We start from the raw sequence: 72,089 nt of genomic DNA, 5'->3' as shown, positions 1-72,089 counted from the left end.
TGTTTTTGTATTTTGACTTTGTGTCTTTGTTATTTTTTAGGATTCTTTTAATCCTCCATTTTTGTTAAAACCTTAATAAAACCGGTTTGTATTTTGTACATTTCGACCCAACTCCTCTCTCGTGGTTTCTGAAGGTATCTGCTTGGTCTTAGAGTGAGGTAAGAACACCCTTCCCTGGAAAAGACTGACATTAGTTGATAATTTGGATTTGAAATTGAATAGAAACCCTGTTTAAGTTAAACTATACTTTCACATTGGTCACTGTGGTTGATGTGGTTTTGATTGATGTTGAAATATGATATAAGCTCTGCTGATGTGGTAATATCACTGCTGTGACATTAATGTTTGACTCTGGCTGTGTTTGATATTACATTTGCATTGTTTTGATTGGTATAACTGGGGATCAAAATTGGGGGTTAGGGATTGTGGTTCCTGAAGCTGCCCTAATTACCAAGGGGTCTCCCAACAACACAGGGTTTTCCCTCCAGTTTTGATACTGCTCTCGGATTCTACCAGCCCACTACTACACAATACACTCCGTTTTGCTATCCTAACGGTCGGACATCCGAGGCTGGAGTGCCTAAAATAGTGATACGACGGGCAGCATGGTGTTAGAGGCCACGCTGTAAACGCCCGCCTAAGAAGATTACGTTTACCTTGCGTGTAGATTCTGGGGGGTTTTAGTCCTAAAAAGATTGGACGGCCATTCACAGCCTTATCAGCACCGGAGTTCGGTATCGGAGACGGCCTAGATATTAACATTGGTTGTATCGAAGTTAGATTCCTTTTCAGCGTAACCACTAAAACATATCCAGGGTCTGTATTGAGCTACATAATCACACATGTTGCTTTTAGATAAATGAATTCATGCAAAACCACCATTTTACATTTACTAGTTTTGGGCATATTGACAAATTTAGCTCCCATTCACAGGAGCAAGTTATTACATTTGTAAAATAGCCTAATTGATATTACATAATTATAAAATGACTTTATTGATAAGAGCTTTGTAGTTAATATAAGTTGTTCTAAACAGTTAGTGACATTTAAAAGATAATAATACATTCTTAAACATTAGTTACCGTAGCCAAAGAAAAATAACTCACTGGCTAAATAAAGGTTGCTAACGTTAGCTAGCCACGGGTACATACATACACTACCAAGTAAGCAGTAGCTGTAAACCCCAAAGTGTATTGAGCTGAGCAAGGATGCATTTTTGTGCTTATAAAATAAACTTCTCATTTGTAAGAAAATACTTAATTTCTGTTTTTGTTAAAAAGGGAACAAAGTCTTGATTTAAATTCAGTTTTTATACAGAATCTGAACAGAAACTGGGAGTAGAATGAGGTCAGGTTAAGAGCTTTCTGTTAACACCCCACAGAATGCAAATACATTGTACAAAATTATTTAAATACCCAAAATGCATTGTGTCGATCCAGTCAGAGCAGCGATTGAGCAATATCACGTCTGCATATTGAGAAAAAAATACAACTGTTAAAAAACAGTTGGGATCAATTGCATCCAGTCCAAAAAAACAGCGGCATATGTCAGCTCTGCTCAACATTTTACTGTTTGACTGCAATGGACATGGAAATGTGAGAAACACAGAAATACATTTGCACTTTGTGAGAATCCAGACAGAAGAAACAAGTGAAGCTCTCAACAAAATAGCATTCATCTTCCTGTCAGACAAAGAGACAAGGTGAAAGGTGAGATTTTTTTTTTATCCAAGACAAAGTGCCTTCACGTATTGTTCAACACTTCCTGAACACACTACCACACACACACACCACTTATTTTCATCTGTAAGTTCCCACTAGACTTTGTTCTTCCATGCTCAAAGGCACGGAGGTTCTTTATCAGATGTAAGAAAGTGCTTTCTCTGCAGAGCTAGTACTGCTGTGGTGTTAAAACAAACTCAGCAGTACTTAGTATCTCCCACTACACTCGTACCATGCAGGAGCCTGAAGCTGAGACCAACATCATTTATTTTTCCTCTACATACACAGCATGGAGCTGGATGTAATAAAACCATGTTCAACATATGTTGTCATAGCCTTGGGGAGAGAAGACCGGCAAACAAAAACAAAACAAAGAACCCTTTCTTTCAGCGTTAATTGGGAGAACAGTGCAAGGTAAATGGTTTTATGTCTAAAGACTGCATATTCCCAAAAGGCATTGATCTCCTCTGTGCCTGGAGGAAGCAACCATAACATGGATGGGAAGAGAGAAGAGTCAAATTTGACAGGTGGGTTGCAGGGTTGTCTCTGAGCGTGACACTTAGTTTTCTGCATGGCTGAGGGACAATGATGAACCGCAGATTAGGATGAATGAGACGGTGCTGAGGAATCTGTCTGCAACGCTTCAAAGGCCGACGCTCTGTCAAGGTTGTTGAACACACATTCCTATTTTTACCGCCGGAAAGGCAATCCATATCTCCTACACGGGTGTAATTACGCTGCACTTAGTCATGCAAAATAAAAGCCATTGAAATTATTATTGCGTTAAATTGGATGGACAAAACCAAAACCAAAATGGCTTTGTTTTTAGAAAGCATGGGCTGCACACATCATGTTTTGTGTCGTGGCACTGTTCCCCACATCTGGCTGCAGTCTGAGAAGCACAGCAGAGGTACAAAAGAGTTGAATTCATTACCGGCTGCAGACTGAGCACATGAAGAGCGTTGAGCCTACAAAGCAGCACAGGCAACCCTTTTAAATCATGTAAAGACAGAAAGAAGCAGCACCTTTGAAGATTATGTCAAAGAAAAATGTACATTTAGAGCGAAAAACCGGAATACAAACTACACCAAAGAACACCTCAAAGGCATTGAATCAATTGGCGCATAACTGGGTAATTTGACAGACTTGTATCCAACATGTTCACTTTGGTTTGAAACAGCGGGGGTGAAGGACACTACACTGAACAGGACCTTCCTCTACAGGGGAGTAGAACCGCTTGCAGCTCATTTGGTACCTCTCAAAACAGGAACCAAATGTTTAAGCACATGACAAGGAAACCTAAAGATGCTTCTTCAGACAGCTCCACTGGATTTACGGCTGGCACCTTATTCAAGATGTGGCAAAGCAGAGAAAATTCACCATTTGGTTTAGGACCTGTGGTTTCTTGAACCCAATAACACCGTGTTACTCTAAGCTCAAGCTAAACATGTTTAATAAGGTGCGAGTCCTACTGGGAAATCTTGGGTAGTGACGCAGTTGCTCACCATGGTAGCCACTGGATGTAAAGCTCTAGAGAGTGTCTTAGTAATGACAACATATGGAAAACTAGGGCTGGTGATTTAAAGGGGACCTGTCATGCAAAATGCACTTTGTGATGTCTTTTATACATAAATATGTGTCCCCGGTGCGTCGGGGAACTCACGCAGCGTCAGAAAATAAAACCCTCTCTCTTTTCCTCCGTAATCTTTTAAAAACAGGGGTACAACGAGCGGATACAGATTTGCTGCCGATATGACGTCAAATCGGCGGCGGACCCACAGAAAGTTGCTATCAGAAACAATGCCTGACGTGTTTTGGACGTAATCTCGTCTTTGTTTACATTAGCAAGCCTCGCTAACACTCAGAGCTAACCTGTACTGGAGAGCACATGTGTTCAAAAAGCAGGAAATAAAAAAAGGAACTCACCTTGTGATAAACCCTCAAGAGAAAAAGCATTTGAGCTCCATACTGTTTCAGAAATAATCTTTGATGTGGTTTAGAACAGGATGGCATATATCACAGCAGAATGTAACTTTATCTCCGGTAGAATTCTGATCAGGCATTAGCTCCGCCTCCTTTTTTTTTTTTCAAGCTAAGGGCGTTTCTCTAACAGGGCTGCAAAAGAGGGGTTTGTGCAGTATGAGGCATGGCTACAATGGGTGAACTGTTTGGTATTTTAAGCAAAAAACTTCACAGACATGTTTTGTATAGGTATGGCCCTACAATATATTTTTCCAATATAGCATAGCATATAGCATTTTCACTGCAGCTACATTCAACTCACTCTTTTTTTGTTTTCTATGAACTAAATGCTTCTAATTGTACTTTTTCTAGGTACTACTTTGTTGAGGTTCCAAGATAGCCAAGACGATACTAGAATGCTGAGTTACAATACTGCCTACTGATTGGTCAGAGAGAGGATAAGAAATTGCGCAACATGGGACATCCTGACTCTGCTAAGCTACCATCAATAGCGGCCGCAAGCTTTAATTCACTTTACTTGTAAAAATGGCAGCCAGTAAAACTACTTTCTACACTATGTTCGCTCCACCGTGCAATTGATAAAGTGCAGATGTTCTGTTTGGCTGCCAATGAAAGGATTTCCACAGATTTAGGTTGAAGGTGATGCAGTTTCATTCCTACCTACAGTGAGGTGGTACTATTCGATGTGGAAACCAAAATAGAAAAGAGGATTTGAGTTGAAGCTAGACGAGCCATGCAGTCACAGTGGCAAGAAGAAGAAGAAGAAGAAGAAGAAGAAGAAGAAATAATCCACCGAGGGGGAAATTCAGTTTTCCACTCTGTTTTTTGCAGACATGCTTCTTATATAGGTACATACAAATACACACAGTCATGTGCGTATGTATCAGTATGGGCAGATGCTGAGTGTTTATTACATTGGATTTCCAGCACACCCACCACATTTGGACTGACTTACCTTGAATACTCTGTCTGTCTGGTGCATGTGGAGGAATGTGTCGATATGCTAGTAAATCAATGACTAAATCAATAGTTTTAAGTATTTGCTGGATCATTACCCATCATTAAAAAAAGGTAATCTTCAAGGAAAACTTGGGATTCTTCGGCATGCTTTTTCACTTTCTAAGCGTTGACTTTTACCCATGTATGTTTTTTGTTTTCTAGTTCCTCCTTCCACTCCCTCTATGACTCATTCAGTAGTACATTAAAAGTGAGTTAGCCAGAGTAACAGACAGGTTTAACTTCCCCTCATGAGTTTCACACAAGCAGCCCCTCCAACCACTTTCATCTACACAGCCAAGCAGGGAGATTTCAAAACCCTCCTTGCAGAGAGAGTGTTCAGTCATGCAAGATGACATTTTTATAGCTATGCATAATGCCACAGTGAGAGAGTGACTTCTTCACTGCCAGGAGAGCCGCTGAACGACATTTGAAGTGACAGGGCAAGGGATTTGTTTCAACGCAAGGTATCAACAACACCCATCTAATCCTGTAGATGCAGGCCTTAATTCAATGCAACAAAGCAGACATGTAGGTAACATCTGTATTATTCTGAATTTAAAACTGACAGTAATAAAGAGATGAGTGACGTAATGCTTACAGGAGGGCTCTGTTGTCGGGATTACACGTCACACGTTTTGATGTTTAGTGCTGCAACCCAAATTTGTTTTCTTTTTTAAATGATATATGCCATGGCTGACTCAAAAGCTTTGACAATAGTATACAACATCCAAATCAGGTTTGGAAAGCTCATTACATTAAAAAAAAAAAAGTAATTGCATCGAACATAAAATCATGGGCATCAACATCGATTTATTTAGTTTACTTCAGATAGAAAGCGTTGTTTGTTTGGTGCAAGTTCAAAGCTCTACCAGATACTGAAACTGAGCACAGGATATCTAAAGACCGACAGAAGATCTTGTCACATTCAATTCCCTTACCTTCTTAATTCTGGCATCTGACCTCTTATTTAACGTTACCAGCATTCACTTTGACACTTTGACCACCGGACAGTGATAGCAACTGAGATACAACTAGGCAAGCAAAATGTTGAAAAAGTGAAGCGCTTGGAATAATGAAAAAAATTGCAAAGATGAACCCCTAAAAAGTGCCAGATATGTGTAAGGAAAAATAGCGTAGGACAAATGTACTTATTGTGCACATAACAAGACACATGTATCAGCTTAGCTTTATAGGTTTGAGTCACCCCCTTGTCGAAGTTTAACAATTGTATCCCTAATATATATTTTTGTTTTTTTCAATCGATTATTGTATAAAATGTAAAAGTAGAGAAAAATTCCTTTCAAAATGCACCATATCCTAATGTGAATCCTTAAAATCATGGTTTTGTTTAATCAAAAGTCCAAAACCCAAAGATATTTAAATTAAAACAATACAAAAACAGCTAACTCTGCCATTTATTACTCTGCAACCAGCAACAGGTTTGTATTTTCGTGTAGATCAGGGTTTCTCAAACTTTTTCATACCAAGGACCAATAAAAAAACACTCATGGACCACCTAACTCCACAAATATAAAAAAACACATCGTTTTCTAGAACATATTACAAATCGCCTGAAAATGGTACAAACAAGTGGCAACATGTGTGATGGAGGTGTTGCGCTGGGCTATATCATGCAATCGAAGGTGAAACTTAAGCTCACTCCATTGCGGAGATATTCCCGCGAGAGTGCGGAAAACTTAAATGTATTTATTTATTTCAAATGTGAAATGTAACCAATATACTCACGGACCACTAGGGGGCGCTCACGGACCACCAGTGGTCCGCGGACCACACTTTGAGAAGCACTGGAGATTAACTGTTTGTCATTTCACTGATTGATTACTCAACTAAAGCGGTTTGCCTCAAATCCTCATCTGCAACCCCAACACACACAGCTTCCGGTAAATGTAATGTGTCTGTGGGGGCAGATGGAGCATTCCCTATTCTTTCTATTTTTGGCCACAGGAAGAAGTGTGATGTGTCAAGAGGAAATGATATGATTAGGAAAAACAGGGATGTTTGTCTATTGAGCATGCTGCACAGGAAATCTGTTACAGATGAACAGCAAAGGGCAAATATACACACCGTCTGATGTCATCCCTCATTCTACCAAGGCTTGCACGAGTGTTAGAAAACTACACCCTGTTTTTCAGATTCCTCTGGCTTTTATACCTACAATTAAACAACCATTAATCAAATAGAAGTACGTTTTTTTGAGGCTTTGCCCAGAGATGCTTACTGTGTTTCCACTAATCGCAGCAGTCGCTCTTGAACGCTTTCCAATCCCGGTTGTGTGTTGTGGGGTTTTTTACGGCCACCGGTGACCCCTTCCACCCCATCTCTCTTATCAGTGCTGAGCACACATGGAGGAGTGTGGCTTCGGGGAGGACGTAAAAGGTCCTTTCTCATTGCAACGCCTTGATGGCTTTTATCTCCACTGTTCCGCACCTCGAGTCTGGCTTTGAAGCTGAATACATATTATTAGTGGAGCGGGGTATCTGCACACAACGTCGACTTGTGGCTATTATGGCATAGCTGGCGTTCAGCCCGGGAGGAAACGTTAAGGGATGTGTGAGGCTGAAATTAGAAAGCTGGAAGACATAATACAAATGCTCACATCCTTGAACAGAAATAGCAACCCTGCCTTTTGTCTTCTTTTGAAAGGCGACAAAGGATGGTGACTTAATAAGATCATCTGCCAGGGTGCAGCTTCTCTTAAAGCGTCCAGAGAGGAAGATCACACCTGACAAGCGTTGCACTCCCACATAGATTGTTTTGGCAGACTTTGACAGTCAACAGGATGGGTTTCCATTTTCTGTCATATCCACTAATATCTTACCACAGTTTCAGCGCAATTAATAAAACAGGCCACCCAAAAACGTATGTGCTTATTTGTATTCCCTATTAATTGCAGCTTAAGTCTGTCAAGGTGACCTTTACCCCCTTAAAGTAAGGCTGTAAGGGCAATAAGAAGAAAATCACGATATTTTTGGACCAAATGCCGTGCAATCATAACGATATCGTAGGGTTGACCTTTGGTGATTTCACAAATATAAAATAATTTAATAAATATGCAATATGGATAGAATGACTAAGCGGGTAAAGGCAAAGTGATACATTAAGAAAATTACAACATTTGACTGTCAATCAGGCTTTAAAACAAGAAGAGACAAGGCTTCTAGATATCCCAAATCCTCTTTTCACAATATCTATGTTATATCGATACAGTGCCCAACCCTACTTTGAAGCCTCAAAGGGTTGAATGTAAATACTTTTAAAAAACAAGGGTCAAATGATCCAAATATAGAGGTCATGTTATAATTCATCATTCTTCTGTGCTATTATCTCCTCTAAACACTGCCAATATGTCCACCTAATCACATTAGTCATGCTCTCTACTCACATTTCAGCCAGACATTAGATTGCAACAAAGTGACTCACAGTGGAATAAATGAGCAAACATCATGGGACATAAAAGGCAGCCAAGCACCGTTTATGCTCATGTTGAAAGTGTCCCTTTGACAGACCAGGCTTATTGTGAAGCCAGCAGCGTCCTTGAGCACAATGTAGGCTGCCTCAAAGCATGATTTAACGCTGACTCTTAACTTCCTAACGACAGGAAAATATGAGATTCAGCAAAAACCGAGCAGTTTGTGTGTGTTTGTGTTTTGTGTGTGCATAAATGGGATCAGGCGTTCAGAAATCGACAGAGGAGACAGAAACAAACTCACCTCTTTGCATTCATGCCTCTATTGATCGCTTTCCTCTCTTTGCGTCCCTGGAGAGGCTCTTCCACTGGGGATTTCTTTGCAAACTTCTCTGCAACATTGCGTCCAAAGTCAGAGTGCGATCGCCTTGAAGAGTTGCTTTCCTCCTCCTTTTTCTTCTCCTCTTGCTCTGCAACTTCTCTCAACAGCGGATCGTCCGCGGCTTTGCCCCCCAAAAAGTACAAAAGTAGGAAAACTCCGAAACACACGGCGATCACAACTACTTTGCAGTGGATCCGCATGGTGAGAGCGACTTGTTGCGGCTGGTTGATGCAGACGGAGCTCCGCTCATGTCTGCGGGTGAGGGAGAGCAGCCCGAGTTGACATTTTGTTACCGCTCCCCGCTCGCATTTTCCTGCAGATGATGATGGAGAGCGGAGAGGAGCTTCTGCAAAACGTCCATGGAGGATTAGGCATTGGAGGCGGGGCGATTGAGCCATTACCGTAAAGATGGTAGCACTGCCGCACGTGCAATCACCATGGAGGAGTTGAATGGTCAATGCCACATACAGAAAAATATACGAAGGGCTGGCCTGGGCCACTTATACCACACACTTATAAGTTAAGTTATAAGTTAGCAAAATGTAGGTAAATTAGGCTTGATACATGAATATGCTTTAAGAAAAAAACAGCCTACATCACAGCTCTCTATAGGGTTTCATTTATCTTGTTGGCAACTCATTCCTTAAAACAGGAGCATCAGAGGGATTATAATAAAGGGAAATATGAAGGGTATTTTTCAAGTTTGTTATGTAAATAAGTTATTGGACTTTTTTGTAGCAACTAAGATTTGTTAGAAAATGTTATCAACATGAATTGACTGAATTTATTTTTAAAAGTGGGATTATTAGTACATGAATACTACTGTGTAATATATTTGTACATATATATTTAAGAAGTACAATATAGGAAAAGCACAAGTTTCATTTGTGGGCCATATTTCATTATACTTTTTTAATTTGCTGAGGGCCGATTCAAAACACCCCCGGTTTATGATGTTCTTAATGTACTATTTATCTTCTTGTTTTATCTTTGGTACAGTAAAAACAACGTACATTGTGTTGTCATATTGATATAGTGTCTCTCTAAGTATTGAAACACATTTGTTCGTGCAGATATGTTAACATCTTAAAAATACTAGTGATTTGTTGACCTTAATTATTGCCAGACAGCATTGATTGACACTATAATTATGCATTTGCTATTTGTTTTTCGACCCACAGTTATGATTATGTAATTAACCACAGGCATGCAAACTATAAAAGACACAAAAGCAAAATTAGCAAATACATAATGTGTGGTTAGATGATTGGCCCCTTGCATGGGCGTCACTTTGTTAGAAAAATTGGTGGGGACACTTTCTCCAGATTTAACATCAGCATAGCAGAAGACAGAAGATGTCTCTCCCCTGGGTGTTGAACATGGAGCACCTGCATGAAAAACCAATGCATAGACCTCTGGACCAAAGCCATTGTGTTTTAAATGACATTGTGTTTTTAATGACATCCACTTAAACACAGACAGTGGCAGAACTTCAGTGTTAGTATTATTAGATCTCAGTGCTGCGTTTGACACTGTTGACCACAGCATATTACTAGACCGACTGGAAAACTGGGTGGGACTTTCGGAAACAGTTCTAAATTGGTTTGAATCCTACTTAAAGGATAGAAACAACTTTGTTTCTATAGGTAAATACACATCTGAGTTGACAAATATGACATGTGGGGTACCTCAAGGCTCCATCTTGGGGCCTCTTCTCTTTAACATCTACATGCTACCACTGGCTCAGATAATGAAAAACAACAAAATAAGTTACCATAGCTATGCAGATGACACACAAATTTACGTAACAATTTCACCAGGAGACAATGCTCCAATTCAAACACTGAGTAAGTGCATTGAACAAATCAATGACTGGATGTGTCAGAACTTTCTCCAATTAAACAAAGACAAAACTGAGGTAATGGTTTTTTGAGCCAAGGCAGAACGTATAAAAGTTAGCGCTGAGCTTCAGTCTGCAATGTTCAAAACAACAGATACAGCCAGAAATCTAGGTGTAGTCATGGACTCTGACCTGAGTTTCAACAGTCACATTAAAACAGTTACTAAATCAGCCTACTATCACATAAAGAATATATCTAGGATTAAAAGACTAATGTCACAGCAGGATTTGGAAAAACTTGTCCATGCTTTTATCTTCAGTAGACTCGACTACTGTAATGGTGTCTTCACGGGTCTCACTAAAAAATCTATTAGGAAGCTGCAGCTGATTCAGAACGCCGCTGCTCGAGTCCTCACTAACACTAAGAAAGTGGATCACATCACTCCAGTTCTGAAGTCTTTACACTGGCTTCCTGTGTGTCAAAGAATAGATTTCAAAATACTGCTGCTGGTTTATAAAGCACTGAATGGTTTAGGCCCAAAATACATTTCTGACCTCCTGCTAAATTATGAACCATCCAGATCTCTCAGGTCTTCAGGGACTGGTCAGCTTTCTGTCCCCAGAGTCAGAACTAAACATGGAGAAGCAGCGTTCAGTTATTATGCTCCAAATATCTGGAACAAACTCCTAGAAACCTGCAGGTCCGCTGCAACTCTGACTACTTTTAAATCCAGGCTGAAGACTTTTATTTTTGTCGCTGCTTTTAATTGAACTATTCATATCTTAGACTGCACTGTAACTTTTATCCATGTACTTTTTCTTTTAATGTTTAATTGAACTATTCATATCTTAGACTGCACTGTAACTTTTATCCATGTATTTTTTCTTTTAATGTTTATTTTATTAGCTTTTCTTTTTAATGACTGATTTTAAATGCCATTTTCTTAATGTCTTTCATTTTTTGTAAAGCACTTTGAATTTGCCTTGCCTTGCCTTGCCTTGCCTTGCCTTGCCTTGCCTTGCCTTGCCTTGCCTTGCCTTGCCTTGCCTTGCCTTGCCTTGCCTTGCCTTGCCTTGCCTGCCTTGCCTTGCCTTGCCTTGCCTTGCCTTGCCTTGCCTTGCCTTGCCTTGCCTTGCCTTGCCTGCCTTGCCTTGCCTTGCCTTGCCTTGCCTTGCCTTGCCTTGCCTTGCCTTGCCTTGCCTTGCCTTGCTTGCCTTGCCTTGCCTTGCCTTGCCTTGCCTTGCCTTGCCTTGCCTTGCCTTGCCTTGCCTTGCCTTGCCTTGCCTTGCTGCCTTGCCTTGCCTTGCCTTGCCTTGCCTTGCCTTGCCTTGCCTTGCTTGCCTTGCCTTGCCTTGCCTTGCCTTGCCTTGCCTTGCCTTGCCTTGCCTTGCCTTGCCTTGCCTTGCCTTGCCTTGCCTTGCCTTGCCTTGCCTTGCCTTGCCTTGCCTTGCCTGCCTTGCCTTGCCTTGCCTTGCCTTGCCTTGCCTTGCCTTGCCTTGCCTTGCCTTGCCTTGCCTTGCCTTGCCTTGCCTTGCCTTGCCTTGCCTTGCCTTGCCTTGCCTTGCCTTGCCTTGCCTTGCCTTGCCTTGCCTTGCCTTGCCTTGCCTTGCATTGCCTTGCCTTGCCTTGCCTTGCCTTGCCTTGCCTGCCTTGCCTTGCCTTGCCTTGCCTTGCCTTGCCTTGCCTTAAATATCATGAACTCCCAACTATAGATTTTGCTGTGTGATTTTGAGTGACTTTGAAGCTTTATGCACACAACGAGCAGCCAGATATTGAAGACAGAACATGGCATAAGTAACAAATACATACAGGAATAAATGCAGCAATAAATATGTTAGAATAGAGGGTTTGCTTTAATGGAAAAAAAACCTGAAGTTTGGTTAAGTTATAAAAATACTGGGGCTTAATTGTATTGTTTCTAAAGGGCATATTAAAGAAACCTAACCCTGATGCCCTGGTAGCCTTGAGTTCTTCTGAACAGATGTAAAACATTTGACTGTCACTATCTGGAACAAACTCCCAGAAACCTGCAGGTCCGCTGCAACTCTGACTACTTTTAAATCCAGGCTGAAGACTTTTCTTTTTGTCGCTGCTTTTAATTGAACTATTCATATCTTAGACTGCACTGTAACTTTTATCCATGTACTTTTTTCTTTTAATGTTTAATTGACAGCACTGTAACTTTTATCCATGTATTTTTTCTTTTAATGTTTATTTTATTAGCTTTTCTTTTAATGACTGATTTTAAATGCCATTTTCTTAATCTCTTTCATTTTTTGTAAAGCACTTTGAATTGCCTTGTGTTGAAAAGTGCTATATAAATAAACTTGCCTTGCCTTGCCTTGCCTTCCTGTGATGAGTTTCAACAAATGTTTTTACAATATCTCCTCTGTCAAGTCCTTTTATAACCCTAACCAATAATATAAGTAGAAGCCCAGCCGTTAAAATTATACCGTAACATGTCAAGGATGCTTTGGCTCAAAGGGTAAGTGGGTTTCTAAGAGTCAGAAGGTTGGTGGTTTGATTCCCAGCAGGGGAAAGTGCATTTTGGAGAGACATGTTTTAAACAAATGTACAGATTTAGTTTGCTTCTTTAGTTCGCAGTTAAGATGTTATAACGAAGTAAATGGATGCCATATCTTATAGAACTACACTGTAAAATGTTTGGCTGTAAAATTACAGTAAATTACTGGCTACTAGTTGCATGTATTTCACAGTAATTGACTGTAAATATTTCACAGTAATTGACTGTAAATATTTCACAGTAATTTACTGTATATATTTTACAGTTAATTAGAATAAAAGTACAACTAAATACTGTGACTTTACAGTTGCCATGCTCATGGAATTACTGTGATATAGCAGTACATAGCTGTGGTATTATGGTACCTTGCTGTACATAAATTACAGTAATTACCTGTATGTTCACACTATTACTGTAGAAGTAATGCAACACAGTAGCCAGTAATTTACTGTAAATATACAAATCTAAATAATACGATAATATATTGTAAATTTGACTGGGATTGTACCATAACTACACAATTCAATCAGCTCAATCAACAAAGAAAAACTAAGAAAATGCCCATTTTAACTTTGTATTACTCCATTGAAGTGCAAAGTACATTTCACAGTGTCTTGGAAATTTTGTTACGGCCCCAACCTCTACTCCGCGGTAGTGGCTTGTGCTGAGACCCGCAACATGAAAGAATACACGCAATAACCGGTACTTGGTAACGAGCATTTATTGATAATCAGCCGTTTGCTCACACAAGCGAAACGGGAAACAAAAAGAGGACTGGCCAAAAGGAACAAACAGAAGGAGGGAACCTGAGCCAGCCACACCACAGGCCGTAGGAACCAAAAATCAAATATAAACCCTATGGGAAACAAAATAAAGCCGCGAAAACTGGACTACCAGGTCCTCCAGGCTAAACATAAACACATCTGCAAAAATATGGCCTACAGCTCAGAATGGCACAGAGGTATTCTAAGGACAGTGTCTCCGGCGTTAGGATAGGCGAGACATCCTTCTCCTCCAGCTTCTCTTTATATATACACACGGCTGAGTGGAATTTGGAACACCTGGGCAGAGGCGGAGCCAGGGGCAGACCAGGTGCACCTGGGCAGAGGCGGAGCCAGGGAGACAGAAAACAAGGAGGGAGCACTTAACACACGTCTACACAAACATCCACTCAAAGTCAAAAAAATTCTGAAGAATGTGTTGACATGGGGGTTTAAATTGCCATGCCTCTTTTTGGCTTTCGAGTCCGTCGCAGGATTAATGCCCAGGATGCACCTGAAAACACTAAGCCAAGACAACAATTTCAATTTTACATAGATGTATATGTTGCCTCATTTATTTTAAGGCACATGCAGTGGTGCCCCTTTCAATTTAAGTAAAACCTGCACCAAAGAAATAAATTAGTATTTAAAGCCAAGCAAGAGCGATAAAAGCAAGAAAATCCCTTAATTTGTTGTGTTATCACAGAGGATGGTCTGAATACAGTATTTTACTATGAAATAATACAGTAACATGTTGTGAAATCCTGGTAATCATTTATCCTGTTCATTCACAGTAATTAACTGTGCCTGTATTGATTTCACTGTGAAATTCTAAATTACAGTGTTGTATTGTGAACATTACAGGTAAAGACTGTAAAGTGGTAAAACAGTAATTTATTGTAAAATATTACAGCTAAATATTGTGAAATCATGGTAATATTTTACAGTGTAACGAGGCTGTGGTAATTGTGGTGTAAAAAATGGAAATGAAAAGTCAGTGAGAAAGCAACGGAGGCTTAAGTCCAGTTTATTCTAATTAAATGTTCAGGAGACCCTAGATGTGCTGATAGCCTTGGACGGTCACTCCCTGTGATGACAAATGTTCTTTAACAATATCTTGTTGTCCCCTTGTAACCCTAATTCTAACCCTAATATACGTAGAAACCGGTCCTGCAAAAGATGTGCTGAAACATCTCTGGGTGTTTGGCTCGATGGGTAAATGGAGTCTATGAGTCAGAAGGTTGGTAGTTCAAGACCCAGCATAGCAAAGCATGAGACATGATGTGATATGGAAAGCAAGATGATGTGATAATGTGAAAACTGGGGCTAAGAAGGACTCTTGCTTGGTACCAAAAAGTAACTCTCTGTTGGTACCACAAAGCCAGGCAGGTGTACAGCTGGGGAGATGGAGGGATGTGACAAAAACGTAATAAATAATAATAATTTAAAAAATATTTTACTAATACAAAAAAAGTGATACAAATAATAATTAAATACATTACTTTATTTAAAAAAAATCTGTCTGGCGATAACACATAATACAAAATAAAAAAGTTGCTTAAAGAATATTCACTAAAATTAAGCAAATGCAATAAAAACGATATTATTAACGTAGTAAAACCACCAGGGGAAGTGTTAGGAGATGTGTGTAGTGATTTTCTTTTTTCTAACTATGCATTCTGGTTCAACATTCAAACAACACTGCCCATTGTTTACATTTTCTTGACCTCCAAGATTCAACATCCAAGTTCTTTATTATCATAGCACAATAATTACAAAGAAAAAGCCTAAAACTCATGATGGTTTTGTCCACCTCCTCGAGTAACTTAACACCATGGACCTCAGATTTGGGACAGATAAGTGCCACAAAAAGCTTTTTTTCAGAACTGTTTTTACTGCCAGTTTGCACTTCACATTACGGTAAAACATGGGTGCTGCATCCATGAGCTGCCAGTGAAGCTTGTTAGGATAACTCTGTATTTCTCTGGTGAGTGTTTACTCTTTTATAGGCTATCTTTATATGTCCCGTGTTTTAGTGACAGTCTTTGAGGTGATTCATACAGTCCATTCCCACTGCAGGCATTGGCATAAAAGCAGTGTTAGGTAGTGGTTGCATCTGTCAGCTAGCAATGCTGCTGTGCTATGTTAGCCGAAACACGAGGAGACGAATCATGTGTTTACAGTATGAAAACGAAACTACCTTTAGAAACCTATGCAGTCAGGGTTACATAAAGATTTTCGGAAGATATTGCTAACTTAAAGACAAGCACTTAATCGCCTTTGATTGTTAAAGTCTAATGTTGAATTCGGCATGCATGTTGGGCAATAAAAACTATATTTTACACAACATTTTGACATTGGCGACTTTTCATGCATGTGACGTCCCTAACTTTCTTCTCTGAAATGACGTCAGCGCCATAGGATTTCATCTTGTAAATTAACCATTAATGTTAGCATATACCTTTTTAAAACATGTTTCCAGGTAGATTTGAGTCATGCCGAATATAAATATAGACCATAATACATATTACAAAGGGTTTAATGTTGTTTTGAAAGATACACAAGATTGTCAACAAGCAAGGTTTATTAAAAAGTGTAGTTTTTTTAATGCACTTTGGGATGCCATCTTTATTAACAAGAGATGAGGGACATTTTACATTCTGATTTGGTTTATCTTATTCTATTTTAGATGTTTATAGAATCCTGCATTTACCAGGTCACTTTTATAACATTTAGCTTATTGTATTTCATTTGACATGTAGTTCACTTCTTCTGCATGACTTGCACATTGCAACAACATCGTGCACTATTTTATTTCTACTCTGTTTCTTCTTGCAACATATTTATAGTTTTATGTCTTATATATATATATGTTGCATCGTTTAAGGAGCATGGGAGTTAAGATTCTCATTGCCATAATCACACTGTAGCTACTCTGCATATGACAATACAACCTTTGAATCTTGAACATTTTATAAGCTAAAAAAAGTCATAGTAAAGACACTTTTAGGAAGTAGGAAACAAGCTATGTTTACAGTTCTCTCTCTATCAGTGTGGCACACGTGGGCTGCTGCTTGTGGAGACATGATCAACTACAACAACATGTAACAGAGTCAACCACAAGGTGGCATGCTAAAGTCAGCTGCTGTGCAATGCAATCCTATACATTGTAACTGGACATTGAGATTGTTTTCCTGTCATTGTTTCTACAGGTCTGTGTTACACCAGCAATCACAATGATAACTCCTGCGTTTGACTTGAGCCAAGATCCAGAGTACCTGATCCTCTGCATCCGAGTTCCCTACACCAGAACGTCAGAGTTTGACTTGTTCATTGATGGCACAGATTTCAAGTTCTACGCCAAGCCCTACTTTCTCAGGTGAGATCCAACACAGATAAACTGATATATACCTGTGTATTTCTGTTGAAAAGGAGCCTAGTTTGGATGAGGGTTTATAAAAGCAGGTCATTTAGCTTCATTTTGGAGTCACCATGTATCTGAGATTCGAAATTTGCAAACATGGATAATGAGCGATCACACTGACAAGTCAACATAGTACTATTGTATCTACATATACAATCAAATCACTCAATGTAATAGTACAGCCAGTAAAAAGCACCAACATTGTTTTACAAAACGTGTGAACTGGAGTATAATAACATCTTTATTATACATAAATAAATCCAATAAATAATAACACTTTCTTATAAAAATGTGTCAAGGAAATCCAAATGATTCCTTATTGGGACTATATGTCAGAATATTTTTAGATTATGGTGTTTTTAGCTCAAAATGTTTTTGACAATAATACTTTGGGTTTCTTGACTGTCAGAAAACATTTCAGCATAATTTTAAAAAACTATTTGTGAAACTTTATTAATACACAAACTTTCAAAACTTGTATTGCTTAAAAGGTATTTAGAGTAGCCTAAAATAAGGGTATGAGAAAGCTATTTTGCAAGTTCCCATAAATTCAATTAAATTCAATGTTTTATTCTTAATTTTTGGAGGTCTTGGTAAGTTGGTATGAACTGAACACGTCATTGGTCTGAATATCAATAGGCAGGATAGAACAAATGGTGTGTATGTCGTTGTTATTAGTGATCTGTAACCATGTGATTTTCTTTCAGATTATCTCTTCCTGGGCAAGTCGTGGAGGATGGGAGAGAAAAGGCCAAATTTGACATTGATAAAGGTAAGTCACATTATAAAATGATGCAATGGTGAACAGGTGTGTCTTGTCATCTCAGTTGTATGGGGATGTTACATAACAAATTGCATTGAGAGCTGTTACATTAAGCAAAGAAATGAAGCATACATGCAAGTTACTGGGATCCATATTCATTTCCTACACTCGACCTATCTCTTTCCTATTTAAGGAAATATCATTCAATTAGTTTCTGTAAAGTTTAAAACTATCATATGATGACGGCAAGAGAAAACAATAATTAAAAGTTCTAATGTAGGATCTGACATTTTCTTATCCTTTTATTTATTGTGTGTTATGTTTCTAATTTCCAACAACTTTACACCTGAGGCCTGTACTACGAAGCCGGATTTTCGCTTAGCGAGCTAACTTCAGGGTCAATTCTGGGTTTCCGGTCCTACGACGCTGGTTCACTTCTTAGCGGGGTAGATCTCCATGGTAACTTATGCTGAACGGCTAGCCTGGGGCCTATACTACGAATCAAGATTTTCGTTTAGCAAGCTAACTTCTGGGGTTTCCGGTCCTACGACGCTGGTTCAATTTTTAGCGGGCTAGATAACTTATTCTGAACGGCTAGCCTGGATAGGTTCCAGGAAAGAGATCAACTGTGCAGAGTTCTTCTTCTTCTTTGCTTTAATGGCGAATCGCTTCCACTTGGAGCATATCGCCACTATACTGTTGATTTATTTAATGTATAAACTGCCCATATTGTTCATGTAGAACAGTGTTCACGTAAGCCTGCACATTGATTTTATTTTTCATTGAATGTAACCGTTTCAATAAGGATACATCTATTACAGGTTGAGGTAGAAACCGTGGTGGAACAGCTGATAACAACAGTGTGCAGAGTTTAAAGCAATCAAGTCATATTACAGGATAAAGGAAATACAGTTTAAACTGCCGTTGCAGTTCAAATCACCGCCTGTGTGAACGTGAACATTAATAGAATATCACCTCCCATCTTCAGAGCAATCTGACTATTATAACATTAGCGTTAAGAAAGCTTACTTAAATATCTGCCACAACATAAGTAACCGGATCAAAGTAACATTACCTACAGTCCGCGGCACTGTGAGTGCAGACGTCGATCCCATTATCATTCACATCATATCACATCATAATGTCATATATTTTCTTATCTGAGTCAGCTGAGCCGTATCTGGCCGAGCAACACTCACAGTGTCACATACTGTATGCAGAAGTATTATTTTAAGCAACACATGACGTCCATGTTGACGAAACACTCGAGACAAATGTAATTTAAAGTCAGATCGTGTTTTAGACGGGGCAGTGATATCATAAAGCTGTTAATGTACGCATTCAAACACTTTTTCTTTTGCCAGCTGTATTCACCTTGCAGGTGCAGCTCTGTGGCTTTGATCCTGGATAAAGGGTTTAAGTCATGGATGTTTAAAGTTTAACTTCTTCATATGTCTAATATTATAGTTGACTTTTCATTCAGGAAGTATGACGCTGCGCTGTCAGTATGCTTCTCCATGTTTGTGATTGGTCGAATGCTCCAAATACCACCCCTTTTATGTGAACGCGCACCTAACTAGATAGGACACGACTGGCTTGAGCGATCGAGTTGATAACCAGCGTCGTAGTACAGTTTAGCGAGAGCGCGTATGTTTTGGATTAAGTCAACCGGATAACTCAAAACATATCCAGGATATGTTGAACTAGATTCGTAGTACAGGCCCCTGGTCCGGAGCAGGTTAGGTTGCAGGCTAAGAGCTCAACTCAGTGAAAGCACTGCCTGCTCACCAATCAGAGCTCAGTGTGCGGAGTTTAAAGCGATCAAGTCATATTACAGGAGAAAGGAAATACAGAAAAACTGCCGTTGCAGGAAAGACGGCCGGCAAAAATCAACTGACTGTGGGTCCTTCTCAGGTCGATTAAATGGAATCCTTGCGTCCCTCACTTGCGTCGTTTCCCTGCGTCTAGTCCCTCCCACCAGGGAAGCATGGAGAGACGCAAGGAAACCACGAGAAGCAGGGAAATGAGTTTTAAGAGCAATGGGACGTCCTTTCCTCCGGAGCATCACGTGAAGCAACGTCCGTTTGTGATGACGCTGCACAGCTGATCGTCTGACAGCAGCTCTGTCCCGTTATTTCCACACACACCCCCACCTCTGTTAGTACACATTTACTGACACAAACATTTGTATCATCTGTTGTAGACCCAAATACATTAAATCAAATCCGAACTCATTCTCAAAAAAGATAAATGCCATTCATAAAATGTATAAACGAAAAAAGCGATCATGAAAATGTTTCCAAAAAATGAATAAAACATGTTTTGACCACTTTGTTCTTCAGATATATCACATATTTGTAACTAAATGAAACATGAATTAAAACAAAACACGGTATAAACTGAGGAGTGACTCTCGTGAGTTTCATGTATTTTCTTCACTCCGCTGGGAAACTGCTCTCATGTCAAGAAGCATCAGATCAGTGCATGCACTGCATCGTCCAATCAGTGAGTGATACACAGTAAGGGGGCGGGGTGAGTATCTGTGGATTTCATCGGAGGATGGTCTGGTGGTTCCTCGGTTATCGCTCCTCCATTATCGCTCCTCGATCCTCGGTCCTCCGGCAGAAATAAGTGCCATGGGACGGTACTCAAGATGGCGCAGGCAAATCAACTTCCGAGGAGCGAGGAAATGAAAATAATCGACCTGAGAAGGACCCTGTGTGAACGTGAACATGAATAGAATATCACCTCCCATCTTCAGAGCAATCTGACTAATATAACATTAGCGTTAAGAAAGCTTACTTAAATATCTGCCACAACATAAGTAACCGGATCAGAGTAACATTACGTACAGTCCGCGGCAGTGTGAGTGCAGACGTCGATGTGTCCCATTATCATTCATATCACATCATAATGTATCATATATCTCCTTATCTGAGTCAGCTTCTTGAGCCGTATCTGGCGGTAATTATAATTCAGATCTACTCGTGCCTTAGACGGCAGTGATATCATAAACCTGTTAATGTACGCATTCAAACACTTTTTCTTTTGCCAGCTGTATTCACCTTGCAGATGCAGCTATGTGGCTTTGATCCTGGATAAAGGGTTTGAGTCATGGATGTTTAAAGTTGAACTTCTTCATATGTCTAATATTATAGTTTACTTTTCATTCAGGAAGTGTGACACTGCGCTGTCAGTACGCTTCTCCATGTTTGTGATTGGTCAAATGTTGCTAACCCCACCCCTTTCATGTGAACGCGCATTCAGCCGGACAGAGAAACCTTGGCTTGAGTTACCGAGTTGATAACCAGCGTGGTAGGACCGCTTAGCGAGAGCGCGTTGTTTTGGATTAGGTAAACCGGGTAACTCAAACATATCCAGAGTCTGTTGAACTGGATTCGTAGTACAGGCCTCTGTTTCCTCCAGTGTTACTTGCTTTGCTTTTAGGGAAAACTGTTTTATTTGTATCTTCTTCTACCGCGGGGTCTTAAAAAGTATTACAAGTTGATAAATCAATTTAGCGAAAATTAAGGCTATTAAAAATTATTAAACCGCATTTTCCAAGGTATTACATTTTGTAGCTTGTTTCCAATAAGTATATAAATGGTCCAAAGAGGTTGTATTCTACAGTGTGCCTGAATGTAATCATTGCGTAGGTGTGTAGTGTGATTCTGTGTAGTTTATTGATGGCATCCCGTTGGATTTGACGTCATCTGAACAGGACATCGCACGCTCACTGCTTGATAGCGCGCGAAGGTCCGTTTACGCCGGTTGCTAAGCAACATCGTTATGGGGAAATGCAAGTCTGCGTCCAAATGGTTGGAAGATAAGGAGGAAGGACAATCAATACTGTATATAGTCAATGTGAGGTAGAGTGTCGCCAAGGTAACCGGTTAAAACTCCAAGTGGCGATGAGGTCTTAAAATGTATGGAAAGGGTCTTAAAAAAGGTCTTCAAAGGAATTACATGTGACTTCAGGATTCCTGCATATACCCTGGTTCTATAAGTTTTTTTAAAAATCTCAAAAATTGAAGGTTCTTTTTCCAGTCAAGTTTAAGATCAACATGGATTTTAAAACAGATAATCTTTTACCAGAAGTACCTGCGGGTTCTAGAAATAAGCCCAAGACCATTAAGAGCTTTAAAAACAATTAAAAGTGTTAAAATCAATATTGAAGCTCACAGGTAGCCAATGCATAGACTTCAAAATCGAGCTGATGACTGCTCTCTTTCTGGTTCTTGTTCAAACTGGCAGTATTACTTTAAGGACACCAGAAAGTAGAGCCTTATAATAATCAATGAAATCATGTATTAATGTCTCTGGCTTTTGAGAGAAACGGGCAGACTAAATAGTCTTGTTACACCGCTAATACATACTTGGTAACATTTCTAACATAATCCTTGCATTTGGAAACCTTAGATATAATGCTCCTTTATATAAAGACAGATTTGAATGATACTGTTGACCGCTCCCACATGAACAAAAGCTCTAACTGAAACATGGCTTTAGCTGCAGACAGGAATTCATCCCCGGGGAGTCTTTAGTTTGATCTTCAGTCAATCAGCCGGGGAGAATGAACCCACTCATCATGTCATCATCACATTTAAAGCACCACAGTAATGTCACAGTGATTAAAGCCTGCAGACTGCCTCTAACCACTCTCCACAGTGACACGGAGCACTCTTATATTCCTTTAAATATAACAACGATCAAATGAAATGCTGTCTGTACGCTGCCGCCTGTCACTGTTCTGTCTTTTCTCTCGAACATAATCAGCCCTAATGAAGTTGTCTTTATGGGGACATCCGCCTTATGGACTCTGACACCTCGTCGGCCGTCTGTCAGCACGGCCTCTGTGTGTCTAACTAAGCCCGGAACATCTGCTAATAAAGCTGCGCTAATGAGCGTCCTTGTTTAGACTTATAATGAGCAATCATTAAGATCCCCTCTCCGTTCTGCAAGGCCCGCAACTCCAGCAATTAGTGGGCTCCCATCGTAAAGCACATCTAAGCTCTAACACTTGGGTGCATTGAATTTTTACGAGGTCTTTAGGCGGCCCTCAGAATTTCTCTGTGGTGCAGCCAAATCAGTCTAAATCATCCAGCCTGCTACATTTGTAATAGTGAAGACGCTACTTGATTTTGAAGTGTTGCACAGGTGGTCAGGCTGCGGGTATCGAGATGCTGTCCTTCAAATTAGAATGAATGGCTTTACAAAGCGAGATCAATCACACTTTTGTGTACAAATCAGTAGTCTTTGATGACTGACTTCCTTGTGTGTTGTGTTTCTCTTGTCACACATGTTGGGAGTCACCATGTCATTGTCACTGCATATTGGATGTCAGTTCGTTAAGAACACTTACTCATTTATTTCTCAACTTAGTATACATCAGTGGCGAAACGTGTCTATCACAACTGGACCTTCTGTAGACACACACACCCCCCGCCCCTCCCTCCCCCTCCGCGGCATTATAATGTCCGTCTTTTCACTGAATTGTCGTCTTGAAAAGGGTACTCACAACAATTCCGCAACAACTTCATCTTCACCTGTTGCACTTGTCATTTCAACGTTAAAAACAATAAAACGGCATGAATTGCTTCGTGGCATTCATCTAGATCCTCTGTCTCGAGCCAGTTAACTAGCGGGCCTTCTAGAGTACCCTGAAACCGAGGGGAACTCTGAAAGAATACGCCCATTGGCTACAAATCAATATGTGATTGGTTGATCAAACTGTCAGTCCAAACGTACGCTCTCATTCAGTGCAACGGCCAGGGCATTCGATCAAGGATGTAGAATACCTTGGTGAAGGATATTCTACCCAGAGACCCAGAACAAGATCTGATTGGTTGCTTTCTTTTCTAACACAAAACCAATGAAATGCGTAGAGCGTGGTCCGAGAAGGACAAACAAATCAACGTAACACTGTAATATTACAGATCAACAACACAGATACGATTCTCATTTATTCATTTTATATACATTTTATTTATATAATTAAATGGATTTTTCGTTTGTTCCAGGGTATTCTCTGAATACCTTGAAGGCCCTGACGGTTTGCCACTGATATACATAATGGTTACATATGGTTATAATTAAAGGATAACCATACCTACAAAGTAATCATGTGGATATGAGTTACCTTGATTTCTTCAAGAGGAAACTTTCTTCCACAAGGCATCCAAAACCTGGGAAATCTGAATGAGTAGGGGTCAGATTTACCAAAAGCAACACTCTATCAAAACATCCATTTACTGACTTTACTGACATTATAATACAAGTCTCATATATCCAGTTGTTTGCTCACTACTTCCAAAACGCATGCATTTTCAGAAAAAACACAACTATTTATTCATTTAATTAAAACAGTACTCGTGAACGGTACAGTAGTGCACTTGCGCAAGTGTTAGATTGTTAGTTTATCATGCAAACATGTGACACAATGCTTTTTTTTTCCTTTTTCTATCAAAATAAATAGAATATCTTTGGGTTTTTTAGTGTCAAACAATACATTTAACATTTAAAATCAACTTGGACATTGAGAAAACGGCATTAACATTTCTATCTATTTCTTTGACTGTATATTGACTAAACGTGTTGATGAATCTAGAAAATAGTAGTTAGTTAACCCTAACCCATTGGATAAATGACAAAGATAATCATCGAAATTGGTTTATTTACTTTTCGTTTGATCAATTATATGGGTAAAAAAGAGGCTTAAAATTGTGTGGAGGAAAGAATAGATCTGTAATGGTTTAAAAAACATGCCTTGCTCATTTTGCTGCAGGTCTGTTCACTGTCTGGGTCCCTAAGGAAACGACTGGAGAACACTTTGAAGGACTTCAGATGCTGACCAGCCTCCTCGCTCCGAAAGGCGCCCGCTCAGCAAAACCACTGATAGAGGACGTGAGCACAGGTTAGTCACATCCACACATCAGATCATTTCAATGAACAATCAACGTCTCTAGAACCAACCATGACTTCTTACCATGTCAAAGGATGCAGTGAAGGCGCTGGAGATGCTGATGAGGATGAAGATGAGGAAGAGTTTGACTGGCAGGTGGAGCAGGAGGAGTACAAGGAGAGCTCTGAGGAGGAGCTGGGGGCGCTGCAGAAATATGGCTTCGGCAATCAGAGGTCTGGAGTGTTTGCACGATTACAGGTGAGCTTAAGCCCTTCTGTCTTTTCTGAATATGAGTGAACGGAATCATGCAATCAAAATGAGGATGACATGGCAAGGTTTAATGTGTGGGGATTACCTGACAGGAGGAACTGACCGACGTGATTGATGTAAAGAACCCAGAAGGAGCGACGGCAGCAGAGAGGAGGCGCGGGCGGCTGGAAGTTGAGGCGTCTGATTTTTCTCCTGACCATTACCTGTGAGTTTATGAGAACACAAACCTTGGACACTCTAAAAGTCTAAAGTCTGGAAGTTAACGTCTTTGTATGATTTCAGGGCTGATTTGTTTGAGGATGAGGAGATACAAAGGCTGCTGAAGTTTAGTCCATGGTGGGCAAAGCTGAGTCCTACAGAGCAGGAGGAGGCTGGTGAGTTCAGATTACCCCTTTTTTAATATATGTTTTTTAAATCAGATTTTTTTAATCTGGATTATGTTGCTTGGATCAAATTAATATTTTGCTGCCATCAAAAAAAGGTTGCATGAATTTTCAATGTTTCACTTTTTTACTAAACGGAGAAATGATTGACAAAAAATACACAAAGTATAAAAACTACCAGACAACAAATCAAAATGTAAGTAAAAATGTCATTTCAAAGTGCTATTTTTAATGAATTATTGACGATAAAAAAATTAAAAAATCTTCTATAGAAAGTAATGTAAATGTTATTTGTTTTACGTCGTGGGATACATATCACATATTCATATAAATGCATATCATTGACATTGTACAAACAATGAATAATAACAGTGACTGAAGGCTACCAGAAGGTGGCATGACGTAGCAAAAAGAGAGAGGGCATTGTTAGTTGGCCAAATTAGCATACTAAAATGAATTGTATTACCATCCCCTTTAGTGCCTCAACTAGTGGCGTATTGTTATTTGAAAAAAAGGATTCTATACGGGAATCTGTTGGCTGGGCTTTCTGCCTGCAAGGCACTGACATTGTTCTCTGACAATATACGAATCCCCAGAGGACGCATGAGTCTTTTCTCTGCCCCCTGCCAGAGGAAGGTCGGAGAGAAAGCAACCGAGCTGCCAGAGCGCCTCAGGGCTCCTCAACAGGAGAGACACTTCCCATTACGAGAGGTTGAACTTGGACCTTCGCTAATCACTGCGTCTCTCTGCCGCGTGCTGACCACTTTGACCAAGTGTTTTGAAATGTATCTAAACAAAAAGTGCAATAAGAAGATGACAACTTACTCTTATTAAAATATGTGCAGTGTATCAGAAGTTAAAGGGCAAGAGCTGTGGAGTTAAAAAAAAAAGGGCAGCTTTGAACAGAAATGTGCAACGTATACAAAGGAATGTGCAAGGTTTACAGTATGGAGTATGAGAGATGGCTCCACTTTAGTTCAATGGCTCATTCACTTAGATTGAGACGTGCCTCTTGTTAGCTGAAGACTCTTCCGCAGCAGCGTTAGCTCCTGAAGCCTCGGCACTGCGAGAGGATATTGAATTGTCCTCCGGCTCCTCTTAACAGCGTGCTCATTCCAGCACTTCCACTGGTTAAGCAGGCGCGTGGCTCACAGCTTATGTGCGGTGCATGGGTGTCGCCCTCTTGAGAGAGGATTTAAATTAAACAGATAGCGTTATCACAGGAGGGAGTGCCGTTCTGTGGCGGGGTTTCCAACCGGCGCGAGGGCTGCTGGCCGCTGATGAGCAGCCATCAGTCAGCAGCGCAGAGACCATTAGCCGCAGCCTGAGTTTCAAACATTACGGCTCCCCCGCCTCACTCTGCATGCTGAGACTGAGTGCCTCAGTCGGGAGCCCGGGCGTAGATAAATGGGCCAAATTAAACTTAATGGCTTGATTGACAGGTCAAATAGCATTAGCCTCAGCCGAGTGTGAAGAATGACCGGAGATTTAGGGCGGCTCGCCATCAAATCCAGAAAGCAGGCTCGTGATTTTAACTGTTAGTCATATATTTTAAATGGCGAGTACAACTCCTCCTTCCTTTCGATTTCTTTCCCGCCCCCTTCAAGTTGACAGATGCATGTGGACACAAGTGCTAATGAAGTAGAAAGTGGCCCCTCGGTGCTCTCCAGTGTCGGGGCCAGCGCTCTGACAGGCCGCAGCTGTCCACTGGAGGCCTGAGGTCTCACGCCAGGTCGGGTTAAATGATCCTGACAGCTCGGCTCTGTCTACCTGCTGCACTCTGTTATGGCTGGCTTTAGAAATCTGACCACGTTAGAAAGAACAAGTTTGCAGACGGTGTCGTGAAACGTCTCTGTGATCGGATGCTTGATATGATCACAGTGTGCCTTCCGAGGTCACGTGTCGACCTTTTGTGAAATCCTGGAAGTGTTTGCCAACCCTCAGCGGTGTTTTGACAAAGCATATTTACTGCATGCCATCAGGCCATCTGGACCGGTAGGGAGCGGCGCAGAGCAGGCCGCCCGCATCCAACTGGAGGAATTAGGTCAGAAATTAATTTGCAATCAGCAGCAGCCGCCATACACTGCGCTAATGCTCAATAGAGCTGATTGGACCCAGCGGAGATGAATGGACCAGGTCTGCTTACCTTCATCACAGGTTTAGCTGCAGGATTAATGATAAATATATTGGCAGTAGCAATTTAACCATTTAGATTGCATTTAGTTTTTGTGAATAGCATTTTTTTAATTGCAAACTCATGTTGTGTAGGGCTGCTTGTTGAAAGAGTCGAATCGTACATCAGGGACCCCTGAGCTGCCTGCTTTTCTTTATTTCTATATTCTAGCAGGAGAAGCAGCTTCTCAAAAGCATTCACGAAGGATGGCTCGACTTGTAGAGCTGGCGGACAATTTCTGCCGCTCAGTCTTCACTACAGCTGACCCGGGTTCGATTCCTACCATTTCTGCACATCACCTCCCACTCAAAACAGCTTATCCATCTACAATAAAGGCAAATAAATGATCTGAAACAAAAGAAAAGCCATTAGGTGAACAGTGTTTCCAACAGGAGGTTTTATGCTTTAGATATTAACGCTCACGGTGATGACACGGCAACAGAAACTCACACCCACGGAGATGCTGCCAACATCTGATTCAGGTTAGGGATGGGAACGATTAATCGAATATTCGAAATTATTCGGGTATTCGAATAATTACTCATGTATTCGAATATATATATTTTTATTTTTTTTTGGGAGTGATGCCTAAGTTGATTACATATTATCAAATTGAATAATTCAATGTGTATATATATACGACAGTGCCAGTTTTGCTCCGCTCACCGGTCCCTCACAGCGGGCAGAGATGCAGGTGCTGATCTCTCTCTCTCGCGTCCGGTTATACTTCACTCGTGTTTATGTCCAAATCCATCAGAACTAGCTAGTTCTAGCTAATGATATGGCTGCTTCCCCTCCCTACACGCAGATCACGCAGACTCAAACCTCCTCTTAGGCCCAAATGTGGCGCAAATGCGCTCCGCAGCCGTTGCGAGATTCCGGCGCTAACAGTTCATGAGCGTGCTCCCCCGCCCCCTGTCAACACTCGCGACACATGAGTGGCCAGCCTAAACAACAATAAGCGCTGCTTGGCAACCGTGTGTGGCGGCAAAGTACAGAGACATTTTGACTGGAGAGATTTAGTTTTGCCGGTATTCAACATATTTTACCAGTCATAGTCCGGTAATTATTTACACTCTAAGAAGAGTCCTACACAACATGGCGTCAAAAAGGAGTAATGTGTGGAAATATTTTGACCAGGTTAGTGAGTGCGGTGTAGAGTGCAAACTATGCCAAATTAAACTTATATGCATGCTATACCCTGCTATACCTCCGTTCCAGCTGAGAGGGTCTTCTCTACAGCTGGGCTGATTGTGAATCACGCACATGAAAGCTGTAGGCCTATAGCTGTCAAACTGTGATCACCAGTTCAATACATTTGACAAATTCGATTTGGTTTCTACACTTATTTGAACAAAAAAAATTGGGTAACAACAAAAAAAATTCTGAGAAATAAAAAAAATTTAAAAATTTACCCAATTTTTTTTTATAGGATATGTACATTTCGGTTAACCGGTTAACCGTTTTTTGGGGGGTCGAATATTCGAATATACATTTGCTTTCAAATTCCCATCCCTAATTCAGGTACAGCCTTACGGCCCGTCTACACTACAGGCATCAAAAAATCTTGAAGCTGGGCGTGTCTGAGTCTTGGCGATTTCTCGCGACCAACAACCAATCACATGAATCTCCCGCCCCCGACATACAAAGCAATAGCAATGTTAAAACGAAGTAAACTGGATATAAAATCCCCAAACAGACGAAAACCTACCAGTTTCACCCACTGTCTCTGCCACCTCCCTCCATGCCTGGTTCCTCCGGTTTGTATCCCGGTAAATAGTTCTGGTCGTAAAGAACCGGGTGATTTGCTACCGTAATTTCTCGTTTGGAAAATGAGGAAATGAACTGCGGTCTGGCTCTCCCAGCTTGCACGCGGTTTGATTGGCTAGCGCTTGTACTGGTGGGATTAGCATAAACGGGATTTGATTGGCTGATGCCAGCTTCGAGCAAGCATCGAGCCTCAAAAGTTGAACATTGCTCAACTTTTGATGCTCGCGATGCTTGCAAAGCCACGCTCCGCTCCCCACAATGCAGTTCGGCGATGATTCAAAATCAACTACGTCACCCCATTCAAGTGAATGGGCGAAGCGTTGAAAGCATTTTTCGATGCCTGTAGTGTAGACGGGCCGTTAGTGTTGTCTTTCTTTAGAACACACGCCCCTTTAATCCCCAGGATAACTTCTGTGAGATTTATGATCCTCAAAGATTTAAGTAGCGCTCTGTTTGTGTACATTTGTCTGCTGAACACACACTTGCTCTTATATTTGTATTCCTCGGGCGCACTGCATATCTACTTGCTTGCATATCTCTTGACTCCGCAAGTGTTAAATCTCCTCTCAAAGCTCAAGTGTTTGCAGAAGCGGCCGTGCAGATGTGAGTGCACGTGCCTGAGCTTTCTTTGTGTCTGTGTGTGTGTTCTGCCGCTGCAGCTGCACTGCTGAGGGACTCAGGTAGCGTCTGCAGGGAGCTAAAGCCTGACGTAATGCAGCAGGAATCTCCTTCCCAGCAGAGCCTCGTTCCCACTGCAGCCGGAGAGATCATTCCGAAGCGCTGCATGTGTATAAATATATCAAGTGTGCCCGCGTGTGTGTGTGAGTTCTCGAAGCCAATACACAGCCGTGCTTCTCCCACATCGGGGGCTCAGCGCAGGGACTCTCCTCATGCAGAGAGAACAATTGCTTTCAGCTGTTTTATAAGCTGCCGGGAGACGGAGAGAAAGAAGAAGCGTCTGAGTTACAGCGTGCTCCTGCAGACCTTTCAATACCGCGCGCCGCAGATAGCTTAAATGGGATTGAAGTCTGTTTGTGTCGCCCCATTAGGCTTGCCACAGATCCCCATTAAGCAGATGTCTCTTTTTTAAAAGGCAACAGTTAGTGAGTTTGCAGAGAGCGGGGGGGAAGCAGACGTTTTGAGTTATTTTCATTTGATGGAAATATATAATTCAGATGTCAGATGCATCTTAATGGGATTGGGTTAACTGATTTAGTGTAAGCCTGTTCGACCTATTTTCTGCCCGTCATTAACTCCTGTCATCATGCGCCTGAACGAGGAACTTTGCCCCCCCCTCCCCCCCCCGGCTGTTCCACAATAGCAGGTTGTACTCAAACGGTAAAAAACAGGTTATATTTGCGTAAATATGTGCAACAGTTTGAACCTGAAACAGGAAGACTGGTTGTGTGCTGATATTTAGAAACATTTTGCACCGCCAGCCTAACAACTGCTGATAGATGTGCACGTGTGTAGTTTCAGCTCGAGATATGTTCAAACTGGGAGCTTTTTTAATTCCAGGAAATAAAATGTGACATAAAGGAAAAGAAGGGACATTTTCTAACACCACAATCTTTAATGGAACATGGGGGAAAAAGTAAAGAAACACTTTAGCGTAACTGTTCTGGTTAGTCTTTCCACTGTTAAAACAATCAGTAACTCTGGGTTTGGTAAAATAAAATCTTCTTGCCTTTTTTTTAATAGAGTTAACACATTCTGAATCAAAGTTTCTCTCATTCACAGAACCAGTTTAATTGTAAACTCACCTGAAAACACTGAGAAACTAAATGAAACCCAACCAAATCGTCAGTTCTGGCCTTATCTAAATAAACCCTTATATCACTGAGTTAGATGTTAGAACATATTGACTTCACAAGCTGTTTTCTCGCTATCTCTCCCCGCTGAGCAGCAGCTCTCACTTATTCTTCGGCGGCAAACCATTAAATGTAATCTTTAATCTTAAATTAGTTGACAAAGAAAGAGAATAAAGGAAAATGTATTTCATGCATCGGATTGGGTGCATTATCCCGCTTTGAGGAGTTGGAGAATTATTCCAGGGCCATTCATCCATCATTATCGTCTTATCTGAGGGGGGGGGGGGGGGTCGTTGAGAGTACCGGGCATGGATGTATAAAGAGAACTGGATACACGGGCACTCTGTTCATTCCTTTGAAAGATCCTCGGTGTCGCATGAAGCCAAAACGGCCTGCCTCTCGAGAGATAAGTACCCATATCTGGGCCAATAGAGCAGGTGCACTTGCGTTTTGCTTAAGCTTTAAGGTCATTAAAATGAATGCTGCGAGACAAATCTGGAATTGGCTTTTACTGCATTTGACAACTTTAAGACCCTTATGATTTAGATGAAGGAAATATAAAAGTGTTTGTACTGGATAGTTAAAAAAATATCCATTGATTTACAAACGTCTCTTTCCCAATGTAAGTCAATCGGGAAAAAGTCCTTATGAGCACAATGACGTCACGGACTGACACAGAAGTTGTTGTGCCACCCATTGGCCACTATATCAATTTGCTTCAATGCCCGGTGTAACTTCTTGAGGGGTTTGTAGGAGGCCCCCAAAATTCCCTTTCCCTGGACACATTAACAGCTTTGGGGATTCAAAGGCGTTCTCAGGTCCCTGGTCCTCAATACTCTGACCTTCTCCCAGCTGGAAAAGCCTTGAAAAACCATGTGGCACTATTAATAGATCCCGAACACCTCAACTGGCTCCTTCTATACGCAAGGAGCATTTGCTATACTCTGAATCCTCTCTGCACTATAGAGAGGCGAAGTCCCGCCCTTCTACTTCCGCCCCATAGGACCTTATTTCGGAAAAACTATGTATGAAGTCAATGGGGAGAGAAATATTATCTTTCGATCCCGTTTGAATTGTGCCAAGAATTACACATACGATGTTTGTCAATCTTAAAAAATTATTTTATTTATTTTTTATTTTATTTAATAAGTTTGTCGTAAAACTGTTGAAATATAAGACGATGAAAAATATGCAACTAGAAAGACTACAAATCCCAGAGTCGCGTAAGTGATGTCATTAACGTTACACATTACACTCGTGTTACTCACCGAAACCTTGTAAAGCCGGTCCCGCATGCTGGCTCTCACGGAACCGACTAACTCCCCTTGTGTGTACGTACAGCTCTCAACGTGCCCAGACTTGTAGTGATTTTGACCTCTTTTAATACTTTTCACTTCATTCTGAAAGAAAGTGGTGAAATGTGCCAACGTGACGGCCATCTTGGTGTTGGTGACGTGTGCAAGACCAGAGTTGTAGTTCATTGAGCGGTTTCACACCAAAAAAAGCGTTACTTCACAGTTTTTTTTTTGACTTGCAAAATTATCTTTTAAATTGACAAACATCATATGTGTAATTCGTGGCACAATTCAAACGGGATCGAAAGATAATCTTTCTCTCTCCATTGACTTCAATACATACTTTTTCCAAAATAAGGTCCCATGGAGGTCCCCCGGAAAGGGAGGGACTTCGCCTCTCTATGATAAGAGGACTGAGCCTCCGCATGTCTGATTAAAAACAGTTTTCTTTAACACCTTTTGCCCTCCACTTTATTCGCACTAATGTTTTGCCACGGGCTGATACTTCAGGATGGAAATCACCTGCAGCGGCTGGACAGTTGATCCTGTTATATTACCATAACAATCGCATTTCAAGGTCGGACTACTTCAATGACACGAAGCCTTGATGAGATTTGTCCATTTCATTACGTACGGAACTCTTCAGTCGGGAAGCTAATAGGCAATCCCACGAAGACATGCACACACATTGCTTTAAAATCTAGGCTTATTGCATATTTGGTAAAAATGTACTGTCAATATCTTAGTCCGGAGCATTCAACGTTTCCAAAAGAGCACAGTAAACCGTGACGTTTGTGTTTGTATTCCGATTTGAAATGACAGGCTTATTGTGGACAGAAGGCCAACACTGAGAGAAAATGGTGCTTTCTCAGATTTAGCCGGCTTAGTGTGGACGTCATCTTAAAAGACGCAGGACACTAAATCCACATTATTAAGCTGTGTTAATCACAGCAGCGCCATAATGAAACATCAAGCCTTTTTTCTGGATACATGGTGGCTCTGCTAATGTTTTTGTTGTCCATGTAAATCTTGTGTGTCCAAAACTAAAGGATTGTCTGAATCACTACTGGATTCCTCTGCAGTTCAGTGTCTTAAGTCTTTGTATGCACTTTCTCCTGCAGCTGTATCATTCACCGACGGCGAGAAGGAGCAGCTGAGGAAATTCACAAACCGTTCCTACCTGCTGGACAAGGCGTCCCGTAACCAAGTGTGGCTGAGCCTCGTGGACATCCTGCTGACATATTCCTATGAAGTGCGCTCTACAGAGGGAGAGCACAACGTGAGTGTGTGTGACTGTGTGTGTGACTGTGTGTGACTGTGTGTGTGTGTGTGTGTGTGTGTGTGTGTGTGTGTGTGTGTGTGTGTGTGTGTGTGTGTGTGTGTGTGTGTGTGTGTGTGTGTGTGTGTGTGTGTGTGTGTGTGTGTGTGTGTGTGTGTGTGTGTGTGTGTGTGTGTGTGTGTGTGTGTGTGTGTGTGTGTGTGTGTGTGTGTGTGTGTGTGTGGACGTGTGTGGACAACTCCTCCTGAGCAGCACTTAGCCTTGGATGACAAAACCCTCTATCCTCAAATCCTTTAGACTCCCTTCCATTTCATTCAAAGCCTTAAGAGATTACCAGCAGATCCCAGAGCTCAGTCCGGGCCTCTTTGTGTCACTCTGCTAAGGTAGCTGCACAGAGGAGAGGTGAGCCGGCCTGACAGTTCACAGCGCATGTGAATGAAAGACTAGAGATATTTGATACAGCAAGATCCGTCATGAGAACATTTTAATTTGGAGATCAAGTCCCCTAGCCTGCTCCTTGCAGTGAACATGATTTTGTCCCATCAGAGTTATGTTACTGTGTATTTCCCTTGTCTGTCATTGCTGTGGTGATAAGTGGTCCCTTTCCCCCCCGCAGGTAGAGTCACCGTGGACGATCAGAAAACTCAGCGGGACTCTCTGCTGGCTGGAGGTGAGTCAGTTACTGCCCAAGGAAATAAGATGTGAAGGATTTACTCTTACATTCTTATGTATTTACTCATTTAATTGTGACTATAGAGCCATATTTAATAGGGCTGACATCTACTGGTCAGTTGGTCCGTTGGTTGGTCAATGGGCGATTGTCCAACCATTTGTTATTGGTCGGATTATGGCGGTTGTTACTCTCAATCTCAGAATATTGCTTTTTACCATTATTTACTAGGGTGTGTGTGTGTGTGTGTGTGTGTGTGTGTGTGTGTGTGTTTGCGAAAGAAGAAAAGAGACATGGTACACACACACACACACACACACACACACACACACATACCATGTATGCATCACTTCAGGGGACATTACATTGACTTACATGCATTTCCTGGAGACTTATCCTAACCTTAACCATAACCAACACATGCCTAACCCTAACCCTTACCCTTAACCTTACCCTAACCCTAATCCTAACCAAGTCTTCACCCTAAAATTAATGATTCCCCTCATGGGGACCTCCAATTTGTCCCCATAAGGGAAGCCAGTCCCCACACGTGACAATGTAAACAGATTTAGGTCCCCACAAGTATAGTAATGCTAGACCACACACACACACACACACACACACACACACACATACACATACACATACACATACACACACACACACACACACAAGCAATCCTTGTCTCAGTCCTGACAATTGTGTTACTATAATGCCTAAAGTTTAAGATTTGCTGTTGCGTATCTTGGTTGATTAACTTTGAGTCTGTCATTTAAGTGTAAAATGTAAGTATATAATACTAATCTTACATTCTTATGTATTTGCTAATTGAATTGTGACTATAGAGCCATATGTAATAGGGCTGATACCTGCTGGTCAGTTGTTCTGTTGGTTGGCCAATGGGCGATTGTCCAACTGTTTCTCATTGGTCGGATTATAGCGGTTGTTACTCTCATAAGGAGAATATTGCTTCTTAATCCATTATTTACTAGGGCGAGAAACAAAGAAGAAATAAAGAAGAAAAGAGACCTGGTGCGCACACACACACACACACACACACACACACACACACACACACACACACACACACACACACACACACACACACACACACACACACACACACACACACACACACACACACACACACACACAAGCAATGCCTAAAGTTTGCGATTTCCTGTTGCGTATCAAGGTTGATTAACTTTGAGTCCAGTACATAATACTAATGTTATAAAGGATTTAATATGCTGCTAATAGCTTAATAATTACGGCCGATTCAGTTAATCTTAAAATAATGTGCTGTCATTTTCCCTTAATTGACCAATTGATATGTTGAAGAGTTGGAAGAGTTTTAGTGAACCCAGATTTTCTTTGTTAGTTCCGGGTCAGATGTCCTCTCAACCTTCTTAAACAACAACAAAACAAGCCTTGGGAAGAGTGATTGAACATTAAAAAAGGTCATTTGTACAATTTCTTTGGCTCTTGAGGGTTCTGTGTGAAGTCTAATAAGTGATGAATAAATTCTCCCACACCACGCCGCTCCTCCGCTCGCTCCACTGGTTTCCGGTAACTGCTAGAATCCACTTCAAGACAATGGTACTTGCTTACCATGCTGCGAATGGATCTGGCCCTTCCTACATCCAGGACATGGTTAAACCGTACACCCCAGCACGTGCACTCCGCTCTGCATCAGCCAAACGACTCGCTGCGCCCTCGCTGCGAGGGGGACCCAAGTTCCCATCAGCAAAAACACGTGGGTTTGCTATCCTGGCTCCAAGATGGTGGAATGAGCTCCCCATTGACATCAGGACAGCAGATAGCTTACACACCTTCCGGCGCAAACTGAAAACTCATCTCTTTCGACTCCACTTCGAGCGATAGAACTATTAACAAAGCACTTATATACTAACAAAGGGCTGGCTTATCTAAAGCCAGTTGAGTAGCACTTGAAATGTTTGGCTCTATGAAGCCTGATGTACTTATATGATTCTGTTTTCTTCAAGTTTGTATTTTGTTGGTCGAACGCACTTATTGTAAGTCGCTTTGGATAAAAGCGTCAGCTAAATGCAATGTAATGTAATGATGTTCCTTGACTCAGCGTTAATTGCCGCTAAAAACCACAAGCAAATCTGGGTGTGAAGTCAGAAACGTCTTCAGCCCGCTCCTCATCTCTCCTTGAGACTAGTTTCTCAAGGCTAAGTTGCACTATGGGTTGCCTTTTTTCCAGTTCTTATGCAACTGACTCAGCCTTAACTTCTCCTGCTTTGAAACCCATTTCCAGATGGAACTGGTTTCCATCAGGTTACAGATGTGTATTCAGAGCACATGTTGGCAGGACTTGTTGCCAACCTGCTGTGAGAGAGGCGGCGTGCTGCTGGGTCTCAACTCGCAACCTTGCTGATTGTATTTCAAAGAAAGATTTCAAAGGAAAACACAAGTTCACACACACTTATCACCTCTGTCAGAGTCCACGTCACACGGACCTTTCTCAACTTGCTGATTGTGCCAATCAAATGTGGGCATGGCGTGACTGAGGCTGTTCTCTACCAAAGTGTTTCTGAAAGTTCAACGGCCTCTATTTTAATTGATCAATTACTGAAATTGAAGATGACCGAATCAAAATTCGTTTTTTCCCATCCTTAGTTTTAAACAGCCAGCAAATAGACGGATTCTTATTTTCAAATATATATTGTCATGGGAAATACGGAGCATGATTACCATTTAATTGTATCCCAGCGAGATTGAAGATCTGAACAGTGTTCAAAGGATTGCCCCATATATTAACAATGAGATTCTCACAGAGGAAAATCTTTTATTCTTCAAATTACTTTTAAATTGATAAGGAACTGCTCGTTAAACAATGTTATTTTTTATAACTAGAGAAGAAAAAAATACATAAAAAGGGAGGAAAAAGTCTACGCTATTATTCCACAATTTATAGTTTGTATTTTAAACTTTTGGACAAAACATTTTTAGTGCGTTGAGCTGTGATTCTCTAAAATACCAACAATGTGATTATGACTAAGTCCTGGCGTTAACATACTGTAAAATACTTTTTCTGTAAAACTGTTTTTGGGTGTATTCAAACACTTAAGTTGTTTCTCTCACATAAACCGTACATTAAAAGTGAAGTTGGGATTTTAAGGTGCATTTTCTGAGGCTAAACATATACTGTTATTGACGTTCCCCGGGGTCCTGCTGACACTGAGCCCCAAAGGCATAAGAGCAGGTGGGCGAGTGACACATCTGTGCAGAGCACCGGAACAAAAACACCAACACATCAGAGACAGCATGACTATAACGCTACAAAAAACACTTTCTTTGACCTGAAAAATACTCCCAAAAATACCAGGATCCAAAAAACACAGTTCCCAACGTCCTGGACATAGCTGAATGGACTTTATTTATATAGCGCTTGTAACCCCTTAAAGTGCTTTAACATGTACAATTAACTCAGGAAGAGTGACGTTCACCCCCTCACACACTCGGGGTTAGATATCTTGCTCAAGGATATACGGACATGTTGAATGCGGGTGTTGAATCAAACATCCAACCTTCTGATTGGCAGTCGTCCCCCCTGTTCCTTAGAGCCAGGGTTGCCCGTTTTTTTTTTTACTTTCGCCTCCGCAGTGGACTTAAGGTGAGCAGGCAGTCGTTCAATGTGGCCCAATATGATCCTATTCACACTGCTTAAAGAATGTAGCCATGCGTTGTCTGAAAGATTGTAAATCCACACCTGTACTTAGAGCTGTCGACTTGCTATCGGATTACAAAAGACGCATTTGTCAATTACAGGCATTAACAGTGCCAAGAGATGTTACACCACTTATATTATCCTCTTTGTTGCATTTGATCATTGTTCCGCAGCAGCCATTCAACACATTCGTTTGAACTGTTCTGCATGATTCACAGATTGGATGTGTTATAAAAGCATTAGACAGACTCCTGAGGTGAATATTGATGTGTGAATGCTGAGACTTTCACACATGCACACATGGTCTCGCTCTGTGTGCATACTGTATGTTGACATCAGTGATTGAACACACTTAAGAGGCGGATATTTGCTCTGAAGCTAACAGTACAGGATCTATCAATGGCACTAACACAGGCCTCCAATGGGATCTACAGGAAGTTGTTAATCGTTACTTGGATCCTGTTCAACAAGCAGGAACAGGTGTTACCAATTCAAAGAGCAAACGCTAGTGTGTGTGGTCTGTCTGCTCACAACCTGCCACTAAACAGTCACTTGAGTGTGTAGGCTGTGTGACTTGCATTAGAAATAGTTCCTTGATGTTTTCTACCGTTTAAGACCATGTGGAGGACAACATTATCTTTAGAGTTTTTGCATAAAAAAGAGTTGCATTCACACTGGTGGCTATTGATAATGTTCTTGAAATTAGCTTTTTACATTGACAGCAGGGAATCGTTCAATTGCTCCCTTTTTCTGTGGCTAATAGTGGCTGCATCTAGGAAAAGAGGTCCGATAAAAGACATCATTTTGACAGACACAGCACCATGTTTCACCTTTTTATATTGTTTCCTGCTCTCCTTTGTCACTTGTGGCACATTTCCACTGCAGCGCGGTTTAAGCGTGCCGTGCCAAACCCGCCCGTTTTTGGTTGCGTTTCCACTAGGGGTAGATCTGGCTAGCGGGTACCTTTTCACAGTTTTCTGGCTCTCCAAAATCGAGGTTCTTTCCGGGCCAACAACCGGGCTGAGTATGCTAAACTAGTGAGAGAATCGCTGGCGACTACAACAAAATGAACATATTTTACCGTGATTTAATTGTAATACACGTTTCAAAATGATGCCGAAGTAACAACATACTGATACCGGTTAGTAACAACCATGAATTAATGCTTTGACAAGTCTGCAGACAGACGGCAGGCGAAAAACCCTTTAAAATGTTTTCTGAATGGAGATCGGTAGGAGTGTAACGGTTCACAGAAGTCATGGTTCGGTTCGTACCTCGGTTTGGGGGTCACGGTTCAACTGGCTTACCTAAAGCCAGTTGAGTAGCACTTGAAATGTTTAGCTCTATGAAACCTGATGTACTTATATGATTCTGTTTTCTTCAAGGTTGTGTCTTCCTGGTCGAATGTACTTATTGTAAGTCGCTTTGGATAAAAGCGTCAGCTAAATGTAATGTAATGTAATGTAATGTAATGTAATGTAATGGTACGGTTTCAGTACAACAAGAAAAAGCAAAAAAAAGTCCCAAATGCATAATTCCAGGCTTGTTGTTATTTATGTTTGAACAGTAGTGCAAGTTTCAGTTAAAAAATAAGGAACTCTGACATTTTGAATAATGAACTGTATTAAACAGTTAAAAACAAACCACACACAGTACCACACACTCAGATGGCCATATTATCTATAATGGCTGATGTCAAACAAAAAGCTTTCATCAAGCTGTAAAACTTAAAAGAATGTCTTGAAAATATGACATCATAAATAATAAGAAAGTGTTTCAAGAGCGCAAAGTCGTTGAAAAACATATGCCAAAAGCTTCCGTCGGTCGGTCGATTAATCGATTATTATTCGCCAGGGCTGCCGAATAATCGATTTTGATTTTTCAAGTTTTTCCTTGTACGATGTGAGGGTCTAAGGACAGAGGGTGTCGTATTGTCATACTGATATTTTGTACAAACTGTAAAGTCCACTGAGACAAATGTGATATTGGGCTATATAAATAAACATTGATTGATTGATTGATTGATTGATTGATTGATTGATCATGGTCAGTTTCTGGCAACCCTAGTTCAAGTACAACAAACCAACAATGCAACATCAAAATAACACGGTATACTTTTTTTCAATAACTATTATTCTGCTAATAATCACAAGTCAGCTTTGTAATTATACAAAACATCGATTGACCAGAATTTATCCAATCTATTAAGAAATAATCAATAGGAAGAACTCGTTCCATACTTTAACAGAAAAAACCTTTCCTTTCTTTTTAGAGAAACACTTTGTTCTTAATATTGATGCAGACTAATCTGGTTTCTTGATGTCTGTTCCAAGAAGTTCTCTGAGTGATCTTGATAACTGTTCTCAGTACAGCCTGACCTGGAACAGTTCCTCTTACTTCCAGAGTTGAGGAGGTTCAAAGTTTTTCTCTGCAAAGTTATCCAGTTTACTCCACAAAGTGGGTTTATGGAACAAGGCCATAACGATGACTCCCCTTGATGTACAAAGTGATTGATCACAGGGGATGTTAGCGACAGACATTTGGCTTTTTAAACATTTCTCTATGTATCTGCAGGTTTGCTTTTTGGAGCAACTCTGCAGTGTTGTTTCAAATGTCTTCACTCTAGCAGGCCCAGTTTGTGGTCAAACTGAAGAGGAAACCATGCATTAGCAGTAATGTAGGCCTTGCCTGAGGAAGTGGTTGACCCTAATCACCACATTGGGGTAAATAAACCTGACAAAGACCCTCTTCAGAGCTCAGTCCTGAATCAACATGCACCCATTTTACATTCATATGGATTGCAGTTCATGCCTGTCATCAGAAGGCTTCTCATGTAAAGCTGGATTTGTAGTTAAAGCATTTGTAATGGAAGGCATCGCATTTCTCATGTTGATTGCACCCTTGCAAGACTAGACAGACATAACGTACGTGATCCTGATGTTCCAGTAGTAACTGTTGAGCTATTCATGTACTACTTGTATGGATCTCGAATCGAATTATATCCAGGTAACTATGTTGCTGTCTCATTGCTGTTGAAGTCACAAACAAGTGACCCAGAAATGCCTTTATACTAAGAACTATATATGCGCTAATGCAGTTCTTAATCTTTTCAGCCAATGCTTCAACTGGAGAGTGTCATAGCCGAAGAAAACAGTTGTCTGATTACATTTTCAACAGGAAAAAATGATGGGCAACGTTTTCTTTATGAAGACAGGGTGCCCGAAACAGCCCCATCCTCCTTTCTCTGTAGCTGAGGTCATCACTTTTTAAACTTGATGCAGACAACGCTTGTTGCAATGTATGTTATTTGAAATGCAAAGCCAGCCAGAGCAACACTTCTTACTTTTCGAAACACGGCAATAATCTCACAATATGCCCTGCAGATTTGTTGTCAAAATCCCAATAAACAACATTTGTTAAATTCTAAATAGGTCTCAATATACCATTTTAAATGAAAGAGTTCCATGCTGAATAGATGTCCCATTCTACACTATGGCTTTGGAGGTATAGCGGTAGTCCACCAAAGAAAGGTTGGTGGTTTGAGTCCCAGCCCTGCTGTTGATGTGTTGCACCCAATGGCATGGCCAATGGTGTGTGAATGTTAGTTTCCCTGAGCAGCAGCTCTTTGTATGGCAGCCTCTGGGTGTTTCTCAATGTCGAGGAGGCTTGCTTGGTAGCACATGTACCTCCGAGTCACTTGCTTCAGAAGCGAGGCAAGAATCTTTCCTAGCCTCGGAAAACGAAGAATGGTGGAACAGGCTGACAGGTGTGCAGGTGTGCGTCATATGCGAGGCCCCGCCTTAAATGGAGCGCAATTTCCGCCAAAGATTTGGAAATTGGTCCATGCGCAAAGCATTGTGGGGATTTTAAGACCGGAGTCTACACATGTGCAGCCTCGAAATTTCCCACAACGAAGTACGCCGGCCTCGGTGGAATTCCAAGTATCCTGGACATTGGAACAGTCCTTCGGCGGCACTCGAGGACGTAGTAACCTTGGAATAGTGGCTCTGGAGTAGCTTTCCTCGAGAAACACCCCCTGCCTCTGTATGAATGTGTGTCAATGGGTTGCAAAGAATGGAATAGCATTATAAATATTATAAACGCTCCTTTTACATATCATATTCCACAGACTTAAGAAAACCCCTTTTCGTGGTACATTCCCTGCAGAAATCACATAGTTATGAGTATGTTTCAACAAAATTGGGAATATAAAAACAAAGACTTATTCAAGTTTCTGTATTGTAGTTGTTTGCTCAACACCTCCATTGCATTTCCTTCTGTTATCGTCGGTGCTCCAGAGGTTTGTTGTTGCCAGTTGTTTCACGCTTTCACTGACAACAGTTGCGCACATCTGCCAAGACAGATTTGAAAATAGACGCTCCTTCATTAATGTTACACATGTGAGCTCACACTACAGATGTGGCCCACAGCGTCCTCATTAGGTGTCGGACGTGCACACATGGTCACCACTTGTGATCGAATAATGCTAATTATAAACAGGCCAGTGATGCTGCCTAGAGGAGTTGTGTTGAACAGACCCTAACAGCAGTGTGTACTTTCTCTGCCGTGGTGCCACAGTGGAGTTAAGAAGAGTCTCCACCTGGCAGCTCTTCACTGTCAGTCAGTCAGCCGGCTGTCAGCTGCTATTGACAGGCCAACTCACTGAAACACCCCCACCCCTTTCCCTTTCCCCTTCCTTTTCCTCTTCCCGTCACCTTGTGCTCGACAATAGATTCCTCTCCTTCTTTGACTGCCTGCCTGTCTTTGTGTCACCGTTAAATCAGCTTCTTTTTGAATGCTCTCACTGTCTATCTCTCTTCCCTCGCCTAACATTCACTTCAAATTATTGTCATATGCACAGTAGCAACAGTGTAGATATGGTAATGCACATCTTAAGTCCTAGGCTCCTCCAACAATGCAACATCAATAAGACATAAAACAAGAAAAAAATAATAGTGCAAGAAAAAACTGAATAGTGCAACATTATCTTGCAAGATCAATATGAAAGACATTCAGATGAAGTATTGTTACAGCCAAAATAAAACACTATTAGATAAGGGCGTTCACATAACATTTAAATTCAAAAGTGTAACATTCGTAATACATTTCTCCAATTTACATATTGCACAAAACTGCTATTACGACAGTGGTAGTAAACTCTATGCATGTAAAAAAGAGAAATCGATACAATAAGCTAAATGTTGCAGAGAATGTTGTAAGTGAACAATTGAGGAGTCTATGGGTGTTTCTCAATGTCGAGGAAGGATGCTCCAGAGCCACTATTTCAAACATACTACGTCATCGAGTGCCGCCGAAGTACTGTTCTAATGTCCAGCATACTTGGAATTCTACCGAGCCCGGCGTACTTCGTTTGGAGAAATTTCGAGGATGTTATTGAACATGTGTAGACTCCGGTCTTAAAATCCCCACAATGCTTTGCGCACGGACCAATTTCCCCAAATCTGTGGCGGAAAATGTAAGGCGGGGCCTCTCATATGACGCACACTTGCTAACCTGCTCCACTCTTCGTTTTCCGAATGCCAGGAAGGATTCTTGCCTCGCTTCTGAAGCAAGACGCTCGGAAGACATGTGCTACCAAGCAAGCATACTCTCGATTTGAGAAACACCCTGTATACATATAAATAAAATAGGACCCCTCCCCCTCCGTCCTCAGTCGACTGCAGCGCTCCCTCCCCCTCCCCTTCTCTACCTTATTTACACTCCTGCTAAACAAGCCCAAGGGAGAGCATGATCCCGTATGACACGCACTCTCGAGCTCGCGACACATCCCTAACAAGCCACAAAGGCAGAGAAAGAAGCAGGAGATGAAAATCTGTGCCTCTTGTCTCCGGGCTGTGTGTCCATTAGTGCGGAGAAACTCTTGAGAGGGGAGGCAGTGATTAAAGAGGAAGCAGCAATTAACAGGCCAGGGCTGCAGAGGTGTTTAAGAGTTGTGAGCCCCTATTTTGCCAGCTCAATAAATGGGGAGTTGTTGGGAGTAATTAGCACCACCAGCGACTGCCGTGCACACCTGGAGCCAGCCAGCAGGAAAAGAGAGGTTGATAAATGCTTGGGCTGAAATATATAGCTGAACCAAACGCTAACTGTCAGTCTGACTACATATTCTTCTCTGATTCAATAAAACATGGTCTGTTTTTGTGCTGAGTCTCATGCTCTCTGTGTTGCAGACGTACAGCTCCCTGCAGGACGTCCTGGTGTCCTTTGGACGGAGGGTGCTGTGCTACCCGCTCTACAGACACTTTTCCATGGTGTCTGCGGCCGTTCGTGACACGACTAAGATTTTGCAGTCAGGTAAGTCGACGAGTAGCGCCACACACACACTTACATGCGAACATTGTCGATTTAAGCTAGTGTAAAGACATCTTAACTTATCAGCACTATTCGTTCCTGACACTTTGACGATCAAGAAGGAGCGGTTCACGAGCAATCAGTGTAGGGCTTTACCAAATGTCAACTTTTACATTCAAAGCTTCAAATTAGGTTTTCCAAATGAGGGTTTGAATGTCACATTTTATGACATCATGACGTTGAAAATAATTAAACGTAGTTGTATTTTTCTATTAGTAGTTATGCATGTTATTAATAGGGCTGTTAGATTGCTGCTGAGTTAAAACAGGTATGTGCCTCACTTCAAGTGGAACAACAGTTTTGAGAACAGTGAAAATAGTATTTTAGAAAGGTTTATTTATTTCAGGAATATTTTCTTACATTGAAACCGGTAGTACAAATTGGAAATGATGACATTTTGCTTTTTTCAGTAATTGTTTTACTTTTTGTATTGTAATTTGAACCCTCTGGTGAAATTGCAAATGTTGGAAGTCAGAAAAGTTGGAATCTAATTCTACGGTGGCTGAGCTCAGAGCAGACCGGTCAGAATTGCCAACACAAGAATAAAGGTTAGCAGTAAACTATTGGAAATTTATTTATTTTAGTGTGCGCATAAATAAACTCTGCAGCTCCACAATTTCCAAGAAGCCCCAGTGTTTGCTTCCCAGCTGCTCTGCAAAAGTAAAGAGAGAGGGATAGAGACTAGAATTAGAAAGCAGAGCCGGAGCAGCACAATCTTGGTTGCAAATTGTATATAAAAACATTTATTCAGTGCCTTTTTTAATCAGGGATTAACCATGCATTTACACGATTCGCCGCTAAATAAACGTTTCGCAGTGAGATACACAGACTGGTAGAAAGCTGCATAGATTGAAATGAGACCGTTTCCCCTTACATTATAAACCTGTCTGATATGTTTGTGGTTTAGACAGGAATAATATGTCGCATAATCTTTATCGGCAACTGTGCAGAAATGCTGGGTTTAAACAGAATGACTAGCCAAAAAAAATGTATATCATCGTTTGGAATATTGATTCTTACTATTGCTGCAAAAGTAATATTCCTCCCACTAAATTAAGAGTGGCCCCTCCTCCTCTGGGAGAGAAATGTGGATTAGTCTGAAACGGACTGTTGACTTTGATATCTCAAAGCCCGGAGTAATCTTTAAATCAAAAGCCCCCGCGGACAGATGAAACACTGTACACACAGGATGTGTGAGGGCTGAGATTATCCAGCTTGTGATGATTTTAACACTGGTAACTGACAGCAAATTAAAGGCCTTTTAAGCTCCGGATTAGCATTTCCACGCCTCATTAAGTAGGGAGATGAGTTGATCGGGCGAGCCGGGGAAACGGCAGTCAGTTTTGTCCCCTCACTTAATTTCTCTTACCTCAGGAACACTTTCTAAAATCGAGATTTCTCATGTTCCCCCCCCCCCGAGTGTTAAAATACTGATTTAGCTCTTAATTTTGCCAAATGATAAGAGGCTGTTTATTTAGGAACGAGCAATTTATTGTTTTTCACTCACCACTCATAACCCTCATTATTCGTAAGTGAACTATGAGTAATAGGGGTTTTCCTTAATGAATTGTAACACCACAGTAATTCAGCCTGGCGTGTGTTTGAGAGTGTTTCCTTCCAGCATTACATTTCACACTCATTAATGTGTCAGGATAAAGCAAATGGCAATGCATGCCCCATGTTTGAGGCACTTCATTTAAGTGGCAGCGAAAGCAAACATTCATAGGTATTAGCAAAACAAACCCATTAATGGCAGCGTGCATGTTGAGGCCTCCGAGGAAAGGTTATCGGGGGGGGGGGTAAATATTTGAACAGCCCTCAGGAAGCAGGTGGAGGAGCTGCTTAAGAATACTCTCCACGCTGCCAGAGTGGATATAAGTAAGAAGCTACTCGGCAGGTGCAGGGGAGCGGAGTTAAGACATTTGAAGGAAGATCTCATGATCAAAGTGAGGAAGCGCGTCGGCTGATGTAGCACATTTTTGCAGTGGCTTAACTAGGGCTGCTCAATTATGGCAAAAATCATAATCTCGATTATTTGGGTCAATAATTGTAATTGCGATTTATTAAATGCGATTATTCATTTACTTTGAAAACATCCATTTATTGTACTTTAAAACAAATACAAATAATCTTTTTAACTCTTGAATTATACGTTCAGGGTAATCAACTGAAAAACCAATACATACAATAAAATAAATTATACATTCATGTCTACATTTAAATAAATAATATCAAAATAATAAATACCAATAAACAAGATCAACAGACATGTTGCAGTGCACTGTCACAACCTGACAACTCCTTAACATATAGCCAACATTTTGGTCAAACATATTCAACATATTCCACTCACTCCACTGGATTATCCATTTACTTTGAAAACATCAATTTATTGGAGAAAAAACATTTGAACAGTATGTTTTTAACAGTTGATTACCCTAAAATGTAAAATAATAATACAAAAATAATCGTTTTATTTCGATTACGTTGTTTTCGTAATCGTTGCAAGCCATAATCGTAATCGCGATTTAAAATACGATTAATTGAGCAGCCCTAGGCTTAACTACGACTTTTGTGTCAATCATGTGATACCATTGGGCCCAAAACATGTTTTTCTATTAACGTACATTGGTAAGGAGATGTCTGTAGATTCAGAGGTAAGGAGCTAAAGCAGCTAGCCAGTACAAACACTTGAATAGCCCTTATTTCAATGTTTATTCCTTAAAGCCGTAAAAAGTGACAAGAAATGTCAGATGTGATCCTTTCTAACAGATCAATCCATCACAGGTCTTTGCTGGCAATCATTCAGTCACTGGTCTGAATACTGGTCGTAGAATGTCTTCTGGAATTCAGATACCTCATTCACACGAACGCAACTCCGGTTCAAGCTCCGTGCTAGAGCTTTTCAGGTTCAGAACCAGTTCTTCGGTTTAGCTCTGGCTCTTTTCACACCGCCCAGAGTCCGACTGGTAATGCGTCGTTGCGTCATCGTTTGTGTCATGACGTAACCGTTTGCGTGCCTGCTTCATAAAGCCAAACCGCGCGGATGAAATCAGTTGCATTCATTTCTTATGGCTCTATCTGCAGCTTTTCCGGAGTCATTTCTGTGGTTTAGTTATATTCTTATAAAAAAGTGTACTCGTGTCAATAAAGGTTTTTTTAAAACACAACTGCTTCCGAGGTCGGTCTTATTTCTTAAGGTGGACTGAACCATGAGTGTGGAGTAACGTTGTATCTTTCATTTAAATGAACTGTAACCTTCACCCAGGTATGTAACAGCTGTTCTCAAATGAACACGTGAAGTAAAGTTTAATATTTATAGTTTTATAGATTTATAATGAGTTATAATGAGAGGTGATCAACGTGAATGCTCAGGTTCCACCTTAACACGCAGACACGTTGCTTCACCATGAGCAGAAACCTTTATATATACAGTCTATGGCAGAAACACTGAAACTCTTGTTAAGTTTCTTCATCGTTGTGTACAAACCGTACAAACTGGATAAAACGTGGGCTTTTTGTTGTTGTTCAGGAGTTGATCTGTTTCTGCCCCCCCCCCATCGATGTAAGCGTGACGTATGTGGTGCTTTTGCTCTGGCCGGACAATTTTTTGGTGCTTGAAACAAACCGGATTCCGGAGCTAAGAAGCTGCTCCGCTGCGGTGTGAAGAGGAAAACCCGGTGCTTTTCAAGCTCCAGCTCCGAACCGGCCCTGAAACACCGTTGGTGTGAATGAGGTAAGAGAGGTCAGGGAAAGTTCGGGAATGTAATCAAACTCTAGGTCAAATAAGCACTTTGACCCAGTTAAAGGGAAATCGAGAAGGAGTAATGAAATTCTACAACCAGAGCAGGGCGGGAACACGGCACTGATGGGATGAGATGCATGGATTGTGTGTGACGAGACTGAATGAATGGGTATGAAAGCAGCTGCTGATATTGGGCATTGTTGTAAAGTAGTTGGACCGAACTGAACCAGACTATTGAACCACATTGAAGTAGATTGTTTTGTCCTTGGGCTGCGGTCATGTCTGGATTTCCTTGGTACATAAAACCGATACTGTGTGAAGTTGTGCCTCTCCTGCTTTTAATCCACATCATTTTGATTAGTGGAAAAATGGGGAAATGTTGTTTAGCTAGTTAAAAACTCTCACTTTCCTGGATACTACACTTTTCTACCAGACAGTATGATATAATAGCACGCCCAGTAGATAATTGGTGTCTTAAGACCGAAAGATAACATCAATGGGCGTCTAATTAGCGTGTGAGATACAATACTAAGCATTTGTTCACATGGAGATAAAGATTTCAAGCCAGAGGAACATCGATGTACTCATAAAGCATTGAGTAGGGGGGGGGGAATTCACTTTGCTGCTTCTGCTGCAGTTTGGGGAATCTGCATTTTTGTCCAGAAGACACAACAGGCTTTGTTTTTTGTCACTCTTCACACCCACTGCTGCATCTATGCAACGCTGCTCCTTCTGCAGCCCTGAAGGAGTTACTGTTGTACATATGGGTTGTACATCCTTTCCCTCTCGTTGAATAACCTACTCTTGCCTAATTAAAACACCTTGTTCGCTTCTCTTGGGCATTTCACCAATAATTACTGAACAGTTACTAAAAACAGCTGAACTGGGACCAACCTTTTCTTTCCTCAGGAATCTTCCCTGAGAAAAGCCAGTTTGTTTTTGCCTCAGATGGTCCAAGTCCTGAAGTAAAGGGCAGAGTTCCCCGCATACGATCCCATGCTTAAATGAGAACCAAATGTTTGTGGAAAGGTTTCCTCGCTGCGGGTTCTCTGTTTATTTTGATTGGACTGGATTTTCTCTGGACAATGCCAACCAGCTCTGGAGGTGCAGGGGAGAAATCTTTCAGGCCCTCTGTGGATTTTCGGCCACACAGTGAGGCTATTTATAAGCCTGTTTGGAGGGAGAAGTGCTGTGGCAGTTTGGCAGGTTGTATTCTTCAGGGAATCAACATTTGTCAGAATAACAAATGGAGATTCTGCGTGATGCATTGTTGGTGTTGAGAGCTGCAGCATGCTAGCCAATGTGATCTCTCTACATGTTTCTAGAGTCAGAGTGCAGGTGTCGAACGTAAACCATGTCATATACAGCAAAGCGCTCTCACCATAAAACATGTTTGAAAGTTTACATAGATTATTTATTTCAACCATGATTAAGCTGTAATTGATTGCATGCTGCATCACATGCTGGAAGAAACCACACTGAATCATGTTCGACAGAATCCACATTTAAGACGGGGCTTAAATGGAAAACAGATATTTTATAGAGATATGCCTCAAAAAAGTAGTGCACTTTTTTTATTCTTAGGAAGTGTTAATTATAGAATAATGAACATTACGCCCGTATACAAGATGACTCTGCAGTTGTAATCAACAATGCGATGTCGGAGCTCAATTAAAAACAAAGCTGTCCATGCCGTCTGAAGGTCTATTTGAAACAATTTTCTTAATTTTGGAGTAATAATGCAGTTTCTGACGAACAGAAATATTGTTTTTTGGTATGCGGACTTACGCTAAAAGTAAGAGGTCGCGGCGCCCCTGTTACCCGGTTTAGACAAAACCCTGATAACAATGATATATTTTAAACATTTGATGGACTGTTGTTCTTGATAGGATAGCATAGCAGTGCATGGATGGTGTTGGAACAGTAAATATGAAGCCCCCCAAACGTGGATGAATAGCCAGAATGTTTTTCAAGATTTATTATAAACCATATGTGTTATAATTATCATTGATAGCTTTGCTCAATATCTCAAATCTAGATATGTAGTTATGTATTAACATACAAAGTAGTGTTGTACAACTGTGTATTTACTGCTGTTCCTAGGTTGTTTAATGAATACATCTTCAAAATTACCATTTTTTAAAATCAATTACTCACCTGTGTTACCTTGAATTCATTAAGAGAACTTGCCTGCCTCGATAATTACAAGGTAACAAGGATCCGAAAAAAGAAAAGTCTTGATGATTTGAAGTAAATGGTTCACAGCCGAACTAAGGCACATTTTTCTGCATGAAAACCAAAGTCTGGTGATTAACTGAAAAGTATTCCTTCAACAATATCCAAAAGCTCAAAATATTCAACTAGCTATTTATTTGGTATCTAATTGTCCAGAAAGTTTCAGTTATATGTGCTGAGATATTTTGTATGATTTCTGCATAAATATATCTTGTCTAGCAGGAGCCATTTGCATTCAGGGCGGGAGAACAGTCATCCCTGAAAGTGTTGTGATTGAGCATAAGTAGGTTCAGTCAACACAGCAGCTGTTTCCATATCTCCTACTAATACTCATTCATAGGAGGTGTTGAGTGGCAAAAATAAATATACTTATATAGTTCAAACACTTAAGCTGTGAGTCGGAGTGGCTTGCAAATCAATAATACACAATCTTCATGATAAGATTGTAACTGTGTTATAAGTTGAGTCTGGGCTACAAGCCTTGGCAAGATATTACTGTAAAAAAAGATCAGACAGGATTTTCAGAAACTAATGTTCCTAGCCCTAAAGTTAAAAAAAAGAGGCAATATGTCTTCAAAACATATATAAATCAGGTCTTCAGATCAGATGTGAGATCACTGGCTAAATGGATTCAGATTTTGACTATAATGGTGTTGGGTGGGCAGACTTCAATGGCTGTCAAGTCAGGAATCATCAAAAACAGTCAGTGCTATTTTTGACAGATCAAGGCAAACACGTTTCTGACAAAGTCTGAGCAGAGCTCCCATTAAGCAGACAACTTGAAATAGAGTTTGTCTCAAACGAACTTCTTAAACCGTCTTGATCAAATTACTCCGCTGCTCGCTGGGATTTTCCTCTGATCCCTTACCTCGGCTTTTATGTATGGAACAATGACTGCCAGCCTTTAAATGCATGCTGAGTCTGCCAGCAGCTGGAGTGCATTGTCATCCTTAACACTGAGCGCGAATAACACTGTTTTTCCATTTTCCTTCGCCCAGGGAAAGCCGGTGTCCTCAAATGCCTGCTGGATATTCACAAAGTGTTCCGAGAGAACGACCCGGCCTACATCCTGAACGATCTGTACATCACAGACTACTGCACCTGGATCCAGAGGGTCAAGTAAGTCCACCGGATACCTTTATGTTCACATAATTACCATTAGAGCAAAGGAGGGAAGCGCCACTCAGCCCCAATGATCCATCAGGATTAGATGAGTCAATACAATGACCGACTACCTAGATGTGCAATCTCCATCTTCAATTCAAATAGCTTTATTAGTATTAATTGAAAACGTTAAGGTAAATTATTGATTAATGAGCCATCTCCCCTCGTCTCCATTATCATGTGTCAAACGTACCGTCAGGAGCCTCACTTGATATGAAAGTTGGTGACATGCTCATATCTTCCGTGGGTGTAACCTTCCACTAGCATTCTCAAGCCAAAAATCTGCACTTTTCTTCCAAGTGATATACAGTTTGAACGCTCTCTCCTCCTCAGAGTTCATATTTTACAATTACTTACACATTTCGAATGCGAGCCTGCGAGCGCATTGCTCAGTAATGAGCTCTGTTTTACTCTTGGCCGGGGATCAGCAAGTGGTGTGCTCGTCTGGAAAAAGCCCAGTTGAAAAATGTGTGCCTGATGTTGTAGGCTCGGTGCCCAGATGCAGACACGATAAAAGGTCTGCAGGGATTTAGCACCCCCCACCTCAAAACCCTCCTCCTCCGCATATTCTCATTTCTACATTTTTCCAACCGAAGTCTTGAATCCTGACATAGCGCCTAGTCAATCTCCTCTCAGCTGAGGGTCACGACATCCCTGCCTCCCCTTTCCGCTCTTCCTCTCTAAACGAAATGTCAGCTTGACCTCACATGCTGACTCCTAGTACCCTGTGCATCGATCATTAAATGGATTAGCCCGTGCTCTCCCAGCGACCTGTGATTGAATTGTTTCTTTTCCCCTTTTCTGTACTTGTCCTGTCAATAAAAGTAGTGTAAGCTGTCGTGTTGTGGGAAAGATGGTAAAACCACTTCTATCTTGAACTGCTTTAAAGAGCAAGTATTCACACTCACTAGTGGTTTTCTGCAATGATGTACGAGTAAGATTTTAGCCTGCAGTCAAAATGCAAAGCGTCACAGCTTTCTCTCTACGGTTGTGGAACGATCGTATTTACCGCAGACCAAATCTCTACCATCACACATGTAGTTTGTTGTGACACCCCCTTTTGTGTCGTCTGACATGTCTGATGACGGATCGCGGAGGCATCGCTTTCTTCGGTGCGAGATATTCCCTCCGCGATGGATTTGTCACCCTCCGCTAAGTGAGTCCCCTCTGGGAGCGGCAAGATGAGATGTAATCTATACCCCCGGTGCAATCCCTGTATCTTGTCACTCGCGATCAGCTGCGCATGATGGACGTGACGATTAATGTATGTTTGTTGGCTCGGGGGTTGATTTATATAATCTCCTCGCTGTCCCACGTGCATTTCTACTCCTCAAGTTCTCCGCCTGCCGAGACATCGGTCTCGAATTTACAACCTCGTAAAGGCTTCACCGTGATTTAAGCCTCAGGGCATGCGGCCCACTTTTACTGTGACACAGAGCAGAGTCCTGCACATTGCAATCAAGAGTGCAACCTCAAAAGGAAATTGCTCTTCACATTGTCTCAGTTCTCTCAAAGTTTTCGCGCAATGGTTTTCGACCCAGAATCTAGCACATGTTAGTTCACCCTCACACCCATCCGAATCTAATATTTGGAGTTCTTCCAAATGCTACAGCACTGCAATTACAAGCATATTAGTTTCACGGTTTCCTTTAGGGCAGGGGTGGGAAACCTCCGGCCCCCGGGCCGTATACGGCCCGAGAGACCATTTGGTACGGCCCTCGAGGTAATTTATAAACACACGCAAACAAGAAAAAAGTTAAAGAAATCTAGACCGCAAACAAATTAAACAAAGCGAGTGCCTGTTTTTCCTGGCCAGGGTCAGGGTCCTTGAACACAACACGAGCCTAACGTGTCATCACGTGGTATATGTCTCGTCTGACAGGGGTGCAGTTCTGACGGAGAGCACCAGAACGCCGCTCCGGCACTTCCAAGCAGTACCCATAAGGAGCCGTACACATGCCGCAGTTTTTGCGTGGCTGTGTCTTTAGTTGAAAGCCCAGTGGCATCTGTTCATCTGTCATTCTGATCATACAGTCAATAACTTCTAGCATCTGGTTAGCTAGCTATGCTAACGAATATAAGAAGCTTTTTCTCCAACCAGTGAGGTAAAGGCACATCTTTATATGATCATTATAGTTATAAAAAAATAAGAGAATAAAGTAAACGGGTATAAAATACTATATGACAGTAAAAAACAGTTATTAATAAACAAGAATACAGTTTGAAAGGAGAGTGATTTGTAAAATATCCATAAAGAAAAATAAATCTGCTTACAGTTCTGTTTCATATGGGTGTTGAGAGATGTATCCATAGATCTCCTAATGTTGCTCTCAAAGTGCACCAGATTGATGCTTTTAACTTCAACATTAAAAAAAAATCTCCGGACCCCCCTAGAGGAGGTTAGGTACCCCCCACTTAAATCATGTCCACATGGATAGGAAACTAAATACATTTGCACACATCTTTTGTCCATATCTTTCTGTTTTGGTGGTCATGCCACACCATGCATGCATACGCGAGTCATGGTGAGATATCTGGATTAAGAGGTTGCTTTTTCTTTGCACAGCATGAAAGAAAGGCCAAATGAATGGGCTGTGATTTTAGTTTTTTTTAAGCAGAGCTCAATCATTTGTATGGCCCTCGGAGGATGTTGAAAAAATTGAAATGGGCCTTGAGAGGAAAAAGGTTCCCCACCCCTGCTTTAGGGGGTCCTCAGATGCCAATGCCCCCTGCAGAGCTGCTGGCCTGCAAAGTCGTCTCACTTTCTCTCTCTCTTTCTCGTCTTTCACTTTGATCAAGTAGCTTGGACAGAGGCCAGCGTAGATTCAGGGCAGCCAGCACAGACTCTAAAGCCTGGTGTCGTGTTACAGTAACACAGTTAAATCCGAAAGGGCTACAACTCTCCTTTTTAAGAGCGGGTTCACTTGAAACCATCCACCCAACCCTTTTTAATTGGGTCAATTAGATTCTTGCAGTAAAAAAAAAAAAAGTCATGCGTAGTGTTCAAGGAAGGGAGTGATGTGAGATTCATGTTTCCATATGAAGTCATTAGAAAGGAAATAAATGTTTTGTTGTGGAATCTGTGTCTAATAGATGTGGGAATTTAATAAACCCGCATTGCTCCAAAGACTGGAAGATTTACAAGAAATAAATTAGGGATAAGCCGAGCCTCGCGCCACAACAGCTGAATGGACAGACTTGAAGTGTTGTGAATGGAAGGTGTGAAGTGAGCAATCCCCCCAAAACAATGGGTGTTGTTTTCATTGGATAAATGGAGTCCAACAAAGAATGTGTGTGCAGCATCGCTTAAAAACAACAAAGCTTACTGCCAAAAACTAAGTTGTTGACATTATTTTTCCTTTTTGTTTTCTGGGAGGATAAAGCAGCCTTTCACTGCTCATTCGTTCTCATTATTGTGAGCATGACAACCCATGGGGAGATTTGGTATCTCTGACAGCAGCACCCAGCAGGGAGTAGCGCCTGGAGCTTAAACAACTGTGAACGCCTGAGGGCAACAGGGTCAAGCATGTGGGTCAGCATGTCTGGAAGGCCTGCGGTCAAACGCCTTGAGAATACACTCGGCATGGTGGCGCAGCGTTAACCTCCATCCCCCCTTTCATGCATGACTGGTCAATTCACTTCAGTACACCTATGTGTCATTGTAAAACACAAGGCACTTATTACACAGGTGTTCCCATAGGCTACCAGGTGTAATACCTCATTCACACCAACGGTGTTTCAGGGCCGGTTCGGAGCTGGAGCTTGAAAAGCACCGGGTTTTCCTCTTCACACCGCAGCGGAGCAGCCTCTTAGCTCCAGAATCCGGTTCGTTTCAAGCACCAAAAAATTGTCCGGCCAGAGCAAAAGCACCGCATACGTCACGCTTACGTCGAGGCGGAGGCAGAGACCGGATCAACTCCTGAACAACAACAAAAAGCCCGCGTTTTATCCAGTTTGTACACAACGATGGAGAAACTTTACAAGAGTTTCAGTGTTTCTGCCATAGACTGTATAAAGGTTTCTGCTCATGGTGAAGCAACGTGTCTGCGTGTTAATGTCATTCACGTTGATCACCTCTCATTAATACTCATTATAAATCTATAAAACTATAAATATTAAACTTTACTTCACGTGTTCATTTGAGAACAGCTGTTACATACCTGGGTGAAGGTTACAGTTCATTTAAATGAAAGATACAACGTTACTCCACACTCATGGTTCAGTCCACCTTAAGAAATAAGACCGACCTCGGAAGCAGTTGTGTTTTTAAAAAAACCTTTATTGACACGAGTACACTTTTTTATAAGAATATAACTAAACCACAGAAATGACTCCGGAAAAGCTGCAGATAGAGCCATAAGAAATTAATGCAACTGATTTCATCTGCGCGGTTTGGCTTTATGAAGCAGGCACGCAAACGGTTACGCCATGACGCAAACGATGACGCATTACCAGTCGGACTCTGGGCGGTGTGAAAAGAGCAAGAGCTAAACCGAAGAACCGGTTCTGAACCTGAAAAGCTCTAGCACGGAGCTTGAACCGGAGTTACGTTGGTGTGAATGAGGTATAAGAGGTGTTTTCATTCCTACCTCTGCCCAGGAGCTTAGGTTTCTGGCTCCGTTTCTCCGTCTGTCAGCAGGTTTTCAGAAAAAACTGCTGGCACCATTTTTGTGAAACTTGTTGGAATGGGGTAGCGTGGGCCAAGAAAGAGCCCCATATATGTTGATGTGCACCTTTCACTTTTGTTAACATTGTTAGGGAGTGTTGTTGGGATAATCTGAAAAAGGAGTAAAGAACTGGGAAGATACATGTGATCGTGCCATTACATTCGGAGAACGACCTCCGAAACAGGAATCAGTGTTGTATAAAATAAAATACAGCACATCTTTAAGTAGCATCCATGTTGTTTGAACATTACGATTTAAAGCTTATTAAAACAAAACATCTAGATAGATAGATAGATATTGTATTAATCCCAATTTGGGAAATTATTTTGTAACAGGACCAGTGTGTTCAACATTAAAATACAAATACTTAAAAGTGGAATAGAGTTAACAATTGAAAATAAAATGAAAATGAAAAATAGTATAGTATATCAAATATGAACAATATAAAGAATTCTGGATGATTAAAATGTTCTTTAAAATTGTCAAAAATATGTATATGTACATATGATAGTATATCATTTTGATTTTTTTTGATATACTTTATTAATCCCCGTGGGGAAATTGTTTCTCTGCATTTGACCCCTCCTGTGTTAGGAGCAGTGGGCTGCCATTTTTGTACAGCGCCCGGGGAGCTGTGTAGGGAACGGTGCCTTGCTCAGGGACACCTCGGTAGCACTTGGTCTTGCCGGGACTTGAACTGGTGACCTTCCAATTGCCAAGCCAAGTCCCTATCGACTTCGCCACCACCGCCATTTACAGATATACAGAACATTTCAAATTTGAAGGGTTGATTTAGAAAAGAGAGTTACCAAATTTGAGTAATGGGACCATCCGAGGAACATCTGCGTTGGCGAGCTTTCCCGCAGAATTTAAATCAGGTGTTGCAATCGACGTGTGATTCTCTAGTCTTTGTAGATGATGGGGAATTCTCACATAGCCAAGCCAGGCAGCTTTCACGATGTTCCCCCCACCCTCAACGATAAAGCCGATGTCACATCCAGATGTTTGCTTAGAACCACCAGGCACTGCCACACAGCTTGTCAAACGCCCGTCTTGAAGGCTTTGAAACAGATAATGGAGGCGCTCCATCAGAAGTTAGCCGCAGCACTGCAGAGAGCCCCTGCTGGGCAGAACAAAGATCCAAATGTCTGCAGGCTAATGGGGATAAGTAGTACAGATTTCCTCCCAGCGTGAGGCCATCTCTTTGTCTTGAGGCTCATCTTAAACACTCTCTGTATTTGCATAATTTCCTCTATCCGTGCCCACTCCAGTTATTACAAATACATTATAATGAAGGCGATTCCTCTGTCCAAGCACTAATTAAAAAGCAGTTACTACGGCATAATACCTGTAAGTTCTAGAGGTATTAACACGTTTAATACAATGCAGACACTCTTAACAACTATTAAAACAATTCCAAAGCTTTAATGTCTAAGGGATTACGTAAATTGAAAATTGAGGAGAGACCATAAAATCAGAGTTATGAGCTGAACATAGTTTGTAGTAAAGATCCCACAATCCCAACAGTGAGGTATAAATTCAAACTTTAGCTTGCCAGGCTGCAGTGTTATAAATCACACTGTAAACCCAAAGCTTTAGGGCTTTTTTTGATAGAGCAATCCAAACCAAGGCCTGCCATGGTGAAGATACTGTTGATAGCAATTTCAATTTGATCCAGGAACATGGATTATTATCTGTCATTATCAAAAGGAGAACATACATGTCTGTATAAAGTTTCACGGGAATCCGACCAATAGCTGTCCAGACATTTCGCTCAAACCCATGAAGGTCAAACTGGTGATCCCCAAGGTCAGTGGGCTTTCTGTCTCTGGGAAACAATCATCTCTGTCCACAATTCCTGGCATCCATTCAAAAGCTTTTAAATGATAGTGGGATGTTTACAGAAGATTGCATAGCGCCTAGTCAAACCGGTAACTGCTGATAAGAAAACAGTATGCCTGTCCAACTGCTGTGAGTTAGGGCTGCTCGATTATGGCAAAAATCATAATCTCGATTATTTGGGTCAATAATTGTAATTGCGATTATTACATGATTATTCATTGACTTTGAAAACATCCATTTATTGGAGAAAAAAAATGTGAACATTATGTTTTGAACAGTTGATTACCCTGAACTTTAAGTATAATTCAACTGAAAAACCAAAAAAAAATCGCGATTTAAAGTACGATTAATTGAGCAGCCCTACTGTGAGTACAGTAAGCAATACTTAAAGTCTGAAAACTCCAGACACCTTTTAATGTCGGTCGTGAAATCCCTCTGCCGTCAGTTTGCAAGGAAGTTGCTGAGTTAACGGTTATCATCCCTGATAGGACTGACATTCAAAGCTACAACAAAAAGACCCAGGTTGTAAAGACATCACAAATACTCCTTCATGTCACAGTTGACAGTCAACAGATATTTATGGTGTATCAGTGTGTGTACAGTACACTAAGTGTTTCATTGGCAGCTCCAAGTCTGAACTCAAACATTGGTGTGTTGAATAAATACATCTGTTTTTCTCATTTCTTGAATCAAAGTGGCATCCAATGCCTCAGCACCTCCCAGCGTTCAGTCACAGTGACGGATCACATCTCCCCGCATTGGCTTTTATCCCTCAGCCAGTGAATGGTGCATTCTGTGAGTTACAGTGAGGAAATCTGCTGCTCATATTACAGAGATTTATACATCTGAAGACAAGCTTTATCTGAGACGTTTTCAAGAGCACAGGCGTGCTGAAAGACTTGCTCTTTCAATGAGACCGATGAAAGAAATGTCAGATTGTAATTTAGCTCGCCTCTTACACACACATACACACATCCTATTCTCCTCTGGGGACTTTGGCAGATGGAGGCGTCTTTGTCTTGCCAGAAGTTTTTCCAACCTTGAGAAAAAACCCACCCCTCCTGAGTTTAATGAAGGCAAGCCACAACAGCGCTGTAGTAATGACTGGATTGTGTACAACCTTATCCCTCCCCCTCCTGGACAGAGCCTTTGTATTCACCGCAGGCCGAGCTTCTTCAACCACAGAGCGAGGGAGGGAGGGGAGAGAAAACAAGCGCTCCTCCCCAATGCTAACTCAATAATGACTTCCCACGGGGGAAAGAGAATACAGGCCAGTCTTTGAAGTGGCTGTGCAGCAGGAGGCTCTTCTGCTCGAGCCTCGCTACAGGAAGCGCTCACGTGGCTTTTATAGAGCTGCCTGGGCTCTAAACTGGCTCCATGCAGCAGCCTGCACACACTCATCATCATTAGTTCAGGTTAATGTCTGGATACCTGTAATCACTGCAGGAAAAAGCCATTTGTCATTGTTGAAAATGCTTTGCAAGGCTCTAGTTGTGTCAATCTTGCATGGCCTTCGCATGAGGAAACCACAAAATCGCAGGACTCAGTTACACAAAGAATGCAGCGGTTTCTGTTGTTTACATCTTCACACAACTTGTGTTGACTTATTTCCATGGTCAAGAATGGCAATGTTGGTTAGTCAGTCCACCACTTTGGTTTAGACTGAAACATCTCAACATGCATTGCTTTGACATGTGGGGCAGACATTCACGTTACGCAGAGAATGTAGCATAGTCACTTTGTTGGTCCCAAGACTTTTCCTTTTAACCCCATCATGAACTTCAGGTTTTAAACTAATGCCCCGGCCACACGAGGACGAAAACGGTCGTTTGCGTTACTGTTTAGTGTCATATAGACCGTTAGGCCACATGAGGACGACCGAATACGGCACTAAACGACTGCGGAAACGATAACGGGTCCCAAGGTGGATAGAACGGCATACGCAACGCTCTGGGGGGTCCAACAGCTCCGTGTGTACGCCCTATACGATCATTTTCTGATAGTGATTGCGCAATAGCCCCGCCTCTCCCCACCTCTGCTGCTCACCCCCGCGTCAAAGTAAACTGCACACTGAATTCAGATTATTTATCTTTCTCTCGATATGGACCTAAACGCGAGTGAAGTCTAATCTGACAGGACGGAGACACCTCTCAAACTAAACTAGTTATAAATATGTTTATTTTTACTGTCGGCCGGGTCACTCATTACTGGATCAGCTGCTGCATGAGACAGACACTGGCGCTGTCCGAAGAGAGGGAGGAAAAAGAGAGGCTCCGTGTATTTTATTATTATATTATATAGAGTCGTTATTCATTTGTTTTAAAGCTCAATAAATAACAAAGAAGACCTTTGACCGGCACTTTTATAATTTTGTCGGAAGATTTCAACTTTAATTCACGTTGACTGGGGAAAAACTCTGCCCGGTTCCCTCGGCCCCCACCGCGGAGAATAAACAGAAGGGCAACCATGACAACCATGCTTCTTCGCTGCTTTTGTGGAGGAAGTTACAGCGCCACGTACAGGCTCCTGCATATGTACTGCAGCTTCTCCAGCGGTTGGAGCTAAACGGAGCGGTCTCGTGTGGACAGACACTATCCGGATGTCTATTGCGTGTGGACGGAAGCTTTTTTGCGATTGCGTTTGCGTTAATCCTATGCGTTTAGCCGTTTTCGTCCTCGTGTGGCCGGGGCATAAATGTCTTTACAGCTATTGGATGATCCCAGCAGGATAAATGGGAATAACTTGCAAGCCGAGTCATCAGGTCAAAATGTCACATGAATTAGTTTATAGCCAACTACCTGGAAATCTATAAGATTATTCAGAGAGTGACACGTGCACCTTGGCCTCATCTCACTATGTTATAAAATGGTGTACTAGCCCCATAATTCATCTGTAAAATGTACTGGGTTATTTCACTACCCATGCTACGCCCTTCCACCAATCGACATGGAAAACAAGCCTAAAAACATTTCTCCTTGGCAGAGGTAACTCGTATCATTCCCAGTAGCCTCAGTTAGTCTTTAGTGTTAATTAGCAAATCCTAACAAAAATGCATGTTGTTGAAAATGGTCAACTACACGTGCTTCCTGACTGCAGTGTTCACCCCCAAAGCACAGCTTGATGCTGACACAATGAGTTACTGCATTGGTGGAGGAGAGTAGCTTCAAGTAACAGAGAACATGAAATACTATCCACAGTGTCCAATGTTAGAGCCAAGAATCTGAAGACTGTTCAGATGCTAAATCATTGCACAGCCATTTATTATACTGTGAGACAGGATTTTACAGTTCCTTAAAGTTATCAAGGCAGCAATTATTTTATCTTAATGTCAATGATTGCTCCCCTACGCTGTGTGTAACTCAGCCTCGAGCCCATTTGTTCCTACTGAAGATATATCTTAAAAAGCATGTCAAAATATATAATAATGTCCCCTCACTGTGGCTCATGCGTGTGTTTTAATAAGAGCTCTATGGCTAAGAGGAATATGCTACACCACATGTTTGAAGGATCAATAGAATGCATTAAAGGGTAAATATGGTAATATGGATTTTTAGCATATTTACCCTTTTAATGCACGACACAATTACATTCCTCTTCACAAAGTACATTCTTCACAGTTTCTTGTTTTTTTTTCATTCTTAGGATTTACAGATTTTCTAGCTTGAGAATGTGGTGTATTTGAGCCAAACTCACAGCTCCACGACTGAAACCACGGGAATGTTTCTACACTTTGAGCTTGGCACGCAGCCCGAGAATCTTAGCAGGAAAATCGACTTTGGCTATTGTTTCCAAATTCTGCCACATTGTGACACAGAAAACTGCCAAAACATTTCTCTTGGATTAAGGTGCATGTGAGAAAGGGCATCTCCCTGCTTTCCCACATCCCCAGCTTATTCCTTTCTGTGTGCACCGAGGAGAATGTGCTAGAACTATAAGATCTGTTTACACAGTCCCTCCTGAGGTCTTAAATGAATACACAGCCCCTAAAAACACACTACTCTCCAGAATAGGGAGCTCATTAGGACTGCACGGTAATGAGGAGCCATCCTGGAGCTCGGCAGCGGGTTAATTGGGCCAGAGAGGGCGCCGGGAGCCCAGTGTGAAAAGCCCCTCAACACACACACACTTTATCCCACCCTGAATGGTCTGAATTGCAGTGACCCGCAGAGGTCACCTTGTAATCACCATGGCAATAGGGGCAGCACACACGCCCTAAACGCACCGGGGGACAAATAGCAACCACTTAAGTTTTTGGCAGCAAGGCAGGCATCCCAGTGTGAATAATGTGCAGGCGGAGGCCTCTGAACAATCTGATGGCTTTGCGCAAAAGGGGCCTTGTGGGAGGAAACTCATCAGCAATAAAACCCCGCCTCACTCTTCAAGGAGTTGTGTTGTGTCTTCCCTGGTGATAAAACTGGGGCTACGGGACGGAGACATTGTTTAATGTTCCGCTTTATGAGGGCATTCTCTTAATCTCTGGAGACATTGAGCTGTGAGGCTGCAGCTCAGAAGCACTCTGTGTCCAGACTGTTATTGACTGTTCTGCAGTCAGGCTTTCTGCAGAACAGCCGGGCCGTTTGGGGGAACCTGCTTCCATTCTACTGGATTTATTCTCTAAATGTTCTTGTGTTCGATCCATAGGGAACATTTGCTAATGGACAGAAAACCTCACTAATGTCTGTCTTCAGTGTGAAAGGTGACAAACCCTTCATGACTCTGTCGAAGTCACAGGTGTTTATCAGCCTTTACTTGATCAGCAGGGATAGAAACATGACGTCCAGGTGGTTACGCCAATGTTCTGCCCATTTTATGGAGCCGTTCTCTGTGACGTGTGAGAAGTGAGTATAGATTTCGTATTAAAGCGTAAAATGATTATACTCTCCTCAAATCTCCAGCAGAAAACTCGTAGAAATAAAACCCTAAAAAAGACTTTTCACTGTTTCCAATAATCACCATCGGTGGTTTGAAAGTGGGAAAAATGGACTGAATAAGTGACAGATATTCACTGACCGCTACCTGACGTTGTTTAGTTTGTAAACAGGCGCTTTTGGTTCGTAAAACATGACACACTAAAAAAGGCAAACACATTAACTGTCAAGACACTTCTTTTTAAATAAAACCTGCATTTGCTTATTTTAGTGGAAAACAGCAAAAATTGGATAGTGGGTAAACTATCCAATTTAAAATAATATATTTCTCTCTCTGGCATCCATTATATTCTCAGGAATTGTTGGCTGCTCGTGAAATCATTAAAAAAATCCCATCTTGTCTGCTGTGAAAGGTTCCTCTGCTTGCCGCTGCCTCAAACTGTTGGCTTAGCCTCTCATAATGCGAGAGGGGAACGTGTGCACATTTGCATGTACTGGCTGAGGGGGAGGGGGAGAGCTCTGCCTCTCTCTGTAATCCCTCTCAGTCTCTTATCACCTCTCGCAGGGAGAGCGGCAGTGGGGGAGGGGAAGAGCCCCGCGTATCAGCGCAGCTCATCAGCCTACATTATTAAACATCCATATTTCCATATTTCATTGAGCCCCCTGCTCCTCGGCAAATTGCGTTCTACTTAGCATTCAGATGAGAATGGGATATGGTTAATGGGTATTAGATTTGTAGATGGTTATCCAGTGGCTATGTCTTTAATACGCAGAGCCCAGTCCATCAGTCAGCATCTCTCCCTGATGAAGTTGTAGTTTGATGTCACTTTTTTTCCCTTTTCTAACTTCTCCTTCTTTCCCACTCTTTTATCTCCACAGGTCCAAGAAGATGTCAGCGTTGGCCGCGACGTTGCAAAAAGCTTCCCTGCTGAAAAAAGACTTGGAGCTGGAACTGGAGGAGCTGGAGGAGGCGGCGAAGATGGTGGCGGAGGAAGAGTCCCACAGTGACAGCAGCAGCTCGTCCAGTGACAGCAGCAGTAGTAGCAGCAGCAGCAGCAGCAGCAGCAGCGACTCCTCGGATGAGAGCGAGGAATCTGAGGGGCGAGGAGAGGGAGGAGGGGGAGGGGAGACGTCTAAGGACAACCCTCCACAGTCCCAACACACTCCAGCTGCCTCTCCCCTCCCCCAGCAGAGCACACTTCTCTCAGCGGAGGATAAGGTGAACGCCCTCCCCTCAGCCTCAGAAGGATCCAGACAGCTGATCCAGGAGCTGGGGGAACGGGTGACAGAGGAGCTGAACATCTCCGAAGACTCCACAGCGGAGGAGAGAACGAGTTCACGGACGAGCGGCGGCGCAACGAAAACAGAAGCAACATCGGCGAGGAGCAGCAGCAGCGGGATTTTGTTAGAGCCGAGTCCTCGCAGGAACCCTCTGCTCATCGTCCACACTCAGGAGGATCTCACTGAGTGACTGAGTGCACGAGTCACCTGAGAGACGCTTTTTGAACTGATGGCTTATTGTAAGAAACGTTTTTTTTAATGATTTCATTTCTCTATGATCTTTAGAGCTCGTTTAGAGGACCTTAATGTCTATAAAGAATAGTTTCCTCTGAGTTTATGAGCTCATTAAAATCCTTTTTTTCATAATGATTTTTTTAATGAGCAAGTGTATGCTTTGAGGTCTCATTTCATTAAAGGAATTAGAGGCAGTCTTCTTTTTCTTCTGCCATATGTAAATCTGAAACTGGTGAGTTCATTGAAAGAAAAGGGCATTTATTTTGGTAATAGATTGTTCTTTCAAGTAATTGATCACGTTAAAAAAGGAAGTAAAAGCTGTTTTCAGCCTCTTAGATATGGAGATTTCCTGCTTTTCTGTTTTATATCATAAAGGGAATAACTTTGAGTTTTGGACTGACAAAACAAGACATTCGAAGATCTCCTCTTGCAATGGAGAAGCTGGGATGGACATGTTTCACTATTTTCTGATATTCTACACATCAAACAAAAAATAAATAATAGAAATAATAGCAAGTTGCAACCCTAGCCTTGAGTTATGTAACACTACTGCTGCCCTATGTCTAAGTACATGCTGTACAAATCTATTTAGTCTTGCATACTGTGTTTTGTTTTACATGAATTCTAAATGTAATTATGTAAACTAATTCAACAGAGTTTGTGAACTAGACCTCTGCTACAAGTGTACAACTTCTGCTACGAATGTACATTTCCATACTCGTATCAACAAATGCAGTCTATCTATATTTGCCTCCAATAAACCAAACAAATATCATTCCAGGAAGCTGACAATCCTTCATTGTTGCAGATCTCCCTGCCAAAGTGGCTGGCAGAGCTGCTTTAAGTGGGCTTTTCTTTTCTTAATGAATGGAAGGAAAAGTACTAACCTCCTTCCTAAAGAATTGATTGAAGTGGAAAAGACTGTCGGCACTAAACGGGGCCGCGGAGCACGCAGGAGTGATTGATTCATCTGGCATGAATGGAGGAGCGCCGTCAACGCGGCTCAATATCATCGGCCGTGTCTAGCAGGCGAGAGAAAACAAACAAGGAAGCACATGTCAGGCAGATAGATGAGAGCTGCGAGCGGAGGCTGCGGCACGGGAGCCGTTTGTTTGAGAGATAAGAGCACCCCTGGGCCCGAGGCAGAGCGAGAGATGGAGGAGCCGAGGGCCGGAGAGACTCACTGACTCTGGCCAGCTCAGGCGTGAAGATGTCCGCATACATCTGCAACAGAAGCCAAATCCACTTACCCTGCAATAAAATAGATTTTCATTTTGTGTCCCTGGTGTAGTTTATGTTATTGAAGGAGCATAAAGAGATCCAGAAATTAGCCAAATCTGTCCGGCTTTATGATCCTAACTGACTTGGAGAGTGATTGATGGAGCGCAGCCACAATGTTGCCTCGGGCATTTTCAAGGCAAATGTAATCCCGCATGAATGAAGGCTTCTCAGGAGCCGGCGGTGATGATGGCTCCTTAAGGTAGGCGGTGTCTCAAATATTGTGTTAGCGAGATGGATGGTGTTGTTAAACACCTCCCAAGAAGACACAACCTCCCAGCAACACCCCCTTGGGAGCGAGCGCCATCATCGCTGTGACGGAGATGAGTTACATCGCGACAGGCGGCCCGTTTAAACCCCCCTTCGTTCTGGGGACATGAGTTCGGGGACTGCGCGGCCCCCGCAGGCGGCGGTCCCCTTGGCCCCTCTGAGGTTTAACATTGATTAAGTGACACCGGGCTCCGAGGCCGTTTTTCATTTTAAAGTGGCCTCCATATTCCCCCATTAGTGCAGACGTCTCGGAGCCTGACCGGGGATCCGCCGCCGAGCTTTGCTTCTTCTGCGATTAATACCACTCACCAACAGACATTTTTCATGAGAAAGGCTGTGGTTTAATGAATGTGGCTGATAAATTATACAAGGCTGTAATAAATGTGATGTCCATACTCTATTTTCACTTAGATTTGATGAATCAGCCCCTTACCCATGTAGTGAGTGTGCCCTTTGACCTCCAAAGGTCTAAGAAAGTGGAGTAATGTGTTCAGGACTTATGTTGGCCACTGAGGTAATTAGCCCATTAGCAACTGCACATGTCAAATAAGAAAAGGCTAAAGCTGGTGATGTATTAGCTTTTTCCTGCATTGTCCACTACTTATCTTCATACTTGATGGGTACTGGCAGAATGAGCTAGTAAAAGTCTAGGGGACAGGTCAAGGCCGAATCATCTCCGGCCACCAGCAGAATAGATTTATTGAAAATTCTTGAGGCTTTTTTTGAGAACACAAAATAGGAACCATGCGTGTTCTTGACCTTGAAAAATTAATAATTTTGGAATAGTTGAATATGTTTTATTCTAAGCTTGTTCGCATTCTTGCTGAGAGCTATATTAATTATATTCAAGGAATGCACTGCACCCAGCCAAGAAAGAGTCAGGTAAAAAACGTAAGTGAATAGTCTGAATCCCGTTTGTAGTCTCGGTAGAATTGACCATATAGGTTTAAAATGGTTATGTTTTAATGCAGTCCCTGAGAGTAAAAGAGGCGGGAAACACATTCAACGACATGCAATCTTGGAAACAATCGACTGTCTTGTGACCAATTATTCGCTGTTTATTAACTTTTAAACTGGTTACTTGTGAAAACACCTGGTCGCAGAAGTCGTCTCTCAACTCCATTCTAATGTTCAAGTTGCTTATCGGACAGTAAGAATGATTAGCTTACTCTAGACAAAGTCACACACAGAAGATTATTTATTTCAGAATGATAGCCAGTCGGTTACCAGATTGCTGTGGTTTTAGTAGGCAGTAACGTTGTAAAGAGTCAGGCTAGACTTTTCCTTGTTTTTAGCCTTATTGCTAAGTTACACTGTTCGTCTCCTGACTTCATAACGGGACCATATGAGAGTGGTATTGATCTTTCCGTCTTACGCTCAGATAAAGGTAAGCAAAGAAAACCTATCACCAAGTGTCCACTTACAATGTTTTCCGGTATAGTTTTAAACTTTATCTCCCAACGTATAGGATGAATTTAAAATATCTACTACATCCTGTGGACCAAAAGCTATTCTGTTCAGGAATGCAAAGCTAGGAGAAGGCTACATATGAGGTTAAACAAATCTGTTGTAGCTATGTCTAGAGAAGACAAATTCCACCATATTAACTAACACATTACATTACATTGCATTTAGCTGATGCTTTTATCCAAAGCGACCATTGTCTTGAAGTGGATTCTAGCAGTTACCGGAAGCCAGTGAAGGCAGCGGAGGAGCGGCGTGGTGTGGGAGAATTTAGGAAGGTTGAAGACCAGACGAGCAGCTGCATTCTGGATGAGCTGCAGAGGTCGGATGGCACATGCAGGTAGACCAGCCAGGAGGGAGTTGCAGTAGTCTAGGAGTGAGATGACGAGAGCCTGGACCAGAACCTGCGTGGCTTTCTGGGTCAGCTGGGGACGTATCCTCCTGATGTTGTAAAGCGTGTATCTACAGCAGCGGGTTGTAGCAGCGATGTTTGCAGTGAAGGACAGGTTGTTATCTAGGGTCACACCCAGATTCCTTGCAGTCTGAGTCGGGGAAACAACAGAGGTGCCGATGTTGATTGTTAGGTCAAGAGTGGGACAATCTTTTCCCGGTAGGAAAAGCAGTTCAGTCTTGTCAAGGTTGAGCTTGAGGTGGTGAGCAGACATCCACTGAGAGATGTCAGCTAGACAAGCAGAGATGCGTGCGACGACCTGGGTCTCTGAGCGGGGAAAGGACAGAATGAATTGGGTGTCGTCAGCGTAGCAGTGGTAAGAAAAACCATGCGGGCTAATGACAGATCCGAGCGTGTTTGTGTACAAGGAGAAGAGGAGGGGACCAAGAACAGAGCCCTGAGGGACCCCTATAGTTAATTGACAAGGGTCGGACTCGGACCCTCTCCAAGTCACCCTGTAGGTACGGTCTTTCAGGTATGAGGTGATGAGGGAAAGTGCAGAGCCTGAAACTCCAAGTTCTTGGAGAGTGCGAAGGAGGATCTGAGGATTCACCGTGTCGAATGCAGCAGACAGGTCCAGAAGGATGATGACAGAGGAGAGGGATGCTGCTTTAGCCGTGTGCAGTTCCTCAGAGACAGCAAGGAGGGCAGTTTCTGTGGAGTGACCTGCCTTGAAACCAAACAATCCAGAAGGTTGTTCTGATGGAGATAACAGTAGAGTTGTTTAAAGACAGCGCGTTCAAGTGTTTTAGACGGGAACGGGAGGAGAGAGACAGGCCTGTAGTTTATAATATCAGACGGGTTGAGAGTAGGTTTCTTTAGGAGAGGGTTTACTCTTGCCTCCTTGAGACTGTTTGGAAAGTGACCAGAAGTTAGAGAAGTGTTGATGAAATGGGTGAGAAACGGTAGAATATCAGGAGCGATAGTCTGAAGGAGGTTTGAGGGGATAGGGTCCAGAGGACAGGTGGTAGGGCGGGCAGAGGTAATGAGGGTAAGAACCTCACTTGGAGAGATAGGGGAAAAGGAGGTCAGTGTGTTGGTGAAAGGAGGGTCTGGTGACCCAGCGGTGAGTAGAGGTGAGTCAGAAAAAGAAGAGCGAATATCATCAACCTTTTTTTCAAAGTGGTTAACAAAGTCGCTTGACAGAAGGGAGGAGGGGGAAGGGGCTTTGGGGGGTTCCAGGAGGGTGGAAACAATTGAAAATAGTTTTTTGGGATTGGAATAGGAAGATTGGATCTTATCTTGAAAGAAAGTGCTTTTTGCCTGAGAGATCGAAGCAGAGAAAGAGGAGAGGAGAGCCTGATAGGTTAGGGAGTCGTCATGGTGTTTGGATTTCCACCGTTTCCGCTCTGCTGCCCGAAGGATGGTTCTATTAGCACGCAGTGCGTCATTTAGCCAGGGAGCAGGAGGGGACTGACGAGCCTGCCGAGATGTGAGAGGACAGAGAGAGTCCAGAGAGGATGAGAGAGTAGAGAGGAGAGTTTCTGCAGCAGAGTTTGGAGGTAGGAGTTGGAACGAGTCAGAGGAAGGGAGGGCTGAGAGCACCGATGAGGCAAGGGTAGAGGGGGAGAGGGAACGAAGGTTACGGCGGACAGGTGCAGGATGAGAAGAGATTAGTTTGTTATGTTTGGAAAGGGGTAGAGAGAATGAAATGAAGAAGTGATCGGATGTGTGGAGCGGGTTTACAGAGAGGTTAGAAGTAGAGCAGTTCCTTGAGAATATGATATCAAGGACATTGCCAGCTTTATGAGTTGGTGGGGATGGAGACAGTGAGAAAGCAAAGGCGGTTAAAAGAGATGTTAGTTCAGATATCTTCCCCGTCTGGAGGTTGAAGTCTCCGAGAAGTACAGCGGGAGGGCCAGTTTCAGGGATGTGTGAGAGGAGATTATCTAATTCCTCCAAGAAGTCCCCCAAGGCGCCTGGTGGACGGTAGAGAACAACAATGGTTAATTGTATAGGATGGGTTACTGTGACGGCATGGAATTCAAAGGTGGAAGGAGTGAAGTTAGGTAGCTTGAAGAGGGAAAAGCTCCATTTGGGAGAGAGCAGGAGACCAGTGCCACCTCCTCTGCCAGTGGGTCTGGGTGTATGGGTGAAGGAATATGCTGTGGAGAGAGCTGCTGGAGTGGATGTGTTGGATGGAGTAATCCAGGTCTCAGTGAGAGCAAGGAAACACAGGAACACATTTCAAACAATTCTGGTTTAATGTCTGAAGATTTAGTGCACCGTTTGGCCGAACATGTGCTGTGACCTTGCAGTGCCCCACTTGTGTTTCCAAATGAAAAAAATGATCTCACTAATGTGATAAAGCATTCTCTCCCTTTGTTTTTGTTTCGACCGGGGAAAGTCAGCAGCAAGGACAGTGTGGTCTCTGCCCCCTCTCCCTGAGACACACTGCCTCTGGTTGATTGTAATAGAAAAACTCAATCTCCTCTCCCGCTCCTGAAAGGCAAAGTGATTCTGGTGCTTGAAAAGATTAATAGCCCTCAAGAAGAAATGAATCAGGTGCTCTCCAGGGCCCAACCCCTCCCATGGGCGGGCAAATAGAAATCCTTTTGTGCACCCTCGTGTCGCCCGGTGCGGCTCTCCCTTTTGTGGCAGTCGTACTGTGTCATGTCGCTCCAGTCTTGGCCAGCAAAGACACGAGGAGCTGCTCACAAAAAAAAAGAAAAGAGGAAGCAGGTGGCCGATCTCTTCAGCTCATTCTTCGGGGCTTTGTACTCGGTCCCTCTTGGAATGACTGGCGTATGGTAATGAGGGAACGAGTGCATGGGATGTGTCAGTGTCTCTCAGGCTGACAGCGCTGACAGGGAGGTATTATCTAAATGGGCTATTTCATGCTCTTAATCACAAAAGAAACAGTGGAATACCCCCTTTTCCGCAGCGTGTGGGAGCGCATGTGTGTGGCTGTGTGTTCACAGTGCCGGCATCCACTTGTCGTCGGTAACGTTGCCTGGCTGATTCATTCTAATTGGTGCGAGCAATGTCCATTAAATCACTCCCTAACTCTCAGTGGACATGAGCTATCAGGCGGCTTAATGCTGCAAATTGCCTCTGCTGTGTGTGTGTGTGTGTGTGTGTGTGTGTGTGTGGTGTGTGTGTGTGTGTGTGTGTGTGTGTGTGTGTGTGTGTGTGTGTGTGTGTGTGTGTGTGTGTGTGTGTGTGTGTGTGTGTGTGTGTGTGTGTGTGTGTGTGTGTGTGTGTGTGTGTGTGTGTGTGTGTGTGTGTGTGTGTGTGTGTGTGTGTGTGTGTGTGTGTGTGTGTGTGTGTGTGTGTGTGTGTGTGTGTGTGCGCAACTCATCGTTATACCGCCTTGTTAAGTGCGTTGGAGTCGCAGGGATGTGGGTAGAGTCACCTGGAAGAGCAGCCACGTATGAGGACCCGCTGATATCTGAATGTACATTTAAAACGATATTCCACTTGGTACATAACATTGCTACCCCTGACAGTTGACATACAGAACTGTCACAGTAGTAAACAGCACATTTATAATGAGGCTGCCTCCACATGGCCTGTCTCGAGCCCAGTATCCTATCTGAGCCAGTCTGTGTTTGAGTGATCCAGCTCCGGTCTTGTGTTTGTTTTCATTGCTAAAACAGCTGTCAAACACGATTAATATTTCAGCGAGAGAATGTGCTGGAGGGAACCTCCAGGTGCTAGGGGAGTTGGAAACAACAAGCCAACACTGTTGCTTTCTGGCGTTCTCCCTCTTCGGCTACTGTGTTTGCCTCGTTCCTGATCTTCTTTGCCCCAAGTGAACTCTTTTATGACTCCTGAATCAAAGTGGCCAGGATGGAATTGACATATAGCGGGTAAAGCTCTCCTAGTTGGTGTCAACAAGCTGTGGGTGTATCACCGCATTCCTAGCCGTAGTTTGATCTTTTTCTCCCATCTTTTGGTGTTTCCTTTGTAGAGGCAAGCAGATCAGAGCTTGGTCAGAAGAGAAACCAAACCTCCGAGGCAGTGGTTTTGTTTTCTCTGCCTTGTGTCCACGGAAAAGAGCCATAGCCTTCATGTCAAGTCTAACTTGGAACAGTCTGCAAAAGGAATGGAAGCTGAGCAATTTGGTTCCACTAAATGTTTTAAAGCTGGGATAGTTGCTATCCAATCGGAAACTGTTGGAACCTGTAAATGTTATGTAAACTGT

The 72,089-nt window shown here is 42.1% G+C and overlaps 2 protein-coding genes across 3 annotated transcripts in view; one reads left to right on the top strand and one right to left on the bottom strand.

The window, feature by feature from the left end:
- Nucleotides 1-8,878, bottom strand: part of gxylt2 (glucoside xylosyltransferase 2) — a 27,071-nt gene extending 18,193 nt beyond the window's left edge. The window contains exon 1 of the mRNA XM_034204584.1: nt 8,435-8,878. Coding sequence (XP_034060475.1) covers nt 8,435-8,712 — 278 coding nt within the window. The 5' untranslated portion in view covers nt 8,713-8,878. The remainder of the gene's footprint in view (nt 1-8,434) is intronic.
- Nucleotides 8,879-14,814: 5,936 nt separating this feature from the next.
- On the top strand, nt 14,815-65,256 carry shq1 (SHQ1, H/ACA ribonucleoprotein assembly factor). Of its 2 annotated transcripts, none has more exons than XM_034204582.1 (12): nt 14,815-14,878; nt 16,851-17,017; nt 17,770-17,834; nt 24,610-24,738; nt 24,821-24,984; nt 25,089-25,201; nt 25,279-25,370; nt 33,550-33,707; nt 34,324-34,377; nt 44,263-44,386; nt 51,422-51,542; nt 63,844-65,256. In XM_034204582.1, the coding sequence occupies exons 1-12, from the start codon at nt 14,858-14,860 to the stop codon at nt 64,433-64,435; spliced, it is 1,800 nt and encodes a 599-aa protein (XP_034060473.1). In that variant the 5' UTR covers nt 14,815-14,857; the 3' UTR covers nt 64,436-65,256. The 2 variants fall into 2 exon arrangements, with proteins under 2 accessions (XP_034060473.1, XP_034060474.1); XM_034204583.1 differs by lacking the exon at nt 14,815-14,878 and adding an exon at nt 15,280-15,625.
- The last annotated feature ends 6,833 nt before the right edge of the window (nt 65,257-72,089 follow it).

Source organism: Gymnodraco acuticeps, unplaced genomic scaffold (assembly GCF_902827175.1).
Source record: "Gymnodraco acuticeps unplaced genomic scaffold, fGymAcu1.1, whole genome shotgun sequence".
NCBI classification, from domain to species: Eukaryota; Metazoa; Chordata; class Actinopteri; order Perciformes; family Bathydraconidae; genus Gymnodraco; species Gymnodraco acuticeps.
This window is presented reverse-complemented; position numbering and strand designations above follow the sequence as displayed.

Coding starts and splice junctions, on each gene's coding strand:
- shq1 (XM_034204582.1), top strand. CDS start 14,858: ATGGAGTCTATGAGTCAGAAG. Junction 25,202..25,278: donor TTTTCTCCTGACCATTACCT/GTGAGTTTATGA, acceptor GTATGATTTCAG/GGCTGATTTGTTTGAGGATG. Junction 44,387..51,421: donor GACTAAGATTTTGCAGTCAG/GTAAGTCGACGA, acceptor TCCTTCGCCCAG/GGAAAGCCGGTGTCCTCAAA.